At 40.6% G+C, this 62892-nt stretch overlaps 4 protein-coding genes across 6 annotated transcripts; 2 read left to right on the top strand and 2 right to left on the bottom strand.

The window, feature by feature from the left end:
- The first annotated feature begins 2126 nt into the window (after window positions 1–2126).
- On the top strand, window positions 2127–17656 carry Hcs (holocarboxylase synthetase-like protein). The gene is given in 16 exon segments (XM_074103316.1): window positions 2127–2599; window positions 2688–2944; window positions 3441–3597; window positions 3827–4580; window positions 6010–6023; window positions 6026–6204; window positions 7955–8079; window positions 8338–8364; window positions 9791–9923; window positions 10619–10795; window positions 13511–13687; window positions 14133–14321; window positions 14842–14948; window positions 15398–15498; window positions 15954–16170; window positions 16953–17656. Coding segments are annotated over 16 exon segments (2925 nt in total). The 5' UTR covers window positions 2127–2463; the 3' UTR covers window positions 17128–17656.
- A 3661-nt stretch (window positions 17657–21317) lies between these two features.
- LOC141439161 (regucalcin-like) lies at window positions 21318–30009 on the bottom strand. Its single transcript, XM_074103330.1, has 6 exons — window positions 28769–30009; window positions 27159–27318; window positions 23969–24166; window positions 23170–23388; window positions 22650–22765; window positions 21318–21937 (listed from the first exon to the last, which is right to left on the bottom strand). Exons 1-6 carry the CDS (start codon window positions 28877–28879, stop codon window positions 21698–21700), a joined length of 1044 nt encoding a protein of 347 aa, XP_073959431.1. The 5' UTR covers window positions 28880–30009; the 3' UTR covers window positions 21318–21697.
- An 18-nt stretch (window positions 30010–30027) lies between these two features.
- mor (SWI/SNF- related protein mor) lies at window positions 30028–56402 on the bottom strand. Of its 3 annotated transcripts, none has more exons than XM_074103318.1 (20): window positions 56117–56402; window positions 55731–55850; window positions 45455–45559; window positions 42434–42602; window positions 41925–42079; window positions 40923–41066; window positions 40212–40336; window positions 39350–39462; window positions 38461–38609; window positions 37838–38019; window positions 37187–37328; window positions 36386–36503; window positions 36037–36167; window positions 35457–35646; window positions 34602–34756; window positions 33844–33961; window positions 33380–33520; window positions 32780–32989; window positions 31864–31978; window positions 30028–30819 (listed from the first exon to the last, which is right to left on the bottom strand). In XM_074103318.1, the coding sequence occupies exons 1-20, from the start codon at window positions 56231–56233 to the stop codon at window positions 30729–30731; spliced, it is 2790 nt and encodes a 929-aa protein (XP_073959419.1). In that variant the 5' UTR covers window positions 56234–56402; the 3' UTR covers window positions 30028–30728. The 3 variants fall into 3 exon arrangements, with proteins under 3 accessions (XP_073959419.1, XP_073959418.1, XP_073959420.1); XM_074103317.1 differs by having other exon boundaries at window positions 45446–45559; XM_074103319.1 differs by having other exon boundaries at window positions 31876–31978; window positions 45446–45559; window positions 56117–56401.
- LOC141438980 (regucalcin-like) lies at window positions 51865–55279 on the top strand. Its single transcript, XM_074103069.1, has 6 exons — window positions 51865–52093; window positions 52271–52406; window positions 52864–53067; window positions 54244–54462; window positions 54642–54754; window positions 54973–55279. Exons 1-6 carry the CDS (start codon window positions 51980–51982, stop codon window positions 55219–55221), a joined length of 1035 nt encoding a protein of 344 aa, XP_073959170.1. The 5' UTR covers window positions 51865–51979; the 3' UTR covers window positions 55222–55279.
- Window positions 56403–62892: the final 6490 nt, after the last annotated feature.

Raw genomic sequence — 62892 nt, forward strand, 5'->3', positions numbered from 1 at the left:
CGAATCATGCAGACTTTTAAATACTTAGGTATCTAATCGGCGTATTTTAAATATCTAATTCAAACGTGAGATTTGTACCTATGCCTTATTTCCGGAATGTATACATATTTCCGGAATACAAACTTAGCTATTATTTAGGATAACACTACACTACAGACAGTGACTAATATGTGACCCTAATAAACATGCAAATCTTGGAAAACTAGACCTATAATATGTCCTACATCTGACGAGGTGGCGACAACGTGTTTCACGGCGTCTTTAATCATGTAAGTTTACGACAGTCAATGAGGCGGGATGTTTTTCGTTTTACGCTGGTGCAAGTGATCAGGGTTTTCTTCTGGGATAAAATATCGCGCGTTTTTGTTTTGCTTTTTGTTATTATGCAATTGCATATCCTGGTTTACATTTTCTCTTTGTCTTGGTCAGCTTCTTTATGAACTTAGTGACTACGTGACTGCTTGCTACTTAAAATTATATGTACCTATGTACCTTTCTTAATACATTATGGAGCCTATTGGCTTTGTAAACAAATTAAATAAGCGGTGGTGATTATTTAGTAAGCAAGCCGCGAATAATATTCTTTTAGTTACCTAGGTCGATAGGTATACCAACTGGCGATCCGAGGCGGTCTCCCTGGCTCTAGGCACTAGGTGGCATGAGATGCAAAAAAATCATGATAAGATGCGTGAAAAACAAATTTTGATAGCGATATTTGAGGTTTCGTTTGTAGGTGGTGATGGAAGGATTAGAAATCTTCTATCAAAGGGCATCAACAGACAACCGCGCTCTACCCCGATCTGAGGCTGGGGCCGGTGCTGCTGTCTATTACTTTTGAGTTATCTTATCACTGAATTAATTGATATCGATCTACTATGACTGAGTAAGTAGTATTGTGATGTACGTATACATAAAACACATTGTTTTTGTATGTATTAGTTTGATCGATATTGAGGTATGGAGTTCGCATCTTTATATAGGTACTGTTGTCTTTGGGAGTTCGGAAAAGTTGCAAAAGTGTCCAGCTGCCAGCTGCGTCAAATAATAGTTCCAAATGCCTCCAGATTGGCGCTAGAGTAGCCAGTGTCTAATTTACTAAAATATTAAATAATCCAACAGCTGCTGCGAAAACACGTAGTCAATGATTGGATATTCGTAATGTTCTGTTATAAACATTAATTATCATAAATGTAACCGCTTGCTACTGTAATGCCGTCTATTTAACACCTTTCGTCGGACACTTGCATATAAGGAAACTGTCCTTAAAAGTTACACTGTATTTTTGTTGTTGTTGGTTAGTGAAAAGGCAATAGTAGATTATTGTCGTGGCCTGGAAGTAGGCAATTGCTGGCTGAGTATGAGTATTAAACGGACGAGCTTGCGAGTCCGTTTAACTAATACGAAGCCAGCAATTGCTATTCCAGCCGAGACTAATATAAAGCTTTTCTCAAAAATGGTGAATAATTCTGAAATAGAATGAACTTTTTCTCAAATATATTGTAAAATTTAATTTTATTCCAATATTTTTCTTATGCTTTCCCGCCTTTTTTCATTAAAAATAAACTGCAGGTGTATTTTCCACGAAAACACCACAAGCTATTTCAGACCCAATAGAAAAAGTCCGGAGTTCCAATAGACTTGGCTGTATACGACTTGTGCCAACATTTCCATGGCCTTTTTAACTTTTTAAAAAGAAGTGACTGATTGCAGGCGCGCTAATTCATTATTGTCGAGCTAGCGCGAAAGCAATCTTTTTAACTTTTTAATTTTTCGCTGACCATAAACTATGCACTTCACCTTCCGATATGTAAAGAATAATGTCAACTTTTACGGACATTTTTGAGAAAAATCATTTTACGCTTTAATACATTTTGTGGATGTATCATTTTCGAATAATATTGATTAAATTTTGAACGCAGCCAATTTTTGACATTTACACTTTGTTTCATTCATCTTTCGTTTATCCTATTTTATTAAGCATATTGCTTCCTGTTAGCTAGTAAGCATTTTTACGCCTCATCATATTAATTTATGGAAGAATATATTTCATTCCAATTTTTTAAATGTATTGGTAACGCCATTATATATCAGAATTATATTAAAAAAAACACCATTTCAAAGTAGCGTAAAACGAATCATATCTTTCATTTGCGACCAATACGAATACGAATTATTGAATTTATGAGATGATATAAATTAAATATTACGTTTTAATCAGTTAAGTTGTGTTAAAGTCTGTTCCTAGATTGGAACGTTTCAGATATTTTAGTAGTTTTCTAAATTTCGCTTTGTTTCTGTCACTTTTTCTATTGAATAATGCATTATAAATATTGTGTCTTATCGATGGACTTTAGAATCGATAACCCAATTTCGGCGTGTTTTTAGTATTATTTTATTTCGGTGGTCTGAAAAATGCTTCAAAACTCGTGCTAAAAGTATTGAGCTGCAATATAGTGTGTGATCATGTTGTTTACGCCGATTTATATAGCAATGACCTTTATAAAAACTTGGCGAATTCGTTCCTTTCGAGCGCGACTTCTGGAATTTCTTAGCGGTAACACGAGTGTCGCGTTCTGCAAAGTGCCTGAAAATGCCGCAGGTAAATAAAAAAAACTGTTCTTAATTTGACAAATCATAAATTTTCTAAAACATTTTAATATGAAAAATATTTTTTTTTTGTTTTCCAGAAACCCCTACATTAAGTTCTAAACTGTGTACGAATCCAAAGAATGCTTACTTATGCGATCTATTAGACTACACAAATGCCACTAGAATATGTAGTATGAAGCCCGCCCAGTGCATTGAGATTAGTGACTGGGTGTCCTGTGCGGGAGGTCTGCCGCTTGGATCAAATGATATTTCACCTGTCACTGAGTTTGATGTTGAAGTTTTGCTGGAATGTGAAATGGAGCCTCATGAATCAACTGCAAATCATTTAATATCGGTAAACAATTATATCTGAAGATTGTTTTTTTTTCCTTTGCCTAACTAATCCGTCAAACATCTTTTCTAGCTGTAATTCAGCAACATATTTGTGCCACTATTAGTTTCCTCAGATTCAAATAATTTCATTAAAGTACTGTAATGTCTATACAAAGTGGAAGTCATCGACCTTGTAATCACAATTTAATTGTTTCAAAGTAACTCAATGTTTTTTTACTAGCTTCAGTTAACCTTGATAATGATAACCTGCTAGAGGTTACGCATTTTAAATTAGTTCATTGGGTGAGTGTGATATTTGATAAAACAATGTCAAAAAATTTACACAAACTACTTTAATATGCACTTTGATTGCTCATGCAACAACTTATTATTAGACCTCAATGAAACTAGGAATGTACTTATGGCTATTTAATATTATATTCAAATTATATGTCAAAATGTTTGAATGAATCCTATTATATTATCACAAAATATTAGCTTAATGTCTGTGGTTACAGTTGGACTCTATGGGCTTACCAATTGCATGGAAAGCGAGCTCACATTTAGCTATAGTACTGAAGACTAATATTGAGAACCTCAGTGCTGCTGGTCTACATTTTGTAGGTAGTGATGAGTTCATAATTGATCACAAGCTGCCAGTAGTGAGGATACAGAGTAAGTGTGTAGACTAGATATATCGAAAGGAGTTTGTATTATGTTGTAGTTTATATGTTTAACTGCGGTTTAACTTTACACATTTAAATTTATTTTATCTTTTATTGACTTGAATTGTTTATTATAGTTTTTAAATTAAGTAATATATGTCAAAAGCAATAATTCTGTTAATGTAAAAGCAATTTTTATTTTAATCCTTTATAAATTTTTTCATATCCATATTTTTCAGCGGTTCAACTATCTGGTGAGCCAAATAAAGCCACAGATACATCAATGCGAAGTCTCCGCAGTGATGTCTACCACAGCCTAAAAAATCCTCCAGCAGAATTCCATTGGCCAGTGCATGCAGCCCTTCTCAGAAAGCTGTCCAAAGTAGTTGATGTTAAGTCTGAATGTAACAGTACAACTATAGAGATGAATGGTGGAAGCAACAGTATAATTGAAACTACAAACCTCTCTAAAAAACATGTATCCTTGGCGGATGTCAGTGTTAATACAACAAAATCGCTCACAGAAGAAGATGAGAAAGAATGCACAAATCATGTTGTAGAAACAATTAAGACACCAGAGAAGTCTCCTGAAAAGAAAGCGCAACAGCAAGAGGAGATTGTTGTTGAAAATGTAACTGTTGAAATTCAACACAAGATCACACCTAAAAAATCTAGCCTCAAATTAGACTTGAAGAAAGGCACTAGCCAGCTCTCTGCATCATTATTAAACATATCTAGTCAAATCAAATCTGTCACCACACATAAAAGGATAGTGAGCTCATCTGGGCCTAAAAAATCTCAGCCTCAGATTGAAACACTTCCACAAGCGAAGGAATCTCCAAAAGACTCTCCTTCGCAGGGCACTCCAAAGTCTGCTAAAACATCCCGTCCATTAGTAAATACTAAGTCGCCCAACATATTGATATATTCAGATAGTGTAGCTGCTAGGGATAACTTGGAAGCTTCTCTTAGAAAAGTTTTGGATGCTGATAGGTAAGTAAAACCATAAAATTTTAGAGCAGCCGCACACTAAACCGCTAGATCTGGTAGCAATGTCTGGTAGTTAAATTACTTTCATTCGGCTACCTAGCCAGTGCCCCACTCTTATTTCTGCTCGAATGAAATATACAACTCGAATTTTCGGCATCACACTAAACATTGGTTACACTACTACCTTGGTTGCAACCCCCAAATAAAACCCTCGACCTTAATGTGCTTGTCGTGAAACCCGTGGTCGATAAATGAGTCATTGCCCGTACTAATTTTCATGTCATGAAGCCCAAGGTCGGTAAATGAGTTTGTTGCTGCATGGTGTGCTGCAGAGTGCTGCTACTCCGTGCGCGCGCTGCACACGCACGCCATGCACACGCTGCGGAGGGGTAGGGCGGCGGGAGCTTGCGCTGCCAAGAGCGCAGATAGCGATATCGGCAATTTTTGAAAGAATATTAGTTTTTCTTTTACAAATGTACAATTTTACTTGCAAATGTGATGAAAAACATTGTATATCGCACGGGCGGTACTAGAATTTAATTATAATTAATAATACATTATAAATATATTATAAGGTAATTCTTTATTTACCGCCCTTAAGACACAATGTACTATTGTGCATATTATGTTTGATATTATGCTTATATATTATGCATATTATTATTATGCTTATTATTGTATTTTCAATTTACGTTTTACGGGATGACCGTAAAAGTAAAAATTTGGAATTGAAATAAAAAATACAAAAAGATTCCAAAAAAACAATCTTAATTTGATTGCTTAGTAACGACATCTCTTGTCCGGGTGAGCGGTTAGTTCCAATGGAGTGCCGAAAGTTTCTCGATGAGGGCTACGGTATAGATGTCGCTAGCGTCACTGCTTAAGAGGCTAAATAAGAAACAAACAAGCTGAGATGTGAGGTGCATAGGGGAAATTCGTGTCTGTACCTTTGACCAGCAGTGGTGTAGCGGTATAGCACGCGGTACGGAATACCGAGGACCTGGGTTCGATTCCCAGTGCTGGTCTTATTTTTCTGGTTTTTCTGTGCATCTATATTTCAGTTTGTATTTTCAATTTAGGTTTTACGGGATGACCGTAAAAGTAAAAATTTGGAATTGAAATAAAAAATACAAAAAGATTCCAAAAAAACAATCATATATTATGCGCTTAAGAAAAAAAACACCTCATAAAAGTCATAAATGACTCTCATTGGTCAATTTAATTTCACATGCAGCAGACGATTACTTTGATTGGTCCAATTGTAGTTTCAGCACGTCAGGAATTAAATTCAGAAATTATATTCTTAAAGTCCTATCGTATTATGAAATACATTTATATTGATACGACCTGTTTTCGTAATGTTACATTGTTGTCGTGTTTTGCGAGCCATAAATGAGTCAGCTGTTGAAAACTTGAAAACTTTGTATCAAAGGTACACAATATACAGCGGTCCCGAGATGCGTTGGAGGCGGGAGCGTGGCGCGGGCGAGCGGCGCTGGTGGCGGTGGCCGGCTGCGTGGGGCGAGCCGCGCCGCCGCTGCTGGCGCACTTACTGGACGGCGGGCGGCTGCTGGCGCTGTGCTCAGATCTGCTGCATGCCGTGCTGCCGCACTACAAGACTGCCGAGGTGAGGGTGTGGGGGGGGCGCGCTGCGTGGGGCGCGCCGCGCCGCTGCTGCTGGCGCACTTACTGGACGGCGGGCGGCTGCTGGCGCTGTGCTCAGACCTGCTGCATGCCGTGCTGCCGCACTACAAGACTGCCGAGGTGAGTGGTGGTGGGGGCGCGCTGCGTGGGGCGCGCCGCGCCGCTGCTGCTGGCGCACTTACTGGACGGCGGGCGGCTGCTGGCGCTGTGCTCAGACCTGCTGCATGCCGTGCTGGCCGCACTACAAGGCTGCCGAGGTGAGGGTGGTGGGGGCGCGCTGCGTGGGCGCGCCGCGCCGCTGCTGCTGGCGCACTTACTGGACGGCGGGCGGCTGCTGGCGCTGTGCTCAGACCTGCTGCATGCCGTGCTGCCGCACTACAAGGCTGCCGAGGTGAGGGTGGTGGGGGGCGCGCTGCGTGGGGGCGCGCCGCGCCGCTGCTGCTGGCGCACTTACTGGACGGCGGGCGGCTGCTGGCGCTGTGCTCAGACCTGCTGCATGCCGTGCTGCCGCACTACAAGACTGCCGAGGTGAGGGTGGTGGGGGGCGCGCTGCGTGGGGCGCGCCGCGCCGCTGCTGCTGGCGCACTTACTGGACGGCGGGCGGCTGCTGGCGCTGTGCTCAGACCTGCTGCATGCCGTGCTGCCGCACTACAAGACTGCCGAGGTGAGGGTGGTGGGGGGCGCGCTGCGTGGGGCGCGCCGCGCCGCTGCTGCTGGCGCACTTACTGGACGGCGGGCGGCTGCTGGCGCTGTGCTCAGACCTGCTGCATGCCGTGCTGCCGCACTACAAGACTGCCGAGGTGAGGGTGGGGGGGGCGCGCTGCGTGGGGCGCGCCGCGCCGCTGCTGCTGGCGCACTTACTGGACGGCGGGCGGCTGCTGGCGCTGTGCTCAGACCTGCTGCATGCCGTGCTGCCGCACTACAAGGCTGCCGAGGTGAGGGTGGTGGGGGCGCGCTGCGTGGGGCGCGCCGCGCCGCTGCTGCTGGCGCACTTACTGGACGGCGGGCGGCTGCTGGCGCTGTGCTCAGACCTGCTGCATGCCGTGCTGCCGCACTACAAGACTGCCGAGGTGAGGGTGGTGGGGGGCGCGCTGCGTGGGGCGCGCCGCGCCGCTGCTGCTGGCGCACTTACTGGACGCGGGCGGCTGCTGGCGCTGTGCTCAGACCTGCTGCATGCCGTGCTGCCGCACTACAAGACTGCCGAGGTGAGGGTGGTGGGGGGCGCGCTGCGTGGGGCGCGCCGCGCCGCTGCTGCTGGCGCACTTACTGGACGGCGGGCGGCTGCTGGCGCTGTGCTCAGACCTGCTGCATGCCGTGCTGCCGCACTACAAGACTGCCGAGGTGAGGGTGGTGGGGGGCGCGCTGCGTGGGGCGCTCCGCGCCGCTGCTGCTGGCGCACTTACTGGACGGCGGGCGGCTGCTGGCGCTGTGCTCAGACCTGCTGCATGCCGTGCTGCCGCACTACAAGACTGCCGAGGTGAGGGTGGTGGGGGCGCGCTGCGTGGGGCGCGCCGCGCCGCTGCTGCTGGCGCACTTACTGGACGGCGGGCGGCTGCTGGCGCTGTGCTCAGACCTGCTGCATGCCCGTGAATCACAACTCCATAAATACCGAGCTGACAGTTACAGAAAACTCTCAGATCGCAGATTTTGGTATCCAGCCGCTTTGTGGTCTTCGATATTTACCTCCCTAACTTTCGTAATATTTATTTAAATGTATTTTATCTTCACTTCAGATTCGTGAGAATGAAGTAGTGCAATTTAGTTTCGACAAATGGAAGTCTGTGAAGATGAAGCATCACATATTCTGCTACCAGGCCTCGCCCGCCAAGAAACAGTTCTCTACCGAGAACGACAGGCAGTAAGTTAAAAATCATATATTTAGAGCTTTTCTTCCTTGTCTTACTAACATTTCTTCGCTATATGCTGAGAGTTTCTCTTTTGAATCACTTGGATTTATCGCACACAGCATTTATTCACAGTGCTCTCTCAACAATAATTACCTCTATAAAATATTAATTGAGCTACTGACATTTCGATCTGCTAAGTAATATGTTAAGACCTTCTATTGACATGTGCTGATTTTATTCGGGTAGTAAATTAAAACTGAATTTTGCAGAGCAAGTCAGGATGCTAATATTTATGGGTACGCAAAATGTAGATATTCGCATCTTAGGATTATTACATTTTATGCTTGTAGTATTTGATCGCTTACAATATTACTGCTTAAAAGTTTTATCATCATTAACTTGCATTTATTTATATTTCTTTTAAATTGTTGTGCAACGACAATGCTAAATCAAGCATATGCATAGCGCTTGCGAGCGAGAAAATTATGAGAGCTCTAACTGATGTTAAATGAGTTATAGCTTGCACCTTTGAATTTTCGCGCCCTGTAAACCCGCTTCATACTCTGCTGTACAATAGCTATCGAAGCAGATTTTCATCATAGAATTTAAAAACGTTTATCTTATTTATATTGTATCCTACACATTATTTCACTTGATTTTACTCCACCTTGAATAATTGCAAAATGCCTAGCCCCAGATAAATATGTGGCATGACACAATTTTGACAATTGATATTATGTGTATGCATTATGCATGCCCCTTCGGCCACTTTGGAAACAAAAGGTTTGAAACCAGGTTTCCGAAAAAGAAAAATAATTCTGTTTTCTAAACTGGTTACCCATACAGAATATAGAATCTTATTTATAAACTCATTCACAAATTTAAATTTCCCAATTTGAATCGACACAGAAACATAGATAGGCTTAGGTTATGTTAAGTTTACATCGGCCAAAACTACACAAAAGTAGGAGCTCCGCGTGAGCAGAGCTCTGTCAACACTGTGTCTGTGTCGATTCTGATTAAAAAAAAAAACACTACTGTGAAAGTAAGCTCCAGTCAAAAACCAGAAGTCGAACTAATGTGAGAGGCCACACAGAATACTGTGCTGGAAATATGCGTGTCGCGGTATTCTGTTTGACCTCTTTCACGTTAGGTCAAATATTACAACCGGTACCGCCTCCGCGCTGCGCCGCACCGCTCCGCCTCCGCTGTCAGTTTGTTTCTAGCTATATACTTACTGCACTTGTATATATGTTTTGTTCTAAAATATCTTGCTTTTTTTATTTAATTGTAATTCAAACACTCATTATCACAGATGAATTACATATTTGCATTTTATTATGTATGCAACATGCAACCAACTTAAATAGCTGTTTAAGACATATTACGTATTGGACTACGCATCCCTAGCTAGACACATCTCTCAGTTCAGTCTGTAATGGTAATTTAAGAATGAGATACTTTCTTTTGTATTTCAACACTGGCTATACTTTTGGACAATATGACAGATGTTGAATAGTGCAATGATTTTTTTACAAGCTTTTATTTAACTTGCCATGTTAACCTAATTGATCGAAATTAACCAACTCCCAGTAGTCCGATTGTCTTTAAATTTGAACTATAATGCAAATACAGTAAATAAAAGGTACAGTCAGCAAAAAAAGCTTGTATTAAAATTCAAATTTCAACAAAAATGCTTAATTTGTATAACTGGTATTGTAGGCCGTCCAAATACACGGGTCACCCTGGACACGAACTGGACATCCAGGTGCTGGCTTCGGAGGAGACGTGGCGCACGCCGTCGCTGCTACAGGCCACTGACCTCACTAACAGCGGCGTCGCCATCTTCTCACAGGTACCTGTCACAGTAACTTCCTGCGTGTGTCTGTACTCCCTCTACGCAACAATTATCACTACACGTCAAAATCGTTTATAGCGACACCAGTTATAACACATATTAGATGTAACGACCAAGAAAAAAGTCTTAACACGATCTTATTATGCTAATATTACCCTTATTTTTAGGGTTCCGGAGCTAAAATGGCAAAAAGGAACCCATACATGAGCTGTCAAAGGAGCTATATCAATGTAGTTTCGTCGTCATGTCTTTGTCTGTCCGTCCGCCGACGCTTAACTCAGGGACTACAATACAAGCTTGCTAGAAAAAGCTAATTTTGCGCACGGATATTTAATCAACGTAATGCCGACAAAATGGTAAATATACCTTTAAATTGCAAATTTTAATTAAAATCGAGCCCCCCCCCTTTTTTTTTTGAAGTCGGTTAAAAATCGAAAGGAAGAATCGAGTTATCCCTACACGTAAAATACTAAATTCAATACGAAGTTTAAAGGATAATAAGTCACAGCAGACTCAGCCCTCTCGTAGGAATCTCATGAACACATTATTGATCTTCATCCATCTTTTCTCATAAGAAACCTTATCATTTTACAATGAAAATTTGTTACAATGGTTTTTAATCAAATACATCATCTAACTAAATACAAATACTTAACACCAGTGAAATAATAAAACTACTTCCTTATTCTCAGATTCACTTAGAAGCGGATCCGAGTGACTATTTAGCCGAAGAAGGAATCAAGAGCAACGAAGCTCGCTTAGAGATTATCCACAAAATTCTAGGAGATATTCTAGACCTCCACGTAAGAGATCCAAGGGAGATCACCCAACTGGACTACACGAGAGGTTTCTTCCTTGGGAACCATGTGGTGAGATACTGTTTGTGATTACGAGATCATTTATGTTATGTTTACTGCATCGCCATTCTAGTATTCGACTATTGCTGAACAATGACGATCATATTATAAGCAAAATGCCTCTAACATTGAAAAGCCGCGTATCCATTAGAGCAGCTTCAGGCCGGCGAGCCGAGCCGACCATATCTGTTTTTTGCCGTGCTCAAAGGAGCCTCAGTCTGAGCCGTGCCTTTGGCAGCGTCTCCACTTGCGCGGCCTCGGAGCGAGGCAGCCGCTCGGCCCGAGGCTGCGTCTAGTGGATACGCGGCTAAAGAGTAAGGAATCTTTGCACAATGATAAATTGACACTGCAGAAAATAAAAGCCTAAAAAAAAATATTTTATTTATTGGATTTTGTCCATACACAAAAACTGACTGATATATAATCGTCTTTGTAATAAGTAATTTATGAATGAGTAGGTAGGTAAGGTACTGTAATATTAGCATTATGATATTAGATTGATTATTGGACTGAGATTAAATGCAAACTTATTGCAATACAAGTATGTATATGTATATGTTTTTACGCTTCTTAGATACACCGTCATTTTTTTATTTTCATGTTCATTTGAGAAGGAAAGAGTTCGATTACTGCAGTCAGTTATATAACTGACGTGCCATTGGCTGTGTTTTACTATAATAAGGCTGTATTTCACCAATCACGTCTCCGTCAGGAAGGCAGTAATGTGTTTTTAGCTCACACATACCAACAAGCTTTATGTTTGCAACTGACTTGGACATATCTCCGGAATCTTAATAAAACATCGCTATACAACAGTTTTAAATCCAATTCATTGATGATACATGCACGCACACTTACAGAAAATAATTGTTTTCATCAGAAAACGCCTTTTTTCTAAGTGAATTGCGCCCATTCTGGCCGCCATAATACTGTATCACAGCACTCGTGACTTTGGCCTTCTTTTAAAACATGATGATTCCAAATTGTCCCTTATGCTCGTTATGTTTATGTGATATAATGGGTTGTCTAGGGGGCGTGGCCTGCGTCGTCGGGCTCCGGCCACGTGACGGTGTGATGGCCGGTGAGACGCGACGAACACGTTTGCTCATTGGTTGCGATAGATCGAGATTTTGAGACAACTGGCTTAATTCTTCGTGTTATTATGATTATTACTTTTATCTGAAAAAAAAATGGGCAAAGTATGGATTGGAATCCTTTTTTATTTCAAATTTATTTGACATACATGGTGTTTTAAAGTTAATTTCGAATATTTGAGCAGGTGATTGAGTTAGTACCACTACGACCATTGTTTAGGGTTGTCATAGTGTAGTTACAACATCAACTAATGAATGGAAACATGTGTTTACCACTATTAAAAATCCTGAAAATTATTTACAGGGGCGTTTACTCAAACTTGCCCAACCGTCTGCTGAAGTAATCTGGATTAATTTTATGAGATAGTGTATACATAATTGAAGACTGCTGTAAATAACTTTACTGTCAGAGCGAAATTTAAATACACTGCGACTGCGACTGTATAGTCGCCATCAGATATTTCGGAGCGGCCAAGGTGGTCAAAAATATCGATACATGAACTCTACTAGCTTAATAATAAAGTGCATGTGCCAATATTTTTGACCACCTTGGCCGCTCCCAAATATCTGATGGCGACTGTACAAGTGGTGTGGTGTTTTCTGGCAAGCAAAGGTCCAGTTTTAATTATCAGTTTTTTATTACTATTTGGTACATTATTTATAAAATAAGCTGTTAAATCTGAGTTGGTATCTCAAAATCTCGGATCTAAATGTATATTTGCTTTATATTGCCTAAATAGAACTTAGCAAGTTTGTAGTTTAAAATTTATATTGATTTAACAATTGGATATTACAAAAAAATACATATTCGGAAACAATATTTGCACGTCCTTGTTTCTGCTTTCTGTACGCCGCGGTGACCTATACATATTTATGCTAAGCACGTTTGTATTGAATGCCAAAAAATAACCTTTATTTAATAATATGCTATTTCAAATGTACGCAATCTTTTTAAATTTATGTTTTCTCAGCAGTAGGCTAGTTATTTTTACCTACACCTTACTTAGAACTTAACAAAATTTCAAAATGTTTTAAGCAATATTTGGCGCTTATGCTAATTTTGCGTTAATATTGCATGATGACGTTTATTTACTTACTTTGTTTTATATTCAGAATTTTGAAAAATATTTCAGAATTTAAATATTACCTTACTCAATAGTAAGTAAAAAACTAAAAGTACGCAAAACTCATTCTAATTTTAGCAATAAATTGAAGCTTATACTTTTTTTCTCTATTTTCCGCTAAATCCAAATCGAATTCATTGTATTGTATTGTAAAACTTTTTATTGTACATAAAAACACATGAAAATAACAGAACACAGGATATAGGATAAATCGCAATTTTGTCCTATAACAAACTTAAAGTGTCGTAAATACAGGCGCGTATAGGGATTGTTGATTGTCCATAATTTAGCCGTGTACTGCTATTCTGGTTTATTAATGTCTATATTTACCACGGATATGTATAACTCGGCTAAATTGTGAACAGTGGCGAGTGGTTCAACAATCCCGGTACACGTTAGTACGATCTTAAATTGTAGTTCTTTTTCAAATTTATACATCCAGCTAGACTCGAGACATGCTGTTATTAATCAGACTAAGATGTAACAAAAATCAACCCTTCATATTGTAGCAGAAGCTGTCGCTAGTGGAGGGGTGGCGCGGGGAGGGGGGCACGCAGTCGCTGGGGGAGCTGACGGTGCAGTGGTGTCTGCGGGGGGAGGCCGAACGGAACCCCCCCTCCGCCACCTTCCTGCCCGTACACGTCTACGACTGTCCGGAACACTTCTCTACTGTCGAGTACTTTGATGTAAGTAGCATTGGAATTAGTTGTAGCGCATGTGTCATGCTTTTGCTGGTAACAATCGTTATTTTTATTCAGCCTATGTACCATCAGCCAACCCTAAAGTTGATAATCGTTTGCATGTCATAAAACAATAATGCCAAAAGACGTTTCTGTCAACTTGAAAGTTCGACTTTAGCGACATATTCATTTGATAGGAACTTGTTTAAAAATTGATAGACCACTTATTTGGCTGATGGTACATCCCTCTGCTGCCTCGAAGAAATGAATCGCATATTAGGGACCCTGATTTCCTGACTGATAACTTTGATTCAGGGTACAGCCTTCTCGCTGCAAATGTCGTGTTGTCATTCATAGTATAGTATATAATATAGTATATTCTGTAGTGCCGGTAGGGTTTGCAATCGCAAGCGATTTCTTCAGAAAAATGACCAAAAATTGTGAACGACAGAATTTAACGTCGACGTCTCTGGGGCGGCTCGTGGTGTACTCAGACGTGCTGACGACGACCAACGCGGTGACGCGAAACGTGCCGCTCGCACACGGCGTCGCGTGCGTCGCGCGCCGCATGACGTCTGGACAGGGCCGCGGGCAAAACGTCTGGATCTGCGTGCCCGGACAGGCCACCATCTCGATGCAGGTATGAATTATAATTTCACCACTCTCTGATAGTTTAATTTTTAGGGTTCCTTAGCCAAATATGGCAAAAACGGAACCCTTATAGTTTCGCTTTGTCTGTCTATTTGTCCGTCCGTCTGTCCGTTTGTCGGTCTGTCCTCCCATTGGCGTACCTAAAGTGGGGGTATTTTAGTGTGGCAGGTGGTTACTTTTTGTTTTAGATTGGTTGTGGCTGGTATTCTATCGAACAATGACAGCTCTACCGTACTCGACCTGAAGTCGTCTGGCAGTGTCTTATCTAACCTCGACATTGGCGGAATCATCGCATCGTTCGATGGGGCCATTATAATCCCAAAAATTTAATTGAATTGAAATAACTAAGTGAGCCAATCGCAAACAAACGTCAAACGGACCACACGATACTAACGCCATCTAGCGTTATTTCACCTCTGTGAAAACCCTCTTTGACTGGACTTTTGCTTTTAATGATGCTCTTAGCCATTTTGAAAGAAGGTGTTGAATAGAGTGATGCGTGTACGCAGGTGTGGCGCCGCATGTCGGCGACGCTGCCGCTGGTGCAGCACGCGGCGGCGCTGGCGGCCGTGCGGGCCGTGCGCGCGCTGCCCGCCTACGAACACCTCGACATCAGGTACGGCCGTACGGGCCCTCACCTTTGGAACAACACCGATGCCTGAACTTGTCAAGGGCGTTTAAGGCACATCCGCTTACCTACCATACGTTAAACCGCGTATCTAGTACGTCGAAGGACACAAGTGAAACACACCGTAGCTAGTTGCACACTGGTTTAATCGTAACAATAAAGGGAGGTAGACAGAGCGGCGCAGCGCATACGTACTAGTATCTATTACGTGTAATTTTACTGGGGGTAGTTGTAACATTATTTGTTTTATTTCAACGAATTTGGAGTTAACATTTTAAATTGGCCAAATTTAGCAATACACAGAATTGTCTAAGCCTAATGCTTCCCGGGTTTGAATCCGCGATCCTCTGCTTGAGGCTGTAGATCAAGAACCCTAGGCCACTACGGCTGTTTACTCTCTCTCTGTTTAAATTATCCAAAATATTGTATGCACGCAGGATAAAGTGGCCGAATGACATCTACTTCGGCCGCGCTGTGAAGATCGGCGGCACCGCCACCACCGCCAACTGCACCGGCGATGACGTCGTCTGCAACATTGGTGCGTATCATCATTCTCTCTTGGGGGTTGATAAACAATCTCATATACAGCCCAACCATCCACTTATTTCGCCGACTAAAGTGTTTTTCCTTGAAATTAAACTCTACATGTGTGTAAAGATAAAGCAGTGTATGTAACTGTACATAATAAAATAACGCATTAAAAAACTCTTGTGATGTTATTAAGAAACTCGTTTGTCGGCGCGTTTCCTAAACCCACACTTATTATTGTAACAGTTACATTAACTAGTATAGATAACGCGTACGCTTATTTAATATGACATCGTGACAATTGGCGCCCAACTTGGGACCAACTGTCACGGTGTGCCAATAAAAAGCATAAAGGGTGACGCTTAACGATTTTTCGATTTGGTACGTGAAAAAGTTATGCCTTATCATTCAGGAAATACAAACTGAGTTCCTTAATTTCTCCCTTCATTGGCGTAAATTCGTCAGGCACCGCCGTGAACATCTCTAACACAGTGCCGACGACGTGCCTGAACCAAATAATAGAGGAGCACAACAAGCAGCACGACACAAACCTCCCGCCCATAACCATAGAGAAGTTCTTGGCGCGATACTGCTCGCAACTCGAGCGCATATTGGACTATATCGACTCGGACGGCGGCGTCGACGCGTTTCGCGAGCAGTATTACCAGTACTGGCTGCATGAGTAAGTCACTTTCTGTTACTTAAGAGCGTGAAATTAACCTTTCGTTATGCGACCCCCCTTCCTCCTTCCCCTTTAGGCCGGCAACGCACCCGCAGCCCGCAGTCCTAATAATGCTGTAGGTCTCCATGGGTGGCGGTGATCGCTTAATATCAGGTGACCCGCAAGCTCGTTTGCCAGCTATTTGATTAAGAAAAAATAACGTTTTCCGCTACCTGTTTAGGGAGTTGATCCGATTTTGATCAATTTGAGTGCCCCCAAATGCAGTCGCTAGGCGCTCGTTTTCAGCAATAAATGTGGTCACGTGACCTCATTTTCAATGTGATTTTGAATTTCCTGCGACGCAAAAATGTAGCGTCAAGTCGCCGCGTTGAACAGCAGCGACAAGATGGCTTCTTGCAGGAATGGTCTAGGTCTTGGAAGCTGATTTCTTAATGTCATTTAGTAGCAGTCGTGGCAGTGGTACAAATAGAAGAAATTGGAGTGAATGAAAAAAATAAATAACACTGTTTTTGCCGAAATTGAAGAGGGTTTTTTTTTCAGCGATAAAGCTCAACATTTTCTGCTTTATCGCTAAATGTCACGTGACCTGTGGCCCCACCTTTACATTTTTTTTTTATATTTACGATTTACGAAACCCAATCCTGGGCATGACCGACACGCTCTTGGTCGGTTTTACATATGAAAGAAATTTCCTATTCAGGTATAATATTTTTCTCTTTTATTAAGTGCAGTCCATTACTTTGTTTAATTTATTATTATACGAGTATTTGTTTGTGATCCAGCAACGAGTCGATCCGCGTCCGGCAAGAAGGCAGCGCGCAGCCGGTGGCGGGCGTGATCGCGGGCGTGGACGAGGCGGGCTGGCTGCGCGTGCGCACCGCCGGCGGGGACGTGCGCGTCGCGCCCGACGGGAACACATTCGACCTCATGAGCGGACTCGTCGCGCCAAAGTTCTAGTCACACGAAGCCTGGGCCCACGACCCAACTATATTCCTTTTTTTGGGATTGAGTCGCTGTAGGAGCCAAAGACACTTAGGTCTTTACTTTTGTTTACTTAAGCTTTAAGGTTTCTACCCACATTACCGTATTTGGTACGGTCCGATGGAAAGGTTCCCGATACTCATTTACACGAAAAACCCCATGGGACAGAAACTAATATTAACAGTCGCAATAGGTACAGGAATAGACAAAAAAAGTAGGTGCTTGGCTTAAACTAGTGGCTACCTGTTTTTAGTGACGTTATATCAATGATATTGGTTGTGGTTGGTGTTAGTTTGTTCGCCAAGAGTTGATAAGAGTTGAATAGTGGCCATCGCTAAACTATCACAGTCGCAGTCTTGTATGTGACCGACGTGTCTTATCGCCGAAGACTGAGTTTCGTGGTACAAGGCAAAGAACATGCAAGTCTAGTCACCTAAGCAACGTTTTGAGTTATAGCGGTTTGTTTGAAAGTTAGTCATCACTATGGTTACCATTTCTTTAAAAGTTAAAATATCTGACAATATAATATATACATACGAGTAGTACATTTTGAGATAAAATCTCAATTTTTAAAAAAGGTGATATTATTTCCGTGGACCCTTCACATCTTATCATGTGAGACTGCCATTCCGCGCATTTTTGGGCATTTTGTCTTTCAGATTCATGCATGAGTTTGAAGGATGGATGTGTTTCAGTAAGTGGCCAGTTGGCACGCCGAAATTTAGTCCAGGACATACTTTTAGTCGTTTACACTAATGCTGCCAACCGTAAAGTCACCGTCTGCCAACATTTGAATTTATGAAATCCGTACCAACAATCTACTAAACCCTGTTTTTATCCACTCTAGACGAACAGACTATAATTGTATCGTGTCGAACATTAGGCCTAGGCCGTGTGCAGGACGGAGTTATAAAAACCCTCGCCGTATTTATAATAGGTAGGTTTTCCATCGCACTTTATCGGAAAAGTTCGCGTTTATCGTACTCTCAATTAGTTTCAGTACACATCGTACAATTTTCATTTTGACATTTGACACTAAATAATAAAGGTCCATATAATATAATGGATATGAAAATATCGCTCATATACAACCAGTTTATCGACACATCAGGTGCCGTCGTAGAGGCGTCCTTACTTATAGTGCAGGGTGTGCGTTGCACACGGGCGCCGGCCGCGGCACTTTGTACCTATTCCATTTTGACCGCGCGTTTCCTAGATGGCGCTAAAGTAATAATTGCACACGGGCGCTACATGGGCTAAAGACTCCGCTGCCGTCGTATTCTGACTGAGATCCGACTTTTCTCGATAGAAAACCATTTTGCTGTACATATGTACCATTATTATTGTACTAGCTTTTGTCCGCGGCTTCGCCCGCGTGAAATGTGGTTATCGCGCGCTCCTCCCTCGGGAACTGTGCGTTTTTCCGGGATAAAAAGTAGCCTATGTCACTTTGGCTCATAAAATATTTCTATGCCAAAAATCACGTAGGTCCGTCGCTCCGTTCCGACGTGAAAGACGAACAAACGTACATACAAACACACAAACACACAAATTCACATTTATAATATTAGTATTAGTATGGATTGTCACAAGAACAAGGCATAAGTTTTGTGACAATACAACATTAAAACGGGTGAAATCAACTTAGGAAAAAATCTGTTACATAGATAAAAGTGAAACAAATATAAGCGAGTTACATAAATATTTGTAGGGTTTTTAAACTATGACCGGGCCATAACTATCTCTTTAGCCTTAAATACATTAATAAGTAAGTATAAAAAAAATACTGTAAATTATGAAAAGGTCGTCGAAACTGTAAATATAACGATATCATCTTAGATAGAACAGCCGTGACACTGCCAGTTCTTCTATCTTATATCGTTTAGATAAATCAAATATTAAAACCTGTTGTATTTTAGATTTCGAACTCGTGTAGTAATATTCTTGTTGCGCTACTTATACATGTAGTTGAATTCTTGAAGAGTAATAAATTATGGTCAATTAATGTAAGTACTTACGATGTAGAGGAGGCTGAATCTCACTGAAGTAGAATGTAAATAAGTAAGTGAACAACGTTTACTTGTGTGCACCATACATTGCAATAGCAATGTTTATCTCAGCATAGTCAGACACAATATGTTGTACGAATATGTTGACAGTTGGTAGTATATGAAACTCAGTGCCATAGTGATTGCAATAAAAAACGAGTCTCACTTTACGAGTCAGACTTAGGTCTGGTGCGCAAATCTTGTTTCGATATCCTCTCGAACACATCTTAATGAAGGACTAATGATTGGTCCGAAACAAGTCGAGCGTACACGAGTGATCCGTATATTGTTTTTCAACGTGCAAAATAGTTAACCCTCTTTAGTTGTATCTTTTAGTTACTACTATAACACCAAGTATAAAATGTGATTTATGAAATTGATTTCTGATTATTGAAATGTAGTATAGTAATAAGCTATAATTGACAACATACATGACACGGTACTGTCTTCGATTATTGTTCTTGTTGTAAGGTGATAATGCGTAGGAAATAAAATAAGCCAGCCAATATTTGCTTTTTACTGATCATTTATTCGAAAATATCTATCGGAAAAATGTGCCTACACAGTTTTAAAATCATTACGTAATTTTCTAGGTTGTATTAAAAATACTTACATCTTTTATAGTCGATTTGGGGACCTTTTCGTTGAAGTTATGTATCGTAAAATATACTCAACGGACAGCGGCTCAACATTTGGCCCACTCTACATTTAAAATTGCCTAATATTGCATACATTTGAGGGCCAGATTTTTTGCCGCTCAGTATATATTCTAATCTACTTGAATTTATTAACAAAATGTGTTCCAGTTTATACTGCTTTAGCCAGTGATCAAAAAGGTCCTCAAATTTAAAATTTTCTTAATCTCTTTTGAGCTTATTTGAAAATGCATAAAATTCTTCGAAATAATAATTATTATGCGCCACAAGTTGTTGATGTAAATCACAGAATTTAGTCATCTAGCTGTTGTGATGTGATGTTTCGTTAATTATGTGTTATTTATAAACGGGAGTTTAAAATGTTACCAGATCTTGTTACTATTATCTTGTTGTATGCATGTCCTCTAATAAATTATTTCGAAACATAAAACTTGTTTAAATTATTATTTTGTGTTGCTTACGAACGATTAGCTAGTAACCAAATATTAGCGAACCGTAATAAAAGGTAATGGTTAATTCATTCATTTTAATTCAATTACACAAGAAAGATTGGATGTTAATTACATATTAAGATTTGTTTATTCTCGTTAACCGTTACTTAACCAATAAATTAAAACCACCCAAAATTGAATTCCCCTGACGCATTTAATTTAATGTGTAATTAATTATTAAAAATTAGGTACCTACTTAAATAAATTTAATAGCTCAAATGCGCCTGGAGAATTTAAGGGCACGTAGCCCACAATATAACAAGATTCGCTCACACGGGACAGAAAAAACAAGAGGAAATGGCACGTGTTGTGAGCTTAATGACGCCCATAGCGCCACAGTCCTTTTTCAATCTTTTGCCACAAATTGGTCTGGTTAATACACAACTTTTTTGTACAAGCTGTACAAAAAAGTTGTAAAGCTATGCTTGTGCAAGCCTAAGAAAATGAACTACGTAATCCATAAGTGGGTATTTTTCTTACACGGCTCTGGTGGCTGCAGTTTATGATGCAATCATAAATTATTTAACCTTTTGGACGCCACAGTCGGCCACAGACGACAAAAAAAAAACTGAAAATCGTTCCATAGGCGCCACGAAATGCCGACATGTGGCGCTTATGGCACGATTTTCAGCTGTCGTGTTTAACCAACTGCGGCATTCAATAGTTTAATCTACTTAATTCAGATGTTTCCTATCGCCTTTCATCATTAAGCATCATTCTTTCATTTTATTTAGAAAAATACAACTGGACAAATAATTAACTGCCAAAAAGCAACCTAACTTAAATTCACAAGTGTCTCAATAATTCCATGTACAGTTGAGTTCATAAACTTTTGAGCAAAAATTTGATCAAAAATATCTGAACACGACTCTATTGTCAACGGCGTAGAAGCGTGTTCAGATATTTTTGATCAAATTTTTGCTCACAAGTTTATGAACTCGACTGTACATGTCTCAATACTACCCAGCAATGTAAAAAGTCCGTCGGTTAAACTATCAGAGAATATTAAACACAATTTTTTTCTTTAGTAAATCACACAAAAAATTACAAAGACGGAGCGCGTCAAACTTCGGAAGTGGAGGCCCGTGACGTCACGCGGAACTTTAACTGGTTATATCTTCATTATTTTTTTCTTTAATTGACAAGATAAAATACGTGTCCAATATTTTCTGATAATCTAACAGACTACTTATTTTTTGTAGGAAACTAGTCCATTGGGACTTATGGCGCATCCACTTGTTCTTTCTCTTCCATATTCGCTCGCATACAATAAGATTCAAATTGAGATGTTTTCTAACGAAACTTATTGCTTCTTCTACGGATTACAACGAACCGACATTACGAAAACGACTCAGTAGGTATCAGCGTTGTCCAATCTAAATTCATACGGCGGGAGCCCCCGGTGCCCAGTGTTGCGGATGGTGAAGATGGCGCCTCCCAAGGGTTCATCTTTAGGGTTGAGGCGCTCGCGCGACGTGGTCACGAACAGTTCGTCGAGGTTGGGTCCGCCCCAGCACACAGACGTCGTTCGGGTCACTGGCAGCTTGTACGCGTACACTATTGATCGCTTGTCTGGATCCACGTGTAAAATCTGACGAATGATAATACAACGTAAAAAACTGATTGTAAGAGATAATTAAGCTGTTTCAACATACATCTATGACTTCTTATCGTATTTCAGGAGTAAATTTAACTGTTTTTTTATGTAGTAATTAACTAATGCACGTTTCCAATAACTAGTACTAATTATCGCGTTCACGTCAGCTTATGAACGTTAAATGCGTCATAGGCTCTGAATCGAGTACCAGGGTGGAACCTTTTTTTTGCAAATATTATGTTGATACATCTGCTAAAAACACCGGCCATATGCGAGTTATGGAGATATCCATGGTTAAAGTTTTGAGGTTAGAATAGCGCTATTTAGTTATTAGAATTATATTTTTGGTTTTGCCAAGGCGATTTTTCGATTCAGTGATCTGTTTGCGAAATATTAAAATCGAGCCCCCCCCCCTAAAATCTAAACTAAAGGGTGGAAAATTAAAAAAAAATCAGGATGGTAGTTAGTATGTCCGACACGCTCTTGGCCGGTTTTTTCTTTTTGTCATACACAACCCTAAAAATCATCGTGAAATTAACTGAGAAAAATTCCTACCCTAGTACGCGATTCAGTTTCCTCGATTGTATACAACAATGAGATTTTACACTTCATTTGTTCCGGCTACACCAGGTCAACACTTTGCTTTCTTGATTACCAAGTAATACCACCTAATCTGTAACGTAATCGTGACGTCACCAACACTCACCGTTCCACCGAACATGAGCGCGACCCAAAGATGTCCTTGTGCGTCGATCACCATTCCATCGGGGATCGCTTCTTCGTATCCATACTCCGATATATCGATTATAGTTCGTCGATCACCTTTTCAAAATAAATATAAGCTTTAAAATTGCATGCATAATAAAATTAATCATCATCCTAGCCTATGTACGTCCTTCTGCTGGGCACAGGCCTCCCCTTAGAATGAGAGGGCTAAGGCTGTAGTTCTCACGCGAGCCCAGTGCGGATTAGGACCTTCACACACACCATTGAATTACTACGCAGGTTTGTGCAGGTTTCCTCACGATGTTTTCCTTCAACATAAAGCTCGTAGTAAATTTCAAATGTAATTTCGCACATAAATTTCGAAAAACTCAGAAATGCGTGCTGGAGTTTGAACCCATGATCCTCTGCTTGAGAGGCCACACGTCAAACCACTAGGGCCACCGGTCACGGCCTTTAAATAATCATAAGGGCAATAAAATTGCATTTTTTGTTTTACTTACTTATTTCTCCTCTTAGCAAGTCGTAATCGAATGCCTCGATTTTCTGGGTGGGCGAGTCGATATAGTACATCACTGAGTTGTTGGGCGACCAGGCGATTCCGTTGGAGATCGTGATGGGTTTCATTTGCACGGCTGGATGGGTCAAGGAACTCTGGTCGAGGCTGTAGAGCGTCGCTTTGTCCGGGACGACATCGTCCCCTGACTGGGGACCTTTTGTACCTAAAACAAATATCAATTCCAAAACCCAAAACGCTCGAATATTCACCTGGAGAGTTCTGCGAGCGTTTAGTTTAGTTTAGTTTATTTATTCATTCAATACATCATTACATTATAATTTACATAAATGTCAGTGATAAGAATTTGTATTGAAATCGTCAAATGTAATAAGATTAGTAATTATAAAAAAATATAATTCTAAGCATGTCATTATGTGAATGAAAACAATTAAAATAAGACTGGTTCTCCTCAAAGGATCGTCAGACTGAAAAAATGTCAAAGATATGTAAACAATTTAAATGTCAATGTAAAAACAATAAAATAAAAATTTCAGCCGCTATCAGTTTTCTGTCGCATATAAAAAAAATGGGAGACCGTAAGCAAGAAATTTTAAATAATTTTAATTTACTGCATGCACACTAATTGGTTTAAAAAATCCTTCCATTCTACCTGAGTCATTTCTTCAGTATACTACTATTATATATATATTTCTACAGTACAGAAAAGTGATAGCGGTTAAAACGCTCGTAGAACTACCCACCTCCGCCTTGTGTCTTAAGTCGTGAGGTTATTTTCCACTTACCCACCCAGAACCGTCCCTCGGCATCAGGCTTGCCCTCGTTAATGACGTTGTCCGGCAACCCCTCGTCCAGCGACGTAAGCAGGCGCAGCGCCGCGTCGCCGTTGACGCCCCAGTCGAGCAGGTACAGCGCCGCCCGCACCGCCACCAGCAGCCGGCTCGTGCCCGCTACTAGTGACACCACGTTCACTTGACCGTAGCCTGTGGAAGGCAAAGTCGGAGTCGGATTTGGAATTGAAATAAAAAATACAAAAAGATTCCAAAAAACCAATCTTAATTTGATTAAGCAATCAAATTAAGCAAAGCAAGCAAGTAACGATATCTCTTGTCCGGGTGAGCGGTTAGTTCCAATGGAGTGCCGAAAAAAGTTTCTCGATGAGGGCATAGATGTCGCTAGCGTCACTGCTTAAGTGGCTAAATAAGAAACAAACAAGCTGAGATATGAGGTGCATAGGGGAAATTCGTGTCGGTACCGTTGACCATCAGTGGTGTAGCGGTATAGCACGCGGTACGGAATACCGAGGACCTGGGTTCGATTCCCAGTGATGGTCTTATTTTTCTGGTTTTTCTGTACATCTATATTTCAGTTTGTATTTTCAATTTAGGTTTTACGGGATGACCGTAAAAGTAAAAATTTGGAATTGAAATAAAAAATACAAAAAGATTCCAAAAAACCAATCTTAAAGTCGGAGTCGACAAAACTACATTGTAAATTCCTTTTTAAAATCACTAAGAGACCCCCAGACTAGCGTCTTTCGAGCGTCGTCGTAGTATCAGCGTCAACGCACGTTGTGCGTTCTACTTTTTCGCAAAAAACATAAGGTGTTCAGCAGCCGGCCAGCGATGGCGTCGCGTCGTAGCCGCGCGGACGCTGGCACGACGCAGACGCTCGAAAGACGCTAGTGTGCTCGCTAAGCATAAAAAACAGAGGCCGTATTGTCTAACTTGCCGACGTGAACGATCGCATTCACCATTTCACTTATGCCGTGTGACAGAAAACAGCTTTATCTACACCTATATAGTAAATCCTCAATTATGCGTTCAAAACCCATAGGTAATGACCAGCATTACGACATTGGATTCTATTATGAACACGGCTGTATCGTAATGGTCAGATTTCATACATCATTACAGCACGGGGGGGGGGGGCGACGCGACCACGTGCAGCAGCAGGTCGTCTCGCGCGCGCTGAGGGCGCAGCTCGTGGGGCAGACATACCTTCCTAGTTCTCGTTAATGCAAGTCATTCTCAGTGGTTCTTGAACACATGATAGAGGATTTAATATATGGATATAGATAAAATATTGTATGCAACTGTACGTAATTAGGCCTTAAAACACTCATCTGACCCTAACTCGTGTTTTAAGGACCCATTACGATACAGTTGCATAATACTATAGTGGTGAAAGCGATTGTGATTCCAAGTGCGTTAATGCCTCTGATTGTCGATCTTGACTTTTTCAGTCGCTATGTCCAAATACTGCTTCCAACTCGTAGTTGATTAAAAATCACTAAAAAAACATAAAAACTTTTCGATTAAGGAATCTACGAAACAATTTAATGGTGTGTGTAAAGTTTCCAATCTGTACTAGGCCCGCGTGGGAAATAGTCCAGCCCAAGTCTACTCGTTCTAAGTGGAGGCGCCTGTGCCTGTGTACTCGTATAGGCAGAAATGATGATGAACGAACTGAAACAATTTGCTCACCCGCGACCTTATGATAGTTACATATGCAAGAAATGTGTGTTCATGCAGTTCCTCCACCTCCAAACTGTAAGAACACACACAAATGACATAAACCCATCTATCACCACCACCACATTACACTGACGCGTTTCGAACTCAACCAGAGCTCATCTTCAGAGCAACACAACCGTTCACCATGCTACCAGAGATGTTAGACTCAAACATCTACATTATAGAAGTCTATCATAAGGTCGCGGGTGAGCAAAATAATTGCTTCAGTTCATTGATATGGACCTCCGTAAAATAACGCCTGATTCAATAAATTATGATGGTGAACCTTTAAAAATCCCTGAACATACTTGGGTGTGATCTAGTTTTTAATTATTCCAAGTCAATTTGCTCAGCCACCTATGTATATCTCAGTACGAAAATACAACATTAAATCCTCTCTTATTAAGCCACAGAATTGAATTAGATTCCCTTGGTTATTTGAAGCAAATCATAACAGCGATTCTCGAAAATACGTTACCTAATTACTGACTAAAACTGGACGCTCTACTTCCACTGCACAAATGTATTTCGTCACAATTCGTGTAATTTAATTACAGTGGCATATCAACACACCTAGCTCCACTCAAAATGTAAAACCGGCTTTTTTATCAAGGTATGAACGGTATGTACTGCCAATTATCATTACATTTTTTTACAATGAATACTTAGCATATCTACTACCTATTAATTAAAATGAAACATAATAGCAATATTTTATAAACTGTTGGGTAAATCAGTAAGCTAAGTACCTACTATTTTAAAATCTAGTATAGTACATCAGCTTATTTTTAATGCACAATGCCAACCAAAATGCAGTTTTTTTTACTGCGATGAGCCTAATTCAAGGGATGCGGTTGAAAATAACGAAGTGGCTTTTATTCAGCTAATCAGGATTATACATGAAAAAAAATACCTTGTAAAAACCTGACTTTTCACGAATAAGTATTTGACCAAAACTAGCTTTTCAAAATTGTTACATTTGAGGCTGTGGTATAGAGATCTAGGTGTGTGTTACTAGTTTAACATTTGGTGAACAACGCCATAATAAAATGTATTCATTCATTCCACCGCTGGGCAGGGTACAGGCTATCTCTCAGAATGAGAGGGATGTAATTATCATACCTACTGGCCTAGTGTGGAATGGGAACTTTACAAACAATGAAGTAGATTCGATCCACAATAACAATTCTAGAAATAGGTATTAAAAATTAAGCTATACCACGCGCCATATAAATCTGTTTTGACGCATTTTTAAGATACATTTTTTATGCGACGTCTTTACGTTACTCCCGGATTGTGTGCGAATCGCTTAACGGTATAGTGCCTATTCAATTATTGGAATTATACCATTATAGTTTTTGTGGTACTAGTCGTGGCAATGAACTTTTAGGCAAAGTTAGGCGGCGGAAGGTAAAATAGATCAATAACATATAATTTAGATGTAAGTCTAATCGCTTGCCTATATGTTTCGAATGTATTTTCCCCGACACGTAGTCGAGCCGATGCACGTTTTGGTCGAGCGCGTCCACAAAGAACAGGCTCTGTGAATGCGGATCCCACACCGGACTCTCCGCGTGAGCGAACAGCGCTGGACTGCCCGGGTGCTCTTCCGACGATACCTGACAAATAAATAAATAAATGACACGGGAAACTTGACACCAATTGACCTAGTTCCAAAGTAAACAAAGCTTGTGTTATGCGTATGCGTACTAGGCAAAGGATAAACATACGTATTTAACACCCAAGAGATGAGAACAAACATTCGTATTATTGATACAAATATCGGCCCCGATCGGAGATAAAACCCGGGACCTCAAGCCATCCTGTGCCCTTAGTGTAAGTTTTCGGTTACAAAATTCGTCTCGATCGCGTTCTCGTTAAAATCTCAATTTGTATGCAAACACGAACAGCCCCTCTAGCGGAACGTTTGCGATATTCGTGATTCCATACAAATTGAGATTTTAACGCAAACGCAATCGAGACGTATTTTGTAACCGAAAACTTACACTAAGGGCACTGGGCTATGCGGTCGTCAGTGAGAAAGTGAGTGACAAAACTGTTGACATCCTCAGCATGTTACATTTTAACTTTTCATCGCCGATGTCTCCAGATAATTAAGATAAGAAATTTATAAAATCACTTGCTTTTAGGGCTGATCAAACATATACAGATTATACAGATATTTGTGACCACTTTAAAATGCAAAAACTCTGTGACCGCCGTGATTCAATGGATTCTGTTTTACATTATAAAATTATTCATTCTAAATTGGATACCCCTGATTTAATACAAAAGATTAATTTTAGAGTTCCGCGCGGACGAGAACGCCTGTATCGTAAAAAATATCTTTTTTCTATTTCTCGCAGTCGGACCCATTATGCTGGAAATGTTTTTATAAAGCGAGCCTGCAAACTATTTAATAATAGCGAAAGACTCAGAGACGTGGATATTTTTAAATGTACGTGTGCATTTCTGAAAAAAGCGTTCAAATGGACTTTAGAGAGTACATCGTAGGTTAACACTCACAATAGTGATAAGGATGTACCTATAATAAAGCAATTTTGTGTGTTTGTCACGTTTTCTTATATGACTCATTAAGGTCTGTTTATATTTCTTTGTCTTCAATTTCATGTTTATATATGACTGTTTGTTTCTCAATAAATAAATAAAAAAACAGATAAGACGCATAGTGCAACAGCGTCCTACATGTATTGGGGTCCGAAAGCACTTTTGGCAGTTTTAGATCCAGAAATAGGCTACGTTGGCAGAATCTTCTTACCTAAGTTTCAGTAAGAAGTTCATAAAAATGGAACCATACTTTTACGCGCAGGAAAACATAAAATTAAATATGCTTGCGGAAATTTTGCTTCTACTTTTGTTGAGACTCCTTATTTAACTTTTTACGTAGGATGGCGCTATCTAGATGTCCCAAGATTGTAGGGTCAGAGAGTTGTAAACAAAGGTTTATAATCGAAATGGGATTATAAATTAAATACATGTCTTTAATATTTCTACATGTGTCATTTATACGTGCTTATTAAGGTACAAAATAACATAAAGTTTACTTACCATGGAAATTTTATAATCATTGGTTAGATCTCGGTCACGTTTCGCGACACTGACTATGCTTTTGGGCATATTTAAATAAATAACTAACAACAAATATGTGGCACCATACATTTTGTAATAGTTATTGTTTTTGTAAAAAAAAACTATTGGAATTTTTAACTATATTACAATTTAATCAGAGCGCAAAGTACGTAAATGCATATCGACCGGCTGAAATTCGGAGCGTTAATGGTAGTGTTTGGGTATTTTTTTTTAAACAGTAGAACCCGCGCGTTATCAGTATTCTGTCCGCAGACTTATTGCTGCGTTTACAATGGATTCTCGTTCTCTAAACACCAAAAGAATGGACAGAAAATGCTATCGTAAAAAATAAAACAATATCGGTACTTTTGACACTTTTATTCCATAACTATTTGTTATGAATCGCCTCTTAAAATAATACGTTACAATACCCTAGTGTTTCTAATTAAAATATCATTCATAACATTCAAACTAACCATTCAATTGTCACATCTGAATAAAATTATACTATTTGACATTTACCCTTGAATACGACGAAGATGCTCAATGTTTAACTGCCATACACAATAATAGTGGTAAAATTCCCTACTCAATGGCAATTTATCTCAGAAACGGAATTAACATCACCTAAATGTCTCCAAGTATGGAGGGAGATGTGACACACGGTCCATTTTATTTCTTACAGAGTTAAGATTCAATGAGAAATTCATAATTCGTGTAGAGACAATTCAAATTACATGTTCAATTTCCAATATAATATCAGAACTATTTCATACAAATTAGGTGCTAAAATTCACGAGAAAAGAGATAATAATGCGGCATATTTTCCATATGACTGAAGTTGATCTTTTACATTAATAGCGCCTTATTTTCATCACCTATGCTTTTAGCGAGGTTCATTATTTACTCAAAAAACGTGCACCGGTATTACCCCATGACGCATGTTGAAATTGGAGTCAAGTTCCCTTTTGAATTACTGTTATATTGGTGTACGAAATTTTCACCTGAGCGAGCTCTGATGCTGATAACACTAATCGAGATTTATTGTTCAGGCACCAAAGCACGGAAAAAGTAACAAACGTATAAAAAAATATGAATGCACTGGTGTGCAATCGCAATCAGATCTGGATATTTTGTACTTTTTTGGTGTCTTTTTTATTTCATTGCATTAGTGATGAAAATCTGCGTATTTAAACCGTTTGCCAAGAATCTCGAGAAAAATAAAAGAATCTAGAAAAATAAAAACTAGGTATGAGCAACCATCGATATGGATTACCGACTTATTAATGTTATGTTTGACGAAATACTATTTGCGACACTGTACAACTGTATCACGCCAGGCCTCTCCTCTCCCCTTTTGATCAGCACCGCGGTGGGGTCCTTTCATTATTTAGCTACTATATAAATAAGATCAAAAGTTTCGGGTACTAGAATGGTCTGCGAATTAGAATTGCATTCACCATTCTTTATGAACTGGTATACGATGAAGGTAGAAAGTGGTGAACGCGATAGCGAGCGGCCGCGCTTTACATATTAGGAGTTTCCTAGCGCTCTTTTTAAGAACTGAGATTGCGATTTTTGTTAGTGTACAGTCGAATAAATTGAATCATGTGCGAGGGTGGAACTTTTGCGCTACTAATGTCATGTTGACATCCCATACTTTCGTCAAGGAAAACATAGTGAAATTGATTATTAAAAGGTTCCACCCTGGTAACTGAATCAGCTTGTTGGACTGAACAAATGTACACTTACATTTTAAAAGTACGCTTTTTTAAATGCCCAATGTGTACCAGCTCTAAGAAAATGTCGCCTTTGCCTTCGTGCAAAGATAAGCTAGCCGGGTGGATTAATAGGGAAGCAGTGAGTTATCTTGAGTAGTCTAGAGCACAATGGCGATGGACATGGCCGCGCGGTCGCGGGGCGGCGGGCGCGTCGCGGCCTATGCGTGTGGCGGTGGCGCGGCCTCCGCCGGCGGCTGCTCGCCCGCCGCCGCGGCGCCCGGGGCTCCCGCGCCGCCCTCTTGCTGCATCCTGGGAACACCATGCAATGTTTAGTGCGAAGGGAACGACGCGAGTGCTAAAAGGTCGCACTTCAAAAAGAAAAAAAACTAAATCATTGGTAACAAAAGTACAAAATGTTAATAGGGTTTAGCACGTCTTTTTAAGCATTCTTTGCATGTGCTTTTTAAGCTGTTAAATCTACAAGTTAAACATAAGCTAGAATAAATAAACTACAATGCGTATCTTGGAAATTGTTATAATCAAAATTTGGGCTAGCCGCCTCCCATTAAATTTAACCTAGTTTCTTTGGACCTAGGGCTACTTAACTCAAAAAAAAACCTTTATTAGCGCTAAAGCTAACGACTAGCATCAACTAAATAATCAATCTATACTTTTCATTCAAAGTTAATCGTCGGAGTCCATAAAGATGAACACTTAACACCGGTAGTTAAAACAAGTTCGACGCATTCAACAACAGCACAAGCCAACATGTTGTGCGACAGGCAATCAAGTGTCATGCTCATGGTAAATTTCAAATGTAATTTCGCACACAAATTCGGAAAGATTCAGAGGTGCGAGTTCGGACTCAACTTCGGACTTCGGACTTGGACGGTTCGTGCCAAGTACCCACGACCCGCTACATAAGAGGCCATAGGTCAAACCACTCGGTTGCATTAGCGTGGCGTCGTAACACTGCCACTGCGTTACCCGCATTTTTAACATGACATCAGTGATGACTGATGACAAGTACGGCAAGGTTTTGTCTAGGTAACTCCGAATAGTTGCATCCATTTTTATTTACCTAACCTACGCTTCTCTGATTTTCCGGGGCCACTGCTAGGTTGCCATAGTTTTTTACATGGTTAAAAAACTACCGGTAAACGGCTCCCGGTTTTGAACTCCGTCTAATATTACTTCCATTCTATTTTTATTTTCATTCTTTCCTCCTAATGTATTTTTCTGTGTATCGAATATGTATAAATAAATATATCTCTCTCAAGTAACAGTGAGGTGTTGCTAGTCGCCATTATTTTATATTAAAGTGGTAGTAAACGGAATCAGCATGCAAATGACCTTAGCGTGTACCTCTGGTGCGCCTGGTGGCGCGCGCGGAACTCGGCCGCCTTCAGCTGCTCCAGGTGGAACTGCTGCCGCTCCTGGATCAGCTGCTGCCGCTGGTACTCCAACCCTGGACACAACATATCGTCCATGTACTTTCTCAACCTCATATCTGGTTCAATCAACTTTTTAGGGCGGCCACATACACTCTGAATTCCGTTTCGGAATTTCGATTTTCGATAAGTGACCCAGGAGACGTTACCATGACAACCAAGTACGTACACTAAAAAGTTGATACCCGAATTTTATGGTATACAAGAAATCAACACACTATTAAACTTAACATAAAGATGATTCTAAAGCAATTTTGTAATGTGGCCAGATATGACGTTGAGAAAAAAAAGTGGTCAATTTGTGAACATAAGAGCCCATAGCAGAAAACGAATGTGATTCTCTAAGTATCGGTATCTGCTCGTGACCACGACGGCTGCAATGTGGTTGAAATGTCGCGGTAATTTGAACAAGAAATAACCGTGATTGTTTCGCCGGTGGTGGGTTCTGAAGACTCCTCGAAGTGTCTCAGTTTGATCTCGAGCTTCTTCGTCTGCATCTCCACCAGCGCTCCACGCCAGTGAAGTGCTTCATTTTGACGGAGACTCATATAGCCTTTGTCAAGCTAAGAGTATCCCAAGTAACAATCTGATATTTTTCAAACTAGGATCCCTCCCGCTCTCTCTCCATGGTGGGGTGGCCTCAAGCTCTTCGAAGTGTCTTAGTTTGATCTCCAGCTTCTTTATCTGCGTCTCCGCCAGCAGCGCTATCCTACGTTCCTCCACGCCAGTGAAGTGATTCTTGTTGACGGGGACTACCCTGGCCTTTATCAAGCTAAGTATATCCGAGTAACCTCATATATATATCCCAAACTACATACCTTCCCGTTCTCTCTCCATTGTGGCCTCAAGCTCCTCAAAGTGTCTCAGTTTGATCTCGAGCTTCTTCATCTGTGTTTCCACCAGCAGCGCCACGAGGGACTTGATCTTGCGCTCCTCGACGCCGGCGAGATGTTTCGCCTTGACGGCGGCGGCGGCGAGCGCGGCCGACGCTGCCGACTGCAGCTTAGCGTCCACTGTCGACGGACCTTCTGTACAAATAAAGGGGCGTTGGTAAAAAAGGGCAAGTGCAAGTCGCGCTTGTACGTTGAGAGTTCATATCTAGTGTTAGCAGAGTTCTGCTCCTAAACAAAATGTCCTCAATGAGGAGTCATTTTAGTTTGGTTGCCGACATAAGCAGACCGCCATAGAGAAGATTTTGAGACTTTTCGGAATTTTGGGTTGCAAAAATTTACATCACCGGAGATTTAACGGCTGGTTTGACATTGGTAAATCTTTATTTTGGTTAGTTAGCTTACTGAATTAAACATAATTTTTGTTTCGGTTTTAAACTATAAACCGATCTGCCAACATTATATAACTTGGCCTAAATCTTCTAAATATCCCAGAAAGAACGGTCGTTAGACCAGTGATCAGTTTACCAGGCTGCGGCGGCGGCGTGTCTTTCGCGTCCTTCGGCTCTTCAGGCGCGGGCGCGTCGGCGGGCTCCTCCTTCGGCTTCACCTCTCCTTCCTCCACCTCCATGGGCTCCGTTTTTACATCGGCACTGCCTTCTTTTTTCTCTGCGGGTGAAAAAGATGTAGCGTAAAATGGAAAGACTAATCTTGCAATATTCTTTTTTACCCACAACAAGCTTGCGACTTCGTCTACAAATTGTCACACAATTCTACCACAAGGGCTGTTTAAGTATAGAGTAAGCATCAAACTGGGGTTGTTGGGCACTTTAGCATAGGCTTTACAGTCATGTTTTTCATGACATGGATGAAAACGGAGTCCGTTCTGTTTGACGGTATAGTATTAAAAAATGTACAAAACTGTACACTTTTCTCACACACACGATACAATAAACGGTACCGATCCAACGGTGAAGTCTGATTGTCTGTACCTGTGGCGGGCAAGTCGGGCGCGGTGCCGGCGATGCCGGTGGCGGCGAGCGCGGCGGCCGGCCCGTGCGCGCCCGCGGCCTTCACGTGCGCCTCCATCATCGCAGCCGGGACCTCGTCCTTACGAACACAACAAAACCTCGTAAATACATCTTTCAGTATTTTTTCCCTATCCTATTCCGAAACTGATTTCGTCAATAATATGATCAAATAAATCAGTAAGATTTGAATTCGGAATACGATACTGTTCTGCGTCACGACCGAAGAGATAGAATCCTTATGGATGTTTGATTATTCAAACATGCAAGAAAAATCCATAGAAACCACTAAAAACACTATTCCTCATTTTACGTATAAATTACATAAAAATATCTAAATGATACAGAAATATTAGGATCGAGCCAGCCGTAGTCAATAAAAAACACATTCCTTTTCACAATAAATACGTCAATGTCTTCCTTGAGGAGTACCGATTGGCACAGCGATTTAATTAAAGAATGAATTTATTACTACTACAAAACACGTATATACACACGTGGCAAATAATTGACGTCAGCATAAAGTTAACAGTCTTTTCAGCGTAGTTTTTCTTTTTTTATTTATCAACTCAGTCAATTGCCGCCTACTCATTAATGTTCCACTGCAGTTCCATTCCATTCCACACAAACTGTACGCTAACTGCGATTGAAATGTATGAGCGGTCGGCACTTACAGTTGCGTGCAGTTGGAATTCAGTACATGTGTAACGGCCCTTAGTTACCTTGATGGCGGCGAACTCGTCCATGGCAGCCTTGGTGGCTTTGGCGGCGATGCGCGGGTCGACGACGGACGCAAGGAAGGCCACGGTGCTCATGACAGGGTTGCCAGCCTTGCTGAACGGGATCGGCTGATACGCCAGCGGACCCAGTACGCCGCCTGCATAATAACAATCACGTTAAGAGCAGATGCCGTATTGGCCGAAACGTAGGAGCTAGTTGTGGCATTCACTCTCTTTCTACCCTCATCCAATACCGTCTGACAGATCATCATCATCATCATCATCAGCCGGAAGACGTCCACTGCTGAACAAAGGCCCCCCCTTAAAACGCCACAATGAACAACCCGTCACTTGCATCCACCGGAACTCTCCGAAACTCTCACGATGTCGTGAGTCCACCTGGTGGGAGGCCTGCCAACGCTTCGTCTTCCGGTTCGTGGTCGCCATTCGAGGACTTTTCTCCCCCAACGGTTATCTGTTCTTCGAGCGATATGGCCCGCCCATTGCCACTTCAACTTGCATGTTTTTCCAGCTAAGCCGGTGACTTTAGTTCTTCGACCAATTTCCGTACTCCGGATTCTATTGTGCAAAGAAACTCCAAGCATAGCTCTTTCCATAGCTAGTCGTGTGACTCTCGAGCCTCTCCAAGAGGCTTGGGGATCACAGTATTAAGCTGATGGTCTACGCAGAAGACGCCGCTGCCCGTCTTCTAGATTTTTCCCTTAGTCGCCTTCTACGAAACCCAACGGGATGAGATGGGGGGGAGCTATTCTTATCCGGGCACCCCACGAACTGATAGAAATGGTGAAAACGGTTGCTTAGGGTCTCAGAACTAAATGAAGAAAACATAACATGTACCTGAGACGTTGTCCTGCAGATAGGGCTCCTCGATGGGCAGGCGCAGGAAGTGCAGTATGCACTCGTCGTGGGTGCGCGTGCCGACGTGCGCCGCCACGCGGTTCCAGTCGTCGCGGTGCAACTCCAACCCCTCCAGCAACAGCAGCGTCTCTTGGTCCGTCCACTCGCGCCCGCGCGCGCCCATTCGGTACTGGAATAATGAACACTTGACTAATGGAATGGTTTTTCAAATTGATTTTTGTGTCTAATATTATTCAAATAAATAAAAGAATTTCATCCGTCATATGACAATATCGATTTAATGTTGTTATATTTATATAGCCATTTTGCTAAATTAACATTCGTTTGGCTTTTGTCTGTTTTTGCCAGATAGTGACAAAATGTAAGTTTGACTGTAAAGGGTTTGTTACAGGGGTAAAACTGACACGGGGACATTAAGTGTCTCTGTCACTTGGCTGTAGGTTTACAACTTAGTAAAAGTTATAAACCTACAGGTATGCAAACCGCATAAAGAAAATTTGAATCTCGACTGATACATCAGATATATTTTCAGTTTAAATAGGTGACCAAACGATGTTACCTGATCAAGCTTGAGTCCAGGCGCTCCCCCCATCTCGAGTGTACTCTCAGCCTTGACGGCGGCGGCCGGTGCGCCCGCGTCCGCTCCATTCGGCAGGCCCGCCTCCATCTTAGGCACCGCCGCGTTCTCCACTAAAACATAACATACGCGAGTCAGGATATTTTGTGAGACCTAGAGTACGAAGCAAACTTTATACGCCACATTGCATTCCATGTTGGCAGACTGTCTGTCACAGTCGGATACGCGGCTTTCACTTTGTCAGTCCAGCAGTGGTGTAATTTAGACGCCCCCCCCCCCCCAACGGTCAAGCGCTGTAAAAGCTTTCCCTAGTGTTCCAGTGTGTAGTTACCGGGACGCGGCAAGGCCTGGCGCGCGAGCGGCTGCAGCCCGGACGGCGTGTCGGACAGCACGTGGAAGTGGGAGGTCGGCGGGGGACCCATCGCAGTCGGCCGCGACTCCGGCTCCAGCTATAACATATACAATCAACTTGGTGAAATACTCTGTTTCTTAGCTAAAGAGGGCTGAAAGAGATACCGCTCGCCCGTGCGTGAATTATGGTACTTTCACCTGCATTAATATCTGCTACCGGCCCCAGAAATAGCGACGTATCAGATATTTATGCACGCTGTGTTGTGTCAGATATTGGTGCTGGTGCGTATAAATACACATTATTATAACAAAATAAAGTTATAAAGTGATCATACTCAATATGAAGAATAAAATGAAATAACATTTTATACATTCCAAAATATCAAACAACAATCGAATATAACTGTTTTTTAGTTGCCTAGATTAGATACACCAAAAAGGCGAAGGTTAAAGTGATCGCAAAAGATTTCTACAAATGCAAATCTTATCAAATCATCGTCTATTTTGGAAATGATTTAAACTCCTTCGGTCCAAATGTGCAATGTAATGTATGTACACATAAAGTTCAACAAAATTATGGATCTATTCTATGACAATGTAACAAAGTAAAAATTATTTTGTTTCTCTACTTATTGTTTTCAGTTTGACTTTATTTCCGAAACCGGTTTGTATTTCTTTATATTTATAAGGTGAGCCTCAGGAGGATAAGTTTTTATTTTGACATGGTAATGTTATAGATATTTAAGAGGCGTGGTACTCGTACTCGTACTCGTGCTCGTACCTGGTAGTTGATGAGTCCCCACTGCTCCAGCAGGCCGTGCACGCGCATGATGGCGCAGACGTCGCCGGCGAGGTTGCGGCGGGACGCCGTGCTCGTCAGGTACTCCGTCGGGTTCAGACGGTACGTGTCGATCATGAAGTTCCTGGAACAACCGAGAGGTTCTTGTGACAGTTGCCCCTAGTATCGTGAGGGTAGTTTGACAACTTTGACGTTTGCGCCATGTTTGTGATTGTTAGACAAACTAAATGAGCCAATCACAAGCAAAAGTTAAACGTCAAACGGATCTCTCGATGCTAACGCCATCTAGCGATATTTCACGCGTCAAGAAAATTCAATGTTTAGCTGTTTTGTTGTTTTTTTTTTCTCGTTATAAGGCAATAGCTTAAATTCGTACAGCCATGTCTATATTATTATTTTTTACACTTCTTATTTTAGTAGTTCCAGTAAAGTAGCTTGTCGATTGAGTTGACAAATAAGTAACGTCATAATTATCTATTCCCATGCAAAATCTATGGAAAAATCGTGTTTTAACTGCGCATTAAAAGTGCATCAGTTGATCCATGATGTCATCCATCATCCCTGTTCTAAACCACAACTCTAACGCAAAGGTTTAATTAAACAATTGATAAAAATAATGTTAAATTGTAAGACCTGTAAGCGAGGTAAATCTCCGGCGTCTTGGATTTGTTCTTGCCATTGAAGAACTCTGGCATGGCGCGTTTCTCGATGGTGTGTATGGAGTTATAGTCGAACCATGCCGAGTAGGACGGCACGACGATGTGATGGGTTTGGTCCGTGACGTTGTCCTCCAGCTCCTCCTTTACTACCGTTTCCTGAATAATTAATGGTTGAAAATCAAATTATATGTACTGTAATAAATTTGCAATGTAGTTTAAAAAGCTTTGTCGTTAAAAAACAGGCTGTCATTATCAATATATGACACGTCATTGAAACGTTAGATGTAAGAAGTGATCCGTCTGAACGCCAGTTGTCTATGCAGTTTGTGTATTTGACATTGCATCACGCGAGCCAACCAATCCCTACTTTGTTTCTTAATTTTAACTAATTAACAAGCACGTCTATTTGCAATCTTGAAATTGATTCGTATTTCAATCATAAGTCGTTTTGGTTTTAGGTATGGCCACTTTTTCTGTGGAATTTTTGTTTTGATTAACGCTTCCTCACTTATTATTTGTTCGTAGCCTATAACGGACCAACTGCTAAAAAAAATGTCTTATTTCAGAGATGGTGTGAGCTAAGTAAGGTGTTCGTACCTGCGTGTTGGAGTCGCTATGCTTGCCCTGCGAGTCGTCGTGCGTGTCTAGCACGGGCGCAGGCGTGGCGGGCGCCTCGGCCGCGGGCGCCGCGCTCGCCGGCTCGGGCGCTGCCGCCGCCGCCGCCGCTGCCGCCGGGGGCTCCGTGCCTGCACCAAACATGACACGATCAGTGGCGAACGTGGTTTACTGTTTATTGTTTACTAGCTTTTACCCGCGGCAGTAATTTTCGCGGTGATCTTTCAGACCATGTCTTGCCTTGCATAAGGCGTGGGTGGAGTGAACATTTCGTTAGGCATTAGGAAACCCAGAGAAAGAGATGCGTGAACCAGTATGTCTTCGAATGCAACACATCTACGTTAGTGTACACAAGCTTTACCATACTTGTTATCACTGGTGTCATGTAAAAAATTAAGGCATCCCGATGGGAATCCAGTTATTAACACTACGCCACTGTACCCTCCATGACTGAACACTAGTAAAGGCTGAGGAACAAAGTGAGGATAACGCACTTGTGGAATGAACTTGAGTCAATTCAAAAACTAAGGGGCTGTTTCACCATCCATTGATTAGTGCTAAGTGACGGTTAAATGTGATGCCGTCTCCGTCTAATCGAAAAAAACAAATAGAGACGGCATCACATTTAACCCCCCGTTAACACTAATCATAATCAAACAACCTAACCTAACCTAAACCTGGTTTTTCTTAGAACGAAGTTTATGCAACACAACTGATAAGCTTTGAGATATATGTACAAAAGGCGACCATATCTCTTTAAGGGATTTCTACCAGTCATCCTTGGAGTTAATTTTAAAATGAGACTACATCTTTCGAATTGAGTCAGTATCATTTTAAAGGAGCGAAAGATATAATAATAATAATAAATTACTCTCTCTATCGGTGGCACGTTCGGCCTCGGGCGTGGGCGCGGCGTCGGTGTTGTCTCGCGACGCGTTATCTTCTTCTTCGTCGCCGTCGTTGTCTCGTCTCTTCGTGATGCGGCTGCAATAGTACAGTGGTTATAGATTGCGCGGGTCCACTATGGGACATAGGCCTCCACCATTGACCTCCAGTTGCTTCGCTTTTAAGCGGCCTGCATCCACCGTGAAACCGCGGCTTTAACTCGATCATCCGTCCATCCGTTGGTGGACGTCCTACGCTGCGCTTGCCAAGTCAGTATTGCAACCTCCGAAATAATGACTAACAGAAATTGCGTGGCAATGATGCACACCGCAAAAAGGCAGTACCTCGAAACAGTAGTCTCACGATTTTAAGGTCGCAGGTGGGGTTATTTTCCTAAAAAAATAAAAAAATTGTCCATCGGTTAGATTGTCTCAGAAAATATTGGACACGTATTCTTTGTCATGACGTCACGGGCTCCCACTCCCAAACGTTGACGCGCTTCATCTTTGTCATTTTTTTTTATTGACAAAAGAAAAAAAAATATACATATATTTTCTGATAACCTAACTAACGATTTTTTTTGGCATGATACTACCCAATTTATAAGTATTCCAAGGAGGTGGTACTCAGTAGCGGCTTTCTAGCGGAGGTCTAGATACAATGTTTCACATTCACATGTTTTATTCTATTATTTCTGGTTACGGGGCAAGATTGAACTCCACTCACAAGTTGGGATTGTGTGAGGAAAGATCGAGCGCGAGAATCACATAGTTTCTTCTCAGATCTTGTTATCGTCAGTCTGTAAGGGCTATAACAGTGAACAAATACGCATGTTACGTCTTCATTACCTCTTCCTCTTGCCGTGTTTCTGCGGCGGCGGGGAGGGCGAGCGTTTCCGCTTGCTCTTCTTGCCTTTGCCGGAGGGCTCGCCGCCCGGCATCAGCTCTTCAACCGACAAACGCAGCTTGTGCACCTGTGGACAATACGTCAACATCTTGGTATTATTACATACATGCTGTTTTTTTATTATTCCGGAATATTTTCATCATCCCAGCCTGTACGGGACAGCACCGCACATTCCACACAGCGGGCAGCGTCATCAATTTACGTCGACTTACCAATCTAGGTCAATGGACGACAGTTCACTAATATCAGCCTTTATGTGTACTCATTGATTACGTAAAAATAAAGTAATTAATTATCTTAACATCAGAACTATCAAAGTTGTACAAACCATACATCTTTATGATCCTTCGAGCCGGATCAGATCAGTGTCTTAGGATTTCAGTAATCCTTTCGCGTGTGTGAGTTTTTTGTGTTTTTGCTTTTTTGTTTTACGTCTCACTGCTGGGCGCCTCCTCTCAGGCCGTAGTTCCCACGCAGGCCCAGTGCGGATTAGGAACTCCACACATACCATTGAATTACTTCACAGATGTGTGCAGGTTTCCAGAGTAGGCAGCAGCGCGCCAGCCCACCGCAGCAGGGTAGACAGCACTAGTGGCTGGGGCCAGCCAGGCATCACATCCGGCGATATCTGTCAGTGTTAAGCACTGGCGTACCTTCTTCTTCCCAGCGGCGTCGACCTCGTAATCCTCCTCGTTCATCCACTCGTTGTACTGCGGCAGGTCGAGCGCCCAGGCGGCGGCCACGCGCCACGGCTCTGCGCGGCTGCTCTCCCAATTCGCTGACTCCGGCACCTCCACCTGTGAAAGAACGAAAGAGAGATTTACCCCCTGTATCACCATCCATTGATTAAATTTATCTGACGGATAAATGTGATGTCGTCTCTGTTTGTTTTGTTCGAACAGACGGAGACGGCATCACATTTAAGGATAAGTTCCCTCCTTCCTCTTCCTTCCTCGTCCTTTTAGGGATAAGTTCGCCTTTGTACTCTTTTGTTTTGTTGTTTTCTTTTTGTATCATTTTTGTGTTTTATGTACAATCAAGTATTTACATACATACATACATACATTTATCCGTCAAATAAAATTAATCAATGGGTTGTGAAACAGCCCCTTAAGGTCACAGCTCATTAGAGCCGCCTCGCCGCAAGCGGTTAGTATTCTTTATATGGATTTGAATGGGCATGCGCTCACTACATCAACACCGTAGCGTCACCGGATCGCCTCACGGATCACGCGCTCACTCGATCGCGCTCGGTCGCATCGGCCGCGCTGAAAGTGCCCATTGCGGCCTATTTACTGAATAAATGATTTGAATTTTGAATTTGATGCGGCGCTTCCCACCCTTCATAGAAGACTATTCGGAAATTCGTGAACCACGCAAGGTCCACTCGTCTGCACGGCGTCCACCCGCGGACCAACTGTCGACGAGTGGACGCCGAACGACGAGGCGGTGCTGGTCGAGTGCCTTTATTTTGGTTTTATCAGTACCACCACCTTGCAGTAATAAAACTTAAACACAAACTAACAATAAAACTAAGTTACGTGGTGACACGACAGGACACCAAAAAGGGCCTCCGCTCACATGTGTTGCCACACGTTATAAGCAGCTACGCTGATTTTTTGAGGATCCCAGACAAAATATAATGGCGTTGTTACCGGCAGATCAGCTTGCGTCCACGTGTCGTGGCTGTCGGGCAGGTAATACCAGTGCACCAGCGCGTGGTTGCCGCGCCGGAACACGGGGCGCGCGTACTCCTCCTCCAGGGGGTCCACCGGGGGGTAGATTATGTGCGTCGCGTCCTCTTCGTCCTCTGAAATAGACAACACATAGCTATTAACCTTTCATGTATTTTGGCCTGGAGCAGTCCAAAATTTAAGATTATCTTTTTTTTTTTTTATCTTAATCCGAGTTGATATTATTTGGAACAAAGGAGGCTATGGATATGTTACGCGAGCTAAAAACGCGACTACGTAGGTATGGCTAAGGCAGCTAAGCCGCGTGCGAGAACAAAACCGGCCAAGGCCAAGATCTTTTTTTATTGTCTACTTCTACTGTAAAAAAATATTTTTAGTCTTTCATTTAGCAGGTACTACTACTGCACTGACGTATTGTTATTTAAATTAGAGGTACTCTGCGTGCGTCACAGATTATTCCAAGTCCTCACCGCAGATCTCTCCCTGATGATTGACGACAATGTCCTTGACTTTGTTAGCCAGAGCCTTGTCGAGGTCCGGCCGTATGTAGACGCAGGGCGAGCGAATAGCCTCCGCTCCCAACAGCGCCGACTCAATCTCCATCATCATCTGCACGTTCAAGTCTTTGCGCGACGGGTTCTGCAAAGGGCGGTGGGGGGAGGGAAGAGAAATGTTTCATGTGTTAATGACCGAAATTAATCCTGCAGCTTTATTATCAATTTAAAAACCCTCCTACTATTTTCCCACGTGAGGAAGGTAGTGGAAACCACTTTTTCACAAACCACTACAGATAAATATAATCTGTTCCCTTATGAAGGCACGTCGCTCCACGGCAAATTGTCGATGTGCAATAAGTACGTTTAAAGCCCAGTTTAGACCTGTAAGAAAATTTGTGCAAGTTGATTTGGTCATCACTGAGCGAGCCGCTTCGCGCAGCAACCATTTTTGGTGCGATTTTGAGCCCTTTATCGAACAAAATCATGCCTCATGCGCTTGCCTCGCTCTGTGGAGACCCGGCTTTACATCGCCAGGCTGTAAAACGAACGAGTTTGGGTTGGTGTAATACATGTAGTACAACTAAATAGCACGATTTTTCTCGCAGATCTAAACTGGGCATAAAGTTCGTGTTTGCAACATGTTTTAGTGTGTGTGACGGACGGTACCGTCAGCAACGAAGGACATGTTCGTGTTACGCATACATAAATGTGTTATACAGATATGTTTATAACTAAAACAATCATAAAACGTGAAAGGCGTGCCTTCGTGGATGAACAGATTTATACTTAGATTGAAAATATTTCTACTAAGACCACATCTAACCCAACGTTCATGAATATAATCGACTCGATATTGTATCAGATGCAAATCTTTGTACATTTTTTTTATTAAAATGTAAATTTTGTGCCAATTTCAATAAATCTTTATACTTGTCTTCGAAAACACAGATGTTTACCAAATATAGAAAAAAAAAATACCAAGAGCTGAATAACAGATAAGTCACGTTTGCTATTTTTCAATTGCAGGTGATAGATTATTTACAAAAATATCATGCAAACCAAAATAGGTAAGTATAACCCAAAAATTTGTGGGATTAGTTACATACATAAATCAATGTTATTTTACAAACAACAAAAACGTATTAGGGAACCAATTTAGTCACATATTTTATTAGCAATAACAGCATGATCCCTTATAATCTGCTTCAAAACAAAAAACAACATAATGAGATTAATGAGTCTAGCATGAAATGAAGAAATAAAATGATAATGTTTTAAAGCGACTTGATTGTATACTAGAGGGAACCGTACTCGTAGGTAATATTAAAACTAAATTTCTACGTTGAAAAAAAGGGTGAACAAATATAATTTGTCTTCGGGGCAAAATAATAAACTTAGGTGCATTGTTCACTCGTGATATTTACAATAAAAGAAATCGTGTCCTGTAGTCTTCATTCAATCGAGAGTCGTCGTGTGAAGATCTGCTTTACAATATAGCGATAACGTCGTGCCTTTGGACTACAACACGCGGACGTCATATCTCGTAATGGTTCAAATGGAAGGGAAATGTTAGTAAACATTCACATAGCCATCCGTAATTTTTATTAAGTTGAGCGAAAGAACACGTCCAACCATAAATACGTGTCATACGTGTCGTTTCTTGCGAGGTATGGTTGGACGGGTTCCAGCACTCAGGAGCGTGTTGCATCCGATGGTCAACGGGCAATCTATTCGGCATCGGTCTAAGTGGTTTAAATACAGACCTAACATTAAAACAGTAGTCATCCAATTTCAAATTCTCGTTTATTTTTAAAGGATCACAACTGATCTCAGCTATAGTACGCTATCTATTCTATTCATAAATGATCTGTTTTAGCCTTTAGCGGTCATTGTCAGTAGCCAATATTTCCGGTATTTCGTTCGATATGCATCTATTTAATAGGAACATATACTACACAGTTTCATAAGTTCGTTAAGTACATAAAGATAGTGCTAGCTCGTATTTTACACCACTTAGATTATACCAATGTAAAATAGTTGCCCAGGGTCTGCATTTGACACAGGCATAAGGACAAAGCAGCACTGCGAAGCTAGATGCTTCATCATTGATCATGCATTATACACTTGCAGTTACTCCTATAAACTCCTTCAATACAGTTACGTATGCAGGAAGTACACAGGTTCACTCTAAGATTAAGCCAGATATTCATTATATTGGAGCAACTGTGTTATGCTTATCTGAAACCTGAAGCAGTTGCAGATAAGTGGAACACAGTTGGTAAACGAATATAGTAGATACCCGGGTTTACAGTGACGGACGAGGAGAATAAATGCGTCCATTAAGCGACGCTCCTTAGAATATGAACCAAGGTTTACAGGTGGCCTGACAGGGAGAGACGAACGCAACTTTATGATAGGATAGACTAAGTCTGGCTCTACACGTTGAAAAATGTCTGCTTATGGACGCTACATATGTTAGAGAATTCCTCTTGGATTTCTATGTCGCATTAACGTTTAAAAAATGCCGTTGTGGCCTATTTTTTGACCTACAGCCTCTCAAGCAGAGGATCGTCCTCAGATTTATCGAATTTCCTGTGCGAAATTACATTTCAAATTCGCCACCATGCAGCTTTACCGTAAAGAATAACATCCTGAGCAAATCTGCACAAACCTGCGAACCAATTCAATGGTGTGTGTGAAGTACCCACTACACTGGGCCCGCGTGGGAACTATGATCCAAGCCCTATTTATTCTGTAAGGAGGCCTGAGCCCTGTATGACATTGGCCAACATGTAGAGCCGACTTGTGTCACCCATACGTATAACTTCGGAGCTCTCGGCCTGTCAGTCTATCAGTGCTGCATCTAGCTTGCGCTGCTAGTTTATCAGTAAGCTCGTGTCAAACATAGACCCCTGGTTGTGTGCATTCGGTTGGGTCGGGTGGTGCGAGCGTGGCGGGCGGCTGGCGTGCGACGAGCGTGCATACCTTACCGACCTGGAAGTCAAACTTGCGCCACCGCTGCTCCGACTTGAAACGGAACATGGTGGCGAGCGCCGTGCACAGAGCGCCGCCCGGCTTCATGTCCATGAACACTTTCATCTGGAACAAAAGGGGCCAATGATAACGTGTGACGTCAGAATAGCGCTTTGCTTTAGGCTACACGTACGCACTATGCGGCTAGCCGTATAGTTAGAGCGCCGTCTCTTTCTCAAGCGATACATTGAAGAGGGACGAGCATAGTGCGTACGTAGCTTTAGATCTCAGGGCTTCGCTGCGTTAAGCTCCGTTTTTACAATAATGTCCGAGCATGTGTTGCGAGGAATGTGTTTTTCATTAACCAATAGAAACGCTTCATTTACCTCGCTCCGCGCAGCGCTTCTCTGGTGGAAACAGCTGAGCAGAGCCCCGCTATACTGCATATACTACCCAACCTTAAGTACTAATATTATATATGCGAAAGAAACTGCCTGTCTGTTACCTTTGGACACTAAAAACCGCTGAACCGATTAAGATAAAATACCTATAATTTTTATAGCGACGAACTGTTCCCAGATAGAGTGGCGGGCAACAGCTAATAATAAAAGAGTCCAGGTGAATCGATATTACTGATAATAAAATTTAAGCAGTCCAACATATTTAGGGACCTCATTTGGTCAACGATTAAATCCGTTCAATGGGTCATTAAATCGATGCGAAATAACTATGCAATTCATTATTAAAATAGCAAACAATAGCAGACACAACTTAGTGCAATATATGGGGCGGAATCCATACGCAATATCTGTCCGATTGTTTGTTACTTCTTCATAGTATAGTTAATATCTCGGAAATCTTCTCATAAATGGGTGAAAAGGCGGTGGAAATTTGATGAGAACTTTGTTGAAGTTTGAAGTAAGATTTTGCCTTATATATTAAAAACTAGCTGTTTCTCGCGACTCCACCTATTTTTTTATTGCGTTTAATTAGTTTATTGCATTTATCCCGCGGGAACTATCTATGTAATTTTTCGGATTAAAAAATCACATTCATCACATAACACAAATGTTTGCCCCCACCAGGATTCGAACTGGGACCTCTAGCTTCAAACTCAGGTTTTCTAACCACTAGATTATCCATTCGTCAGTAAAATAAGAATAATTATAAATGCGAAAGTTTGTAAGTCTGTTTATTTATTTGTTTGTTACCTTACATATCACGTCTTCACCGCTGAACCGATTTAAATGAAATTCGGTACCTATACAGGTAGCTTGCGTTCCAGAAAGGACATACGATAATTGCGGAAAATTGCGTAGTTCACGTGGTATAGCGATAATCGAATTTTTAACCGACTTCAAAAAAGGAGGAGGTTATCAATTCGGTTGTATTTTTTTTTTAATGTTTGTTACCTCAGAACTCCGTCATTTATGAACCGATTTGAATTTTTTTTTTGTTCGTCTAGGAATGCTTTCAATCAGGTCCCATAAGCAGCAAATTAGGATCTGATGATCGGATCTTAAGGAAATCGAGGGAACTCTTCAAATATTGTAGGGACAACTGTGGTAATTTGGATATATTTAGCAGTAACTCGTGCATTTGCTATTGAAAATCATCATTTGGTGAAGTGAAACTGATGATAAAGACCACAGTTGACCATCGGAGTTACTACTCAATAACAAGTACTGTGACACAGTTGCTAAGCAATTTATGCTCCTCGTAATGTCATGTTGACATCTCATACTTTTGTCAAGGAAACCATAGTGAAATTGATTATTATAAGGTTCCATCCTGGGTCATGATTCGATTTGTTTGACCGTACATTGCGGAAACTCCAACAGTCCAACTGCTGGGCATACGCTCCTTTTCTTTCCGCCATGGCGCCCGCTGATACATGTTCAAGCCAAGGATAGCTAGCTAGCGCTATTGGCGATTTTTACTAAAAAATCCTTCTAATTTTTATTTGATTTGGTATTGACTTAGCAATACAAGTAATATACTGTATCTCATCCCTATATTTATATAGCGCAGCAGGTGTGAAGTCGCGAATTAATTTATATGTTAATTTGAATTTCCTTGCCAAGACGATATCAATGCGAAACAGCTATCTACTGCATGTAGATAATAATATACCTATTAAGTATTCACATGACGAAAAGGTACGCACGTGAGAAAGATCAAAACTAGCGCATACGTTTAAATCCTACTAGGAACCTCCGTCCTAGGAAGTGGTGGCCCAGTGGTTCGACCTTTTGCCTCTCAAGCAGAGAATCGTGGCTTCGAGCCCGTTCCCGCATCTCTGAGTTTTTCGGAATTTATGCGAAATTACAATTGGCATTAACAATGAGCTTAACGGTGAAGGGAAACATCGTGAGGAAACCTCCCAATTCGCACTGGGCCCACGTGGGAACTAAGGCCCAAGCCCTCTCATTCTGAGAGGAGACCTGTGCTCTGCAGTGAACGTATATAGGTCGAGATGATGATGATACTAGCAACCTACCGCGTTGTAATAATGGTGTTCTTTGGATTTTATTTCTTTTAGTTGGTCCTCACGCGAACAAGAAAATAACGGAAACGAGCAACATTGTCCGGAAAGAGGACAAATAGAAGTAAAATATAAAAAAATCGCATTCGTTTGCTAATAAAAAACATCTTCCTCAGATGGCACTTAATTAAAGACCTTGGCCGAGATCAGACATCCGCGAGACATTCATTGTCGCCTGTCATTAAATCAACCTACAGTAGGTTGAATGGGAGTTTAGAAAACATTTGCAAACAATATAAAATTTACATTAAATGAATGATCTACAGCGCCATAGATCTCTCACCGTTTGTTAGATTTGTACCTAGAGTAGGGTCGACCGGGACAGCTGAAGCCAAAGTAGTGTAAGCAGAGAGCAAAAGTTAATTGTTATTTGACAAATAATTTTGATATCACCAATAATTCCAAAATCAACACGAACATAAAATACCTACTCGGCACTACTCTTCTGCGCCGTTACGTTCGGTGTTTTAGAGCTTTGCTTTTCGGAGCAACTCTTTTTCAGTTTTTACTTTATTATTACATATTTAAGTCCCTAAAAAGCTCTTTCTTTAGCTGCGAACCTAGTCCTGAGGCCGTATTGTCTGACGCGCTGACGTTCGCGATCACATTCACCATCTCTTTTTACCCTTGTATTATACCGTGTGACAGAAAGAAGTGGTGAAAACGATTGTAATTCCAAGTGTGTTAGACAATAAGGTCTCTACCCGTAAGGAGTGTTTTTAACCGGAAAAATATCGAATATTGGTTACTTGGCAGAACACGCGACGAACAGAAACCTTCGCCCCGGTGGCGCGTATTCGTGGCTGGGCCGTAAAGTGCAAGAATGATCGCTTTCCAGGTACATGTGTAGCAAAATAAATGACTATCCTCCATCGATAACGGTACAGTACGACAGAGATCTTAGTGAACGTGATAACAAAACAGAATTAACGCACTATCTTGCAAAACTCTACTTTTTACAGTTCTTCGCGTTCATACCTTTTGTCCGTGGTTTTCAGTTTCTATTTTGAGATTCAAGCACTAATAATTAAACATCATCATCATATCAGCCATAGGACGTCCACTTTTGGACATAGGCCTCTCCGAAGTAATGAAACTGTAATAATAAAATAAAATAAACCGGCCAAGTGCGTGTCGGACACGCCCAAGATAGGGTTTCGTAGCCATTACGAAAAAAATTAAGTAATATTATGTGCATTATAACATAATTAAAACACTTACTACAGTCTTAAAATTTATTACCAGAAAAAGAGCGTATCTTCACGGCACTTACGTCCTTTTGTTGATAAGCGCAGTTTTTCGGCAATAACTCAAAAACGGTATATCCGATCATAGATAGAGGTGGGGGACACAATTTTTGCTACTTTGGGAGCGATTATTTCCGGAAATCTTCACTTAATCAAAAAGTTTTTGAGAAACCTTACCTTACTATCTTTTCAAAAGAGCTGTCGAACTATGTGCCACACGTTGATGCGAGTTAAAAAAAAAAAAACAATTTCTGTTACGTGTATGGAGTGCCCCCCCCCATATATTTTTTTTGTAATTTAACTACAAAACTAAATAACAAAACTAAATTTGACAAGACATCTGTACTCTAAATTTCATTGATATACATCTTGTAGTTTTCGAGTAAAATGCCTGTGAGATACGGTCGGACGGACAGACAGACAGACGGACTTGACGAAACTATAAGGGTTCCGTTTTTGCCATTTTGGCTCCGGAACCCTAAAAATGGCGCCCTCCTGCAAACATCACCCACGTTCTCACGATCACGATCTTTGTGTGTGAAAGACAATAAAAAGTTAGTTACAACGAGTAAGATATGGCTGAGGGACACGATTGGTCGTGCCCATTAAACTTTATAACAATTATTAATCACGATTTTGGAAGTATCAATAATTGACAAAAAAACAACCTAGTTCTCCCGCCAAACCGATTAACCGCACACCCTCGATAAGATCGTTTAATAAAAAACACAGGAGTTTGGCTCTAGATTTTGGAGAATAAAAGGGATACATTTTAGTTAGAAGGTGGCTCCGCATTTATAATTATTACAGACTTCTGGCATACTCGCGGGTTAAAGAATAAAGACGTTGAACTAATAAACGTCGAGACAAACTAGATAGAGAAATTAATGCTCTACAATTTCATAATAGACACAAATATTATTAAAACCATAGGAAGCATAATATTTAAAAAAAACCGGGCAAGAGCGTGTCAGACACGCCCGAAATAGGGTTCCGTAGCCATTACGAAAAAAGTAAGTAATATTTATGATTGTTTTTTTGGAGTCTTTTGTATTTTTTAATTCAACTCCAAATTTGTTACTTTTACGGGTATCTCGTGAAACCATATCGAAACTACAAACTGAGACATGGATGCACAGAAAAACCAGAAAAAGAGACCAGCACTGGGAATCGAACCCAGGTCCTCAGCATTCCGTGCTGCGTGCTTTAACCCCTACACCGTGCCTACACCACTGCTGGACAGGAATCTAGTCCAATAGTGTAATCCAGTGCTGGTCTCTCTTTCTGGTTTTTCTGTGCATCCATGTCTCAGTTTGTATTTTCGATAAGTAATTATTTTTCTAAGGATTTCGTATTTTATACGGAATATTCCAAGTTTAGGTATATTTTATACCTAAGGCTGCTATTTACTCTTAAACTACTAATAATTCTGAAGAAAACTTAACCGTTATAGTTTTCCTAGTAAGTTTGATATATTAACTACCATCCTGAATTTTTTCAAATTTTTCCACCCACCGGTTTAGATTTTAGGGGGGGGGTCCATTTTAATTAAAATTTGCACTTTAAATTGCATTTGCATGGTTGGTATGATTAAATCATTTTGATTTAAATCACGATTTAAATCAAATTATTTTTTAAATAAAAATCAATGATTTAATCAATTCTCTTTATTGTCATAAATGTTGGTTAAAAATCAATCAATGTAATTGTCATCATCATTATATTAATTATTACAGTACTTAAACAAAATAAACAGTTTTCCTGCCTTTTCGGTTCCCAGTCGGTTTCTTAATTTAGTATGTACATTTCCAAAGGTGGAAAAAACCCTTTCCACTGGAGCTGAAGAAGCTATCGCCCCAAACAATTGCTTAATCATTGGATAAATTTTTGATTGTTCCTCATCAGTTTTTTTTTTTTGTGATAACCACCACTCCCTTGGTGTCACGTTGTTTACCACCTCTTGTGTAAACATAATGACAACTGAAAACTATGACAACTGAAAAAATAAAAAAAAAACTGATTTTATTAGAATTTTTTCAATAAATCGCGATTTATACGATTTAAAAAAAAAAATTATTTTTCCAACCGCAGTTTTAAAGTTGAATATTTTGAAAACAAATCACTGAATTGAAAAATCGTTTTAGCAACCCCCTAACGGTTTTAAAAGACCTATCCAACGATACCCCACACTACAAGGTTGGATGAGAAAAACAAATCACCCCCAGTTTACGTCTATGGGAGGCCCTCTAAAAAAGTTTTTTTTTTAACTTTTTATTGTAAGTACCATTTTGTCGGCATAGTTTACATTTATATTCGTGCAAAATTACAGCTTTCTAGTATTGATAGTCCCTGAGCAAAGCCGCGGACGGACGGACGGACAGACAGACAGACAGACATGGCGAAACTATAAGGATTTCGTTTTTGCCATTTTGGCTACGGCACCCTAAAAAGCAACTTTGTAACACTTGGCCTTGAATAAGTGAACAAGAGACCCTATAAGAGATTTTTGAGTTTAGGTACCTATATGAGTTTCCAACTTATTATTTCTCATTCCGGTATGCACCGCGTATCTGGCTGCTTTACCGATGCTCCATTGCAAACAATTGTGGGCTTTGCCAATACTCGTATTCGCACAGTTGAGTTGAGCCGACATGACAATCACGCACGAACCAACAGCGCGGCAGTGACCGGTTCTGTCTACAGTGAGGCAGACGCGACACCGCGGCCTGCTCTACGCATTCCTAATACGTACAAATGAATAAACAACACCAAACAAATATGAAGGCTTTTATGAGAAGTCTTATCGTATTGATCACCGTCGTCAGTGCATGCGGCTCCAATTCAAATAGTGCACCATTAATAACAAATGTGAGTACGATTAAAAAAAAAACAAATCTATTAAACTCGATCTTTAGCAATGTCACAGTATTCAAAGTAAACCACCTTTCACAAATCGCGTTTGGGCTTGCAACTGGCCTTAAAAGTAGTGGATAATAAATAATACTTGATCATATAGACACTAACTATCAACCTTTGATTTTGCAGGTATGTCGCGGTGGGATCCATTTTGAGGGGCCGCACTGGTCGAAGACTGAAAACTCTCTGTACTGGGTAGACATTTCAAAACAAATGGTCTACAGATTAGATGGTGAAACGGGCAACATAACAAAAAGAGAAATTGGTATGTTTATCAAAACCCATCCATCACTAAATCCTATCAATACTATTATGTTCACTTCCGAACGGAAGAATAAATTTTAATGCGTACCTATAGTACCTGACTACAGATGGTATTTATGTATTTTGTGGGAATTCTCATAACAATTTCGTAAAATCTCGGAAATGTCAGATCTAATTGTTTCCACGAGAGAAAAATGTAATTGAAATATAATTGTTACAGGAACTACGTCTAAATTAATATTATAAAGAGAAAACTGTGTTTGTTTGATCGGGATGAATCAAAAGACTACGCAACCGATTTTAATAATTCTTTCATCTATATAGAAAGCTACAGGATACTTAAAATATTTCATGGCAAAAATTCTCAAGGGAACTAAACAAAGATGCGGGAAACAACTAGTCACAGATACGTGTATTTATACATATATGCTTATTCCACCACTTTCTATCATCAACAGGTTATGGGCCCGTAACATTCGCGATAACAGTGAAGGACAACCCTAGACTCCTGGTAGTCAGTGCTCGGTCAGAGGTGTATTTGCTGCCGTGGGATGCCCCAACAGGGGACGGGGCGCTGCGGCTGCTGAGCGCGGTGGATTTGGGGCTCCCAGAAAACCGCTGCAACGACGGCAAGGCGGATGCCAAGGGACGGCTGTGGTTCGGTAAGACAACCCTAAACAGCTGGTGGTCAGCGCTTGGTCGGAGGGGGTAATTGATGCCATGGGACATGCCGGCCGGGGACGGGGCGCTGCGGCTGCTGAGCGCGGTGGATTTGGGGCTACTAGACAACTGGTGCAATAACGGCAAGGTGGACGCCAAGGGACGGTTGTGGTTTGGCAAGCCAAACTTAAACAGCTGGTAGTCAGTGCTCGATCGGAGGTGTATTTGCGCCGTGGGATGCTCCGGCAGGGGATGGGGCGCTGCGGCTGGCTGGTTAGATCAATTCCCCAAAATCGTTATTTCCTAGTAGCAAAATTTCCATTCGCTTTTTTCCCAAATGTTTTTTGTCCCACTAAGGTTTTTTACTGAAGCTTATTTTCACAATTAAATAATATACCAATCTATGTTTTCGTGTTAACTAAAATTGGGAAAAAACGCGATTGTGAAAATAAGCTTCAGTAAAAAAGCATATCGGGAAAATACCGAATGGAATTGCTAACTACTAGGAAATAACAGTCGCCTGCGGTTCGGTAAGATAACCCTAAACAGCTGGTGCTCCTTTGGTGTATTTGAGGCCGTGGGATATGCCGGCCGGGGACGGAGCGCTACGGCTGCTGAGTATGGTGAACCTGGGGCTCCCCGAATACCGCTGCAACGACGGCAAGGGCGACGCCAAGGGGTGGCTATGGTTCGATGAGTTTAACCATGAAGAGGAGCAACATTGGATTTATAAGTCGAACAAAATCCAAATGTTTATATATTAGTAAGACCCATCATTGCCAAGAAGAAAGAACCGCAATAATGTATTTGTTTTAAGTAATATTAAAAATTCGAAAGTTAGTGTATGCATAGCATAATAACACATCGGGTTTGGATGAGATTTATCACACAGATATTTTATACATATATAACCTGGACTGACTTGACATACTATTATTGCCGAAAACTGCAGTTTTTTAGGGATAAAAATAAATTAAGTTCGGGACAACAGCTACAGACATAAGTCCATGGAACTCAGTGAGAAAGTCAGCATGTGCAACAACTTATGTAATTGTAAATTCATAATTATGATTAAATTATCATCATTACAATCAACACTGATTATATGTCACAAAGTTTTATATGTGAGGGCAAATTTTGAAGAATAAAATAATCAATAAAAAAATATATGTTCACAGGCACAATGGGCAAAGAAGAGGGTTCATACATAGACAAAGACCAAGGCACTCTGTACATGATGGATGAGTACAACTATGTTCATCCTGAAACTAAAGTTCGACCTGTGTCAATATCCAACGGCATGGCCTGGACTGCAGACAATAAATTTATGTTCTACATCGACTCCCCCACTAAAAATATTGATGTGTTTGACTTTAACCTCAATACAGGGGCAATTCGTAAGTTCAATAAAAAAAAGTTATACTTAATTAATATACATTGTTTTGCAGTCATTTCAATTGAAACTATTAAAAAAAATTACAAGTAAGGAAGAAATAACAATTTATAGCATAAATTGTGAATGATTGCGTTTTTTTGTGTATAACCTGTCTAGTTATATTTCATTTTATTGTTTTAGGAAACAGAAGAACACTATTTAGTTTCCAAGCAAACAATGTAACAGGTGATCCTGATGGCATGACAATTGACAAAGATGGCAATTTATGGGTAGCTTGTAATGGTGGTGCAAAGGTTTGTCTAAGGGTCCTTGTGTTACCAAACTTTCATTTAAAATCAATCATCATCATCTAGCATTAGTTAGTGTATTGTGCCATCACAGAGCCTTGCATAATTTATCTTGCCCACACCAAATTGAGGTCCTGTGCCACTGAATAAATGCAGTTCCTAATTAGGATATTTTTCCTGTTTCTTGGGAAAAGTCAACTTACAAGCATAATCATTGATTGCAGGTGATCAAAATAGATTCCAGAGCTGGAAAACTACTTGAGCAGCATAAGATGCCAGCATCCCAAGTTACATCAGCTGTTTGGGGTGGGCATGACCTCTCCATCTTATACGTAACAACATCCAGAAGAGGGATGAGCCCTGGGCAACTAGCACTGGAACCTGAAGCAGGATCCCTATTTGCTATTGAAAACACTGGGACAAGTGGGTTGCCCGAGAACCAATTTGTGTTTGCCGATGCAGCCCGATACTGAGTGCATATTTGCTACCCTTGTTAGGCTACTTTTCAATAAATAAACTTATTGTTGAATAGATGCTGAGTATGTTATGCTAATTAGATTCAAAGCCCAGGTACTTAGCCAGGTACTTTGTATGAGATTGTTTACCTCTTCATAATCATCCAATTCAATTTACTGGAAATTAACCTCATCAGATTATCAGATATTCAGATAAGATCAGATATTCAGATCTGTGCTAAATTTTATCTTGGCTGTAAACCTGTCTGTTTATTTCTTTATCTTTATTTTAAAGTATTATTTGAAACAAACAAGACCAGAATACAGTTGTTTCTTTACAAACAAAACAAAAACATACAAATAAATAGTAATTTTTTAATTGTGGTTGATAAACATTTCCATATACTGATGGATGATGGTCAAAATGTACCTGCTGCTACTCTCCTTTCTTCAATCAGCAAAAGTACTTCTAATACGGTAGGCATTTTTAAAATACAGTTAAAATGAACAAATTTTGAAACACTTACCGGAAGCCTCAAAAAGGGTGGATCAGTTGCATTTTTTCCCAATTTGTTTTCTTGATACTGAATAAGCTGGATAACAAGTTGAGCCAAGCCCTCTTTGGTAGGTGGGTCAGTTTGAACATGCTAAAAGAAAAAGTCACACAAAGGCTATTAAAGATTAAACAAAACCACTATTTAACAACATATCTTGATCGATAGATTCATTCATATTAGCTTGAAACTTTGATACAATTGAATTATTTGATCATGCTAAATGCTTACTCGAAAGTTTGTTTAGGGGTTAGCTTTTAGTTACAAAATTACAAATTAAAAGTTACAAAATCAAAAATGAAATATTTGCTGACGTTCAGTATGAATAACTGACGAATCGGAAAGTGCAGCAGGTGTACCTTTTTGCAATTCTTCTGCAACCAAACACGAATTTGATCGAATTGTGCCAAAGATTCCGGCGACTGGAAAAATTCGACATTCGGCCCGCCGTCTTTCTTCGGGCCTATGTTAGCCATGACTGCAACTTTTATTACTTATACGTTGTCCAAAAACGATCTTCCTTGTTTAATTACAAGTTCTCCGCGTGAAAGTAGAATTTACGGAGAAAAGCAAAAATACAAATAGACGATTTACATCGCAGTCAATCAGTGTACGTCTGTATGTATTTCTTATCTGTGATGGCGTCGCCTTCACACGACTGACGTTTCGGAAATGGTGTTGCCATTTAATAAAATGATGGAATAATGTCGATTAAAATCGGTGTACAGCTCTATTACTAAAAGCGCCATCTATTATCGAGTAGTCATAAATTTCAAGTGACTATGTCAGCTAAAGAGGTTCTATGAAATTAAATAGATGGCGCTATTAGAACAGTTTGAGTATTTCTAAAACGGCTGGACAGATTTAAATGAAATATGATTTGTAGATCTATAGCTGAATTATTATGTAGGTACTCATTGTGGTAGTACACAAACTATACCATGCGTGGGGGCTCCACAAATTACGGTGACAGTACTGACTGACATAATAGAGATTTGTACAACCCAAGTACAACCGTGGTGTAAAGTTGTTCATGACGTTCAATGCCTAGGTAACACGACGTCTAGCTGTAATCAAAAATCTTTCCTATGCCGGAGACACGCATGTGTGCCAAGAGAATTCGTACTCCTATGCCAGTGACAGTCATTCATGACTGCGCTAATTTTGGCCGGGATAGCGTAAGGGTTTAACGGAACATTGCCGGAGCCTGTGCCGGAGCTGAACGAGTATTATTGTTTATTATGCATATTTCAAATTTCAAGTACTTTTGTTAATTCAATGACTTATTTGAAGAATCTAATAGCCGTGCTCAATATCAATATGCACTATAGCGATAAAGATTCTAATAACGATAAGCTTCTATAATGTCAAATTTTCGGTTATGTAAATATTTATTCTAAGCTCGACTAATAAACTTATGTATGTTAGGCCCACTTGCAGTAAACACATAAATCTCGAGTTAGCGTTAAGCTCAGTTTAGTAGTGTCAAATTGTATGGAACTGTCAAGCTTAAGCCTGGATTAACTACTAAATCTAGATTTATTTTTTCCTGCAATACGGCCTTAGTTTGTTTCCTAACCGAAGTTAAATCACCGTAGCAAATCATATGTAAACAGTAGGTACAAAATGATGTATCCTTCAACCAGATATTTATTTATTAATAAAAATAACTGAAAAATATACAATTTAAATATTTACAAACAAGTTCATACAAAGACGTAGGTACCTATATACTAACTGACCCAAAGACGGAATTTGCAGAAATTGTCTATGGTAGAAAGAGATGGATATATAATTTTATATTTACTTTAAACATCTCTTTTGCAGTACGATTTCAACCAATTCTATCATCAAGTATATTTTCGAGTGTACCTACATCATAATCATAACCCGAACAACTTTTCAGCAAGCCCGATGTAGTAGATCGTCTGCGCGATGCCGAACAGAGGGGCAACGACCATCATACGACACGCGGCGCCTTTCAAGAACGCTGAAGTACCTTCTTTTGCCATAATTGACCTGTGCACAAACATGTAATGTATTGTAAACTATCCGTTACCCGCGGCCTCGTTCGCATGATCCAATGGGTATGGCAGTGGAATTGAAATTACGAAATTTCGCTATATTCTCATGGGAATTCTTAAATTTATCATTGTGGTTAATTTACGTTGTAAATAGAACATGTGAAAATGTCATGTCTTTTAGTGGTAGATATTTCGGAATTTTAAATGCATACGTCATAACCCCTGATAATAAGGGTATAAATGTATAGACTGGCAAAAAAAAGAGTAGAAATTAAAAAGTGGCAACACTGTAGTGTCATCCCTTTCTAACGCTGTCAAACCAAAAAGGGAGGACACTACAATGTTGCCACTTTTTAATTTCTACTCTTTTTTGCCGGGCTATACAATTCCAAGACGGGCTGCAGACCGCAGCACTGCGGCTACAGTGCAGTCTGTCGCTTCTATTTAGAGTTGTGGATAACGCTCATTTCGAGGCTTAAAGACTCGAACTCTTAAGACTCCAGAGTCTTAAAGACTCGCCTATATTTGAGAATTGGATTGGCTTATTTTATGCATATGGATGCAAGAAACCATCTTTACGGCCTTTGAGTCGTTAAGCCTTGAAATGAGCATTTTGCACAACACTACTTCTATTCCATCCAATCCAAGCGCGGCGACATTTCGCGGCTGCATAACAGGTTATCCGGCAGGCCGTCTCAGTCACACCCGTACCTTCGCGTGAGACAGAACGTGTGAACGCTGTGCGGTTCGCGACACCACTGCAGGGCTACTCCGAAACTCGAAACTCGAAGTTCGTGTCGTGCGGTCCCTCTCCCTCTCGTATCAAACAGTGTAAGTGTCAGAGGGACCGCACGACACGAACTTCGAGTTTCGTGTTTCGGAGTAGCCTAGCTGGTGCTACGGCCTGCGGTCGCTGCGCGTCCCGGCCGGCTGCAGGCCCCGTGTGTTGCCGCGCTCGGAATGACTTTCATAGAGATTCATACAAACCAGTGGTGTAGCTTGCAGTCTTGGAATGAGGCCTATCGCGTATGAATAGAGGCGCTAGTGTAGCGTGAGGTCTCCGAAATGACAAATCTCATAGTTTTTGGAAGAGCTACGCGGGTTTATTTATAATTAGAATAATTTTGTGAATATTTTGCATTATCTGAAATTAATTATGACAAATATGCGTTCCGGGGCAATGAATGTCCGTGTTTTGAGACAGTTTTGTCTTTCGGAAACTTTTGTCCTCCCTTTTTTCCGAACAAAACGGGGACTATGGAACACTGTGGCATGCTCGATATTTTTATGGTACGGTTTTAAGGCGTATTAAATATAATTTTAATCTAAACTTTGTTTTCACGCCCGTAATAACAAACTTTGAAAGCCATACTTAAAAACCTCACGCAACAGTGCGCCATCTAGTGAGACAAAAAACGATATTAGCCCTCATTGTATTGTCCCATCAGCCAAATATGTGGTCTACTGCCCTAAAGTTGATAATCGTTTGCATGTCATACAACAATAATGCCAATACAATAGACGTGTCTGTCAATTTGAAAGTTTGACTTTAGCGACATGTTCATTTTAATTTGATAGGAACTTGTTTAAAATTGATAGATCACTTATTTGGCTGATGGTACTTAAAGGCTTGAGTTTTTCCCGATAATTATACATTACAGTGTGAGAGAGTGACAAACACAGACGCACGCACTCATCCAAAATATGATAATACACCAAGTCGTGTCTCAACTCAACCAAGTAGAGATGTAGGTAGAATTAGGTACTTCAATACATACATACACCATACCTACATATTTACTGCCGCATGGTTTTGTTGATTGCATGATCATATTAAATTGTTGTTGTCAATTATACCCAGTTTTTTTTCCCAGATTAGAAATTTAACTCGCACTCGTTTCTGAACAATCCAAAGGCAGAAATTAAAACACTAACATACTAACACTTAGTAATGTTCAATAATGGAATGATGTTTTCGAGTTTGAGCAATAGGTTTCTAATGTGCAAAAAAGCGAAGTTTTTTGTAATGCTACTTTGAGGGTTTTACAAATTGCTAATCAGAATAAAAAAAAATTAGTAACAAACATTTTATTATACCATTTATATCTGCATCTGTGCTTCTTACATCGAATGTTATTTAATGTTGTCTTTTTTTTTACACACCGTCGTGTTGTCATAGAATTTTATTCAGCTACATGATGTTTTAATTAACATGTTATGTGGCTTAATAATTTTCGAATAATTTTAACATTGAACAAGACCCTACCACTTGTCAGTCCGCCGGTAATTGGTTCATCGGTAGGTAGTTCTGCAAAAAGAGCTACAGTAGGTACGACACGATGTACTGAATAATGTTTTGCTTGTATTTTGTCGGATAAGTTCGTATTCGCCTTGCTTTCTCAATTGGCTTCAGTAAACTTCAGTGAGCAGTGCGGGTGTTGCAGCAGCCGCAAATCGCGTTGCTCCCAAGATGGGCTATGGATTAGCCCGAAACATGTCGAGCTAACCTCGATTTAAGACGTGAGTAATCCGGGACAATATCAATTAATATGGGTGTCTCACGGTAGTTTCATGTTCAAAATTCAGTGAGCTAGTTGAGAAAGCCAGATAAATACGAACTTTTCGACAAAAACACGACAATATATGCTCTACCATAAATGCAGTTTATTATGCCGAGCTATTAAGAAAGGTGCGACAAGCCATAGTCGATAAACGAAGGGGCAAACTGAGCAAAGGCATTTTGTTTTTGCAAAACGTTGTTAGTGTTGTGTGCCGGTGTGATGGGGTGACAAATAAAAATGACCCAGTGCGGGTAGTTCGAGATACGAGTGCCGGTACTTTTTGTGATCAAGTGCGGGTAGTTCGAAGGATATATTCTGTGACTTCAGTGTACTCGTGACCACGGCCACTGTTATGTGGTTGAAACGTCGAGGTAAAAATACTCGTGTTTTAGCGTGATAAGTCCCGTTTGTGGTATTTTGACTATGAGTGAAAATCGTGATTGTTTAAAAACGTTATATAGTAACTTGACGGCATTTCTAAAGAGACGTTCTGAGGGATATATTGGTCGAAAGTCAAAAGTGTTGTCACCAACTCATGTTGAAAAGTTTTTAAAAGAAGCTCCGGACAGCCTACTTCGCAACAAAGGTTAGTTGAACATGCAACTCGTGTGCATTGATAATTACACACTCAGCTTCCTTTTTCTTACCGCGCTCGCCTACGGCTCGCGCTTTCAATAATGCCTCGTGTGTAATGACCAACTTAGCACACTAGTATTATAATGTACTATTATACATATAGGTAATGCAGCGACACTCGCTAAAGTAAATTAAATAGAGCAAATATTTCAACCCACAATCAAAGAAATATAATGATTTTTAATAGTACCTATATATATTTCTTATTTATATTATCCCCAAACAGTCTTTATTTTAATTGAAGGAAAATTAATTTTAAAAAATATAAGTACACACAACAAAATTTCATCAACAAGCCCTAATAAATCTTAAACTAAATAAGTAACAAAACTATGGTAAAAATTAAATAATCTAATATCACGTTCAATTGCTCTAGGTGGTATATAAACGATAACCTAAGTATATCAATAACTTGAGCTAAAAGCGTAACAGTGATTCCTAGAACAAAATCATAAAAATCTTTTATTAAAACTCAGCACGGGTTGAAGAGAAAAATTATTTTACACCTAAGAATAAGAAGAGGTACAATGAGGGCTATCGCGTATGAATTCGCCACTAGAGGCACTAGTGTAGCGTGAGGTCTCCGAAATGTCAAATCTCATAGTTTTTGGTGAGCTACGCGGGTTTATTTATAATTAGAATAATTTTGTGAATATTTTGCAATATCTGAAATTAATTATGGCAAATATGCGTTCCGGGGCAATGAATGTCTGTGTTTTGAGACAGTTTTGTCTTTCGGAAACTGTTGTCCTCCCTTTTTTCCGAACAAAATAGGGACTATGCAACACTGTGGTATGCTCGATATTTTTATGGTACGGTTTAAGGTGCATTAAATATGACTTTAATCTAAACTTTGTTTTCACGCCCGTAATAACAGACTTTGAAAGTCATACTTAAAAACCTCACGCAACAGTGCGCCATCTAGTGAGACAAAAAACGATAGCCCTCATTTTTAAGTTGTCCCCACATCACATTATCTTTATTTTAACATGTGCTATATACATATATATATAAAAATAACAATAAGAACAAAGAATAAAAATGCGAGAATAAAAAACCAAGAAAAACATCTTAAAACATGATATAAGTAAATAAAATTGAGTACTACCTATGTTATGTTAGTGAATTTAATAAATAGGTATATAGTGTTGTTGAATATTACTTCAACTTTCTAAGACATGATTTACAACTTAATAATGAAACGGTTCGACTCACGATTATAATAATAAGTCAGGTACAGTGCCCTTAGTGTAAGTTTTCGGTTAGAAAATACGTCTTAATCGCATTCGCGTTAAAATCTCAATTAGTATGCAAACACAAACAGCGCCTCTAGCGGAACGTTTGCAATGTTCGTGTTTCCATACAAATTGAGATTTTAACGCGAACCCGATCGAGACGTATTTTGTAACCGAATAACTTACACTAAGGGCACAGTTTAATTATTTAGTTTTATGCTAAACATATATTTATGACACCTGTTTTCGTTTAATGCAGGACTTCCACAACTCTATAATACTGCCAGCTTACTTCGTACTGGTCAGCCGATTTCCGCTTAGGAAGGGGGGCTAGGCTACTTTGAAATTTATATCTTATTTACCGCCCCTTTTTTTCGTTTTTTGAGCGAGAAAATAGACGATAGCCAATCGTTTCCTCGCCGAAGTGAAACAACTGCCTTAGTACCTACATCACACCAATTTTGACCATTTTTAAGCACCCCCCTCTATTGTCACACGTATTGCTATGAAAATTACAAATATTTTATTCCGGTGTCACAAAGCGCCTGATCCCAAAAATGTGTGACGTATTTTATGGATGAGCCGAACGGCATGATACAAAGTTCGAACTTTATACTTAAGTAGATCTTGTGTCAACTTGAATTAAGCAGGCCTAAGTTACAGTTAAGGCCTATTTACA

This window comes from Choristoneura fumiferana, chromosome 20 (genome assembly GCF_025370935.1).
Source record: "Choristoneura fumiferana chromosome 20, NRCan_CFum_1, whole genome shotgun sequence".
Classification (NCBI taxonomy): Eukaryota; Metazoa; Arthropoda; class Insecta; order Lepidoptera; family Tortricidae; genus Choristoneura; species Choristoneura fumiferana.

Bases quoted from the DNA above. Each gene is read 5' to 3' on its own strand.
- LOC141439161 (XM_074103330.1), bottom strand. From the start codon at position 28,879: ATGTATGGTGCCACATATTTGTTGTTAGTTATTTATTTAAATATGCCC. The intron at 24,167-27,158 runs GCAAGCGATTAG...TGCCTTCCACAG, and splicing joins AATACATTCGAAACATATAG to GCTACGGTCAAGTGAACGTG. The intron at 22,766-23,169 runs GTAAGTAAAACA...TATTTTGAAAAG, and splicing joins CTTGCTAAGAGGAGAAATAA to GTGATCGACGAACTATAATC.
- LOC141438980 (XM_074103069.1), top strand. From the start codon at position 51,980: ATGAATAAACAACACCAAACAAATATGAAGGCTTTTATGAGAAGTCTT. The intron at 52,407-52,863 runs GTATGTTTATCA...TATCATCAACAG, and splicing joins CATAACAAAAAGAGAAATTG to GTTATGGGCCCGTAACATTC. The intron at 53,068-54,243 runs GTAAGACAACCC...ATATGTTCACAG, and splicing joins CAAGGGACGGCTGTGGTTCG to GCACAATGGGCAAAGAAGAG.
- mor (XM_074103317.1), bottom strand. From the start codon at position 56,233: ATGGCTAACATAGGCCCGAAGAAAGACGGCGGGCCGAATGTCGAATTT. The intron at 40,337-40,922 runs GTACGCCAGTGC...TATTGTCCACAG, and splicing joins ACGCCGCTGGGAAGAAGAAG to GTGCACAAGCTGCGTTTGTC. The intron at 37,329-37,837 runs GTCTTACAATTT...CGGTTGTTCCAG, and splicing joins GAGATTTACCTCGCTTACAG to GAACTTCATGATCGACACGT.